Source organism: Gracilinanus agilis, chromosome 1 (genome assembly GCF_016433145.1).
Source record: "Gracilinanus agilis isolate LMUSP501 chromosome 1, AgileGrace, whole genome shotgun sequence".
Taxonomy (NCBI): Eukaryota; Metazoa; Chordata; class Mammalia; order Didelphimorphia; family Didelphidae; genus Gracilinanus; species Gracilinanus agilis.
The window spans coordinates 625092069-625164157 of record NC_058130.1 but is presented as its reverse complement, the minus strand read 5'-3'; positions in this window follow the sequence as shown (position 1 = coordinate 625164157).

Sequence of the window (72089 nt, the reverse complement as noted above, 5' to 3'; positions counted from 1 at the left end):
AATATCAGATAGTTAAATTCAAAGAGATGCGGTATATGAAAAATTATCTGGAATTGAATATCTAGATTTCCCATCAGGAGAGACAAAACTTAAAAATGAAAATTCCAAAATGATATCTCACCAGAAGTAGGTCTTTCATTCAGGTGATCACTTAAAAAAAAGGTACTGTTTGGAACCAAAGAACATACTAAAGAGAGAAGACAACTCCCCTCTCTCCCTCCATACAATTCAAAATATTCTCCAAAGGACAATATTTTACAAAGAAAGAAAATGAGTGAAATTTTTCTTCTCCTTTTTTTGACATACTCTTTCATTTGTTCTTTTTCTTATTCCTTTACAACCAGCAACATTAGGAAAATAAACACTTAAAGAATTTTAATCATTAAACCAGATTAACTGGAGCCCTGGAAACGAATCAATAGTAAAAGGCTTGCTAACAGTACTTATAGCTTTTTATAGGAACACTAAAAACCATTCCACTTTAGATCAAATGAACAAAAAAATAAGTCTTTAACACTCAGGTTTAGAGGGTGACAAAACATTTTAAGAGCTGAGGTCTCATTCAGATGCTTTTTTTTTCCAGTTTGAAACATATAACCCACCACTACTTTCCTTTCTCTGAAAGAAGTAGGAGTCAAGAAGAAGACAGAACTTCCCTGAAGTGAGCAAAGACTATTTCAAAAAAATTAAGAGGACCTTTGGGAATATTTGGAATAACCTGGATAAATTCAAGCCTACTTAATTCTCTCTATTTCCAGGAGCTTCATTAAAAGTTATAGATAATTTTTGCATGCTAAAGGAATTTTTAGCCTGGAGAGTTAAGAGATATTTAATTTGTTACACCAAGAATTATCATGTAATTACTTTCAACTATCTAAATTAGTTTATAATATTTTTGAGACCAATGGCCATATCTTGGACTATTTTTGTAACTCTTAGTAAAATTATAGACATAGAGTTCTAGCCATCAATCTTTGATCAATTTGCTTTATTCTCTTAGTTTGACATTTCATATGAGTTGAAGAAATTTTTAAATTAAACAGGATCTTGGCTCCAGTATCTTTTTTGGTTAAGATTGTGAAATGGAATTAAGAAGCAGTAGAATATAAACTAGTTGGAGAGGAAACTGTTTATCCTTTTGTCATTGTATTCATAGAACCTGACACATTACCTTCTACATAGTAGGTCACTAATAATATATTTTATACATATATATATATAAATACAGATATTGTATTGGAACAGAATGGAATTAAATATTCTAAGCAGGGGTGGTAATCATTTTTTACATTTAGATAAAATTTTCAGTCATTGTTTTCTGAAATTTTATGATTCATGTTCTCTCCCTACCTACCTCCCTTCCCCCTTCCCAATATGACAGATTGTACATGTGCAATCATACATATGCAAACATTTCCATGTTTATCATGTTGTGAAAGAAGACATATATTGCTTATACTAAAGATAAATTCATAGAGGAAATAAAGTGAAAATTAGTATACTTCAATTTGCATTAAGACTCTATCAGATCTTACTATGGCAGTGAATTGCTTTTTTTCATCATGAGTCCCTCAAGGTTGTTCTGGATCCTTGCATTGCTGATAATAGATAATTCATTCGCAATTGGTCATCATGCATTATTGCTGTTACTATGTACAATGTTCTGGTTTAGGAGTGACATTCTCAGCTAATTTATTTTCCCTTCCAGTCTCAAAACATGCACCAGACTAAAGAGATTCATCTCAATTTGGCAGGCTTAATTCTTCAATTTAAAAAGTAATATATCTTCTCAAGCTCTATGGATAATGCTAGTAGTGGTAAGGAAAAAGTGCAAGGTAGGAAGGGAGGTAGAGATATTCTTGCCACTTTTATTAAGTTGATTTTCTCATTGAGGCATAGAATGACTTTTGATTTTTCAAATGCTATAGTAGCAAAGTGCAATTCCTATGTAGTTGGAGGGGTGAGAATAACCCTCCCTTTTTCTATGCTGTTAGCAAATGAACCAGTTACAGAATGTACATAGGTTTCACAGTCAGTCTCTCTAAGGCAATTCCAAAGCATCCTAACTCTCCCACAACCGGGGAGAAAGTTATTTCTGGTCTTATTATGGGAAGACTCCATTAGAGGTACTCTGCAGGGATACCAGACTCCTATCTTATATGAATAAACTATCTCTTATTAATTGCACATTTAATTTAATATTTATTCTATGTATTTATATGTGCTCTTTAATATTTTATATGCATGTAAGCTCTTTGGAAGAAATTATAAGTATATTTTCTACTGTGATAATGAGATTAAATCTACCTTGCCCATTCTCAAATCTAATCACCAAAAGTGTAAACAACTCCTCTTAAATCACAAGTTGGGAGGTCTATGACCCAACTAGAGTGTGCTAGAGTGAGTGACAAATGAGAATTTACTGACTGCCTCCTGGGCAGTCCTAAGAAAACATCTGTTGTGATTGGACATGTAAACTAAGAGGAAGGCACAGGAAGTGACATAAAAGAGGCCCCTTTAAAAGAAAGTTCAGCAAGCTCAGCATGGATTTTGGGTTCGTGTCTTGGATCTGAAGGGGTTTTTCTGGTTTATGACTGGGACTTGGAGGAGCTCTGGAGCTGGGACCCTGAGACCTCGGTGAGGCTGTTCTTAAATCTTTCCTTTGGAATTCCAAGTGGTGAGTGTAAAAACTGAATCTTCCTGACCTTCTCTTAAGGAACTTCCCTTTCAATAGAGACTCTGTGACTGAAGCTTTTGCTTCATTTGCCTCTGGGGCCTCCCTTGGCTGAAGGTTAATTAGATCTGCCTGGGTTAAACTAGGGGATTGGAGCAAATTACCTAGTGTTTTAGATTACTTATTTTATTCTCTCTCTTATTTCCTTATTTCCTCTTCCACTCCTCATTTGTAAATAAACTTCCATAAAAGTCCTTTTGACTTGAGGTTATTCTTTAATTGGGGATTGATAATTATTCAATTCCCTGGTATAATTTCCTGGCGACCAAACCTTTACTATTAACCCGGTCAAAACCCCTTTTTACCCCTTACACTATTTAAGACTTTCATAAGGAACAAGTAATATTGTAAAGGGCAGAAAAGTTTTTTCTTATTGTTTTATTTATATCTAAGTATGTGTAAAGGAAGGCATTTATGTTAAGTGTCTTCTAAGCCTCTTGTTATTTGTTTATTTTTATCCATTTTGGAGTTCTTCTAAGAGTTCATTTTGGGCCTGACACCCTTTCATATTTCATATTTTGTCTTCATACATTTTCATTTTTATACTGTTAATCTCTTCTGAACTTGCATTTTGTTCATCTCTGTTGCTCAAGTAGTTTTTCATTGTTAGAATTTTTCTCTGCCTTTTGCTCACTTTGGGGGTCTTTTTTCATGACTTTGCATGTATATGTTGAAGTATAGTTCTCTGTTCCTGGGGTGGATTACTGTCCTGAATTTGTCCTGTGGTCTTTTTTTCCCCTCCTAAACTGAGTGATTTACAAAGGGGGCATGGTTGGCCTGCTGTTCTGTCCCAGTCCAGATAGTGCTTTCACTGGTTCGAGTCAGATTCTGCCCTCTCCCTCCCATGGCTAAACCTCTTTGGACCATGTGCCTCCCACTGCTACCTATAACATGTCAAGTCCTTCCCCTAGTCACTGCTGGACTGAGTTCTCCCCTCTTAATCAGCAAAATGAATCATTCTTACTGTCCCTCCACATTGTTCTGGGTTATGCACCACTTCAATTTGTCATCTGTTGGTTCTGGTTCTCCAGGATTTGTTTTGAGGTGTTTTGAGGGTTTTGTGGTTGTAGGGAAGATGGCTGTTAAGCTCTGAGCATTCCTTTCTCTGCCATCTTATGTACCATAATTTATATTAATTGCCAAAGGGCATAAGATATTGCTGGTACTGTGGGCCAATACTTTGACATCTACTATGAGAAGAAAAAGAACTTTGTTTCAAAGAAAAACTACTATAATGCAGTCAATCATTAATATTCACTCATATAATTTTTACAACTTCAAGCATTCCCAGGATTTTATCAGTAAGCCCATTTTCACTTTTGTGTTGTCAACTATGAACATTTAATGTGCGTAATAGAGAAAAAAAATGAAAGGCCCAATGAAACTGATATTCTAATAGTAGGTACATCACTGGTCTTGCTCCCCTTATAGTAAGTAATAAAAAGCTCCCCATGCATTTGTGAAACTCAGGTTTTGTGTTTTAAATATGCCCCAAAGGTGTAGTACAAGTCCTTTAGGTTTTAAGGCTAAATGTGCAAAGTCAGTGATGCGACTTAGTGAGAAAATAAGGGTGTTAGATAAATGTTGTAGAAGAATGTCTGCAGCCAGTGTTGCTCATGTTTGATGTTAATATTGCATTCATAAAAAGAAAGAAAGTATTAGTAAGAAAAAAAATTTTAACATACTACCAGTTTTATTTTGTGTACCACATTTTATGGGCTATTTCAGTTTCTGTGTTAGGAAAAATGTATATCATCAGAATTAATGATTTATTATATAGACTTTTGTGTGGAAAAAAAAGGTTATTTTCCATAGTTTCTACAATTGTCAAGTTTCTGGTAGTCTTGGGAACCTAATTCTCTATTTACCATAGGTTCAATGTATCAACATTCATATTTTTGACTTTCACACTGTTTTCTAGGAATGTTACCCCCACAAAGTTGAACTAGGTATCAATAAATACAGTAGGTGAATTTAATATAAATTGTTCCCCTTTTTCCTCTTAAAAATGAAAGGTTTTTTGGTTGTTATTTTTTGTTTTTTTAAAAGGCTCTTGTCCCATGGGATGCCTAGCATCTGGAAGATTGGTCTCTGACCTGGACTGAGGTCAAGTTTGTCCAACCAGAGAGACTGAGAAGGCACTGGGATTATGTTAGGGATCCAGGAAGCAGCAACTCTCTCTCTTTGGACTTGCTGTGTGTGACATGGTCTCTTAGCTCAGAAGCAGCAAGACTGAATGGAGATGAGATGAACAGTGAACTTGGATTACCCAGGCAACCACCCATATGATTGCATGCTTTTTTCTTTCCAACCCACTTTGACTATATAATAATTATAAGTTAATTTATAGTCCAGAAAATTTTAATATTAACACAAGTTTTCAAATGAGATTTGGACTGGTTGGAGAAAAAATACTTGTAGTTTAGGTTTGAAATCTTTATTTGCCAACAAGGTTGAGTAATGCCTTATTTTTATGGAGATATTTTAATGTTAAAAGAAGTGGAGAAGGACCTTTTATTTGTTAAAAACTATAGAAATACGATTTTAAAGAATTATATTTTCAAGGAACCAAAGAGATGGAGGTCTGGCTTTTCTTTAATAGATTATAGAAGAACTAAGACATGATGGGAAGTTCTCCAATATTCATACATGTATATATCTAATAATTAACATTGGTAAAACTATGAAAATGAGAAACCACAAACATTTAAAGACAAATATGTAATTTTCAAAGGTCTGTAAATTTGATATGAAATTTGGGACACTGTGATGTTTTATGTAAAAGATGAGTCACAAGATGGCTTTTAATTAAGCCACTGAAGAGGACAAGAAAGACATCTTTCAAGACAGCAACAAGAAAGGAAGAGGAACAGGAAGGAAAAGGTTGAAAGAATGCCCAGTGAAGCTGAAAAGCTTCTCTTTTGGACTTGTGGCAGTTAGAAGTTGTCAACAGAGAGACTTCAAATGAATAATTCCTAATTGGTTGGAGGGAATCATCATGACTAGTCAAGAGCTCCTAGAACAGCTAGTGTTCTTTAGTACCACCTAAGATTAGAAAACAGGAGCTTTTCACAAGCATTTATTGCTCTTCCCTGCTGGAGAATGGAATAAAGAGTCAACATTGCTAAAGTTTTGGTATCTTTGCCCTTTGCCATGCTTCATTGTTCTCCAAGCTGCCCTCTTTACTTCATTTACTCTGCACCACCTGGTCTCTATCCTATTGAGTTGCTCTAGACCTGAAATCCACACATTAAGAGTACTCTGCATCTCTGCAGCTTTTCCCTGTGATTGGATAAATTCTCTCAGAATTTCAATGTAAGAAGAGTCCCTAGATTAGCCATGCTTTTATTCCTCTTGAGGATACACATAGGACCTACTATTTATACCATGCCACAGGGTACTGAGGTGCCTTTGTGACCACTCCCCACTTTTACGTTTATTTTTCTCCCCATTATTATCTTCTCCCCATTAAAAATTAAGCTCCTTGAGGGCAAGGGCTATCTACTTGCATTTGTATTATCAGGACTGGGCACTTAGCAAGTGCTTAATAAATAAATTCTAGTCAATTAATTGACTAAAGACAAGTGGTATTCTTATTGTAAGCTAAACCTTTTTAAAGCTGATTATTAATTGGAATAATTTATAGATATTGTCCCAATAGAGAAGAAAAGATATACTCTGCTGAAGAGCTGGAAGAATCAGCAGTTAATCAATGAGCAGAGAAGTAGTTTAACTTTTTGCAAATAATCCTCAATGAATCAATGACATTGAAATCTGTGTATGCATATTTTTGTCTCCCTCTGGTGTTTTCTGGAAGATTCCCATTAAATGTATGCCCATCTTTACCATAGCTATTGAGTACACTGATGGGAGAATATGATGTGTCTAGACATACATGTATATATACATATATGTATGTGTGTATGTATATCTATCTATCTATCTATATATATATGTATATATACATATATATATATCCAATAAAGTAGAAAGTATAGAGGCATTCCTTGAACACTTTTACTTCTTTCTCCAGAAGAAAGATTATTCTGTGCTTTATCCAAAACTGGTTGCTAAATGATCCCACATGACTAGAGCATTCTTTGTGATTTTGTGTTCTCAATACCTTATGAAACTACAATGTCCTAAAGCCATTTTCAGTCAGCAACTTTCCATTTCTTGCTATGAACTAGCATTTTTTTAATATATTTACATATCACTTCCTTTTTGATGTCTGCATTTATACCTGAATTTCCTAAAATCTTCTTGATCTCTGCTTCCCAGTGATCAAACTGTCTGCTCTGTCTAATACATTAACTTTTCTCTTTCATTCTGTGTGACACTGGATGTGCTCTGGATGTTTTGACCAATAACTCCATCTGGGTAAATCTTCAGCTTCTTCCTTTTAGTGCTGTCAGAATCTCATATGCTTACTAGATGAGACTAAAGCTAATTCCATAAAATTACTATCAATCTATTATTTGCTATGTGATAGCTTTCTGTTTTATAAGTGACATGGGCATTGTACGGAGATAGCACTGAAGCTGTACCCCTTATCTCAGGCAAATATAAACAGGGAAATTCCCTTGCTCCTTTCTGTCCTTGTGACTTTAACCCAAGAACATCTGATAGCATCTATAAGACCCTGAGATCTCTATCATCCTTGCATAGTCCTTTAGATTGAGATGGACAAAGAGATGCACCTCCAGGCTACACCTTGATGCCATTGGACTGTATCTCAGGCATCCATCTGTTCCCTAAACCATGAGGGTCTCCAAGCAGACCCCACACCCCACCTAATACCTAAGTGCTTACCACTCTAGAGTCATGTCCACACCATGACACAGTATCACATACACACTGTTGTAAAGGGTATAAAAAGGCCTGAACTGAAGCATTCCCCTAAGGTTGTTTCACTCACACGGTAACTGGGGGAGACAGCTTTTCCATCTATGTTGTCCCCCACAAGGAACAGCTCCCCATCTATGCTATTCCACCTTGTTATACCACCTTGCTATTCTCCTGGCCATTCTCAACATTACTTTCCAAATTATTAAATTTCTCTTTTTACTTTTAAGCTAAATTTGGAGTTTTACATTCTTGCAAAAGGTATCCTTCCCAAACCCAGGGGTTCACCATTGTAACCCACTACGTGAGGGGGTTCTGAACCCCATAACAATAAATATTATAATTTAAAAATATTTCTCATAATTTTACATGTCAGTTTTCTCCTTGTCAAGTCTTAGAATCAAGTTATCACAATAATGCCTATGTAGAAACTTGTATATAATGAGTTTCTTATTTTTTTCTTCTTCAAATGTTTTATCTTCAAGTCTATCATGGTACATACTGCTACTAATGTTCATGATTCTATCTCATGGGGAAGCAAGAAACAAAAACAAATGTCTCCTCCTAGTAGACAAATAATCATGTCAACTTTTATTTACTTTTGTGGACTGAACTCAGCTGTAAAGCGCCTGTGTCTTTCGAGAATTCATAAATGCTTTGGTACATGGAAACTGTAAGCTAGAATAAAAACTGTAGTGAGGTCAGAATTTGTTTAGTGAAGTTGGCAGACATCTCAATGGAGAAAAAAATCAAAGCACAAATATAAATCCTCATCTGTCAAGAACATGTTTCCTTTGGGTTCTGAAAGTGAGGATTCTTTCTGAAGAAATAATTGTTTAAGGCTTACAGCGTGCATATCTAGAGAACATAGAGAAGGTAAAGGGGTAACAACTTTGTTTTTGGAGGAAAACATTTACATAATTATAGTTAATGTTTAACAGATGCATTAAATACTTCTATCTCTTTAACATGGTATTTGGCATCATAAAAATATAAGTAAACTAGAAATAGCCCCTTCCACTAAGATGTTTTCAATATGAAAGGAAGATGTTCTCTGTGTATCTAGAAAAGAAAGCATCCACTTTCACATGTAAAGCATGAAACAGGTTGCCGCTTTTTCAGTGGTGGCAGTTCATTCTTCTAAGCAGTTTAAAAATAGTAATGACAGACCATCAAGAAACAATATCAGATCCTGACTGACATACATATCTCTTCTGTCAGGAGTTCATCTTAACATCATCTTAGCCTCATTTATTAGTTTATGACTTATATTAATAGCAATTCTGAGTAAAAGACATTTCTTTGGGTACCTTCAGAAACTTAGAAATTTCTGTCTTTGGAAAAAGAACTATGACTATGTTAGAAACGACTTCACTGTCCCACATGGGGAAAGCTAACTAATCAATAGGATCAAATATGCAAAGACAAAGAAGACAATTAGCCTGATGAACTGGTCTAGCTACCCTTTATACTTTCTTAGGAGAAAGACATTTGTCCCATCAAAAGAATCTAATTCGATGACATACAATTGGCACTGAACTAGATAATTTCTTTTTGGAAATCCAATTTAATCCAGCAGTAATTGAACTTGCCTCAAGAGAGCCTTCCCAGAAAATGTCCTAACAGAAAGTTAGATACTTTCAAGATGTTAACATCAAGAGTTGATGGCAACAATTCACTTGAGCAAGGGCTGCCCTTTTCACATTTGAGAAAACCAAGGTTCACATATCATGTAAAGGAACCTTAATTGGCTCCAGTATTAGAAGATCCAATAATAAGCCACAGAGCTAAGGTAGACAAGAAAGATAAGATAAGCCAAGCAAATATCCCCACAAGGTGAGAAATAGAGTCAATCTCTTCGCAACTGTTTCTGTTCATTTTAAATGTACAATGTCTCTAAATTAAACACATCTATTTTTAGTGGAACAGAACATCTGCATCTACTTATTTCAGGAGATGAAATGATCATGAACATTTAAGTTGAAGTGTTTCATAAAGATTCACTTCAACTTTTACTTTTTGGGGGGCTGTGTTGGCACAAACTATTTCATTTTAAGAATCCCCAGGATGTTTCCTCTGCTTCTTTTTTTGGGGGGGAATAGACTAATTTATAAAGTGGGTTCAGCGAATCATAGGTAATATAATTAGAACTGGTTTTGATATTAAAGGTCAACTCTTTAATTTTACAGAGGAAGAAACAGTACAAAATAAACTATATAATTCATTCAAGGTGACATGGTTAGTAAATGTCAGAACTAGTGAAGGACCCAGAGAATTATCCCCATAAATGAGTCTGAACCAACAATGCAAAATGCAAAGGGACTTTATTGTCTTAGTTTAAACTAAGGGACTCACATCAAAAGGCTGATGTGTGACCACGAGTTGTGCTGAGCTGGCTTTTTATAGAGTGGTAAGCAGCAGGGGGCAGGATAGAGGGATGTCTTCAAGGAAGGTGTTCCTTCAGGGGAGAGGTCTGGAAGGAAGGTGATCCTTCAGATAAGGGGGGAAGGTCTGGAAGGTAGGTGGTCCAGCAGGGGAGAGGTCTGGAAGGAAGGAATCCCTTCAGATAAAGGGGGAAGGGGAAGGAAGGAATTCCTACAGACAAGCCTGTTTCATTATAATGTTATACAGGGGTCTGGATTTTTAGTTCTGACTCTTTCTAGGTTCCACACTAGAATTTGAACTAACATTATCTGACCCTAGGGGAGTTGATAATCAGAATGATAATTTCCATAGTCAATTTGATAACATTTCAGAGACGGAGCCTTTGAAAGCCTGAGAAATACTTCCCTTGGTTGGTACCAGAAGGAACATTGGTATCTTGTTGAAAGAATCCCAGCTTGGTTCCTAGAGATTGGGGTTTGCTTTGGGTTGATAGCCTGATGGACCTTGAGTCAAAAAGACCTCAGTTTAAATTCCACCTCAGATGCTTACTAGCTGTATGATCCAGAGCAAGTCATTTATCTTCTGTTTGCCTCAAACCACTGGAAAAAGAAGTGGCAAACCACTTCAGTATATTTGCCAATAAAGCCACATGGGCACTATAATCCATGGGGTCATGAAGTGTTGGACATCAGTAAACAATAACACCCACCAAAATGAATGATTGGCTGATATTAAGAAAGGGGAGCTGTGGATCTTTATGGTCTATAAAAGTAATCAGAATGACCAGAAGTAGCTCTCTTTTAGACATTTTTCCCTGATGAGAGATGATTGTTAAATGTCCTCTGAACATTTATACCTCAAAAACTGGGAAATGTTTCAAATCAGAACTTGATTTATTGTTTTGTTGGTTGTCTAGACTGAAGAAAGTGATGGAAAAATGCAAAGAAAGAAGATTAAATCTAAAAAATGTATTGTTGGAGCATATTCTTAGTAGGAGAGACCTTATTGTTAAATGTTTATGAGAATACTGATATAATATCCTAAAGAATGTTATGTGTTACCTTGCTGATAATATCAAGCCTGAAAGTTCCCATATTTGAGGCTTTAGGAATCAGAACTTCTATAGAGAGAAAGATATTTCCTTATACTGTGTCTTCCTCAAAGAAAGATCTCCCACAATTTCTAAGCAACATCTCACCTGGGGAGTAAAACTAGAGAGATTCAATGAGTATTGGTCAGATATGAAGGGTAGCCCCAAAGAATGCTCATCTTCTGGGGTTATTCAAAACCTCAGAACGACATTATAACTAAGAAGTACCTTGCAAGATGTCATTTTGTAAGGGTTGGAAGCTATCAGCTTGGCAAATGATTCTTCTAATGACAATCTGCTATGCAGATCCTTTCCTACGAAATAAATGATCTCTTTCAGTGCTTCGTGTATTTCTGTTTTGTTTTTTTAATAGACTCCTGTGAGTCCTTTTCTCCTATATTTTTCAGTAGGATAAAATGAAAGTCTTGCCTTCCCCATAGACATCACTACTTTGACTATCTGTAGACCATGTTAACTTCATTTGAGAAAATCTAGAAATAGGGAAAATATAAGATATATTTAGAAGATTTTTTCTTTTTTTAATTGAATTTTCTTTTTTCAATTTAACGTAGAAACAACTTTTGACAGTTATTTTCTGACATTTTGCAATTCAGATTTTACACACATCCTACCTCTGCACCTCCCTGAGGCAGTAGATAGTCTGATATAGGTTTTATCATTGTTTTCATGCAACACGTATTTCCATAGTACCCATGTCATGACTGAAGGTACATATCACATATACAATACAGAATTAATGAAGAAAATAAAATGAAGGATTAAAAAAGTATTGCTATTATTATTATTATTATTATTATTATTATTTGATGTCAGGGTTGAGTTATCTAGATTTATATGTATGTATCTTGTTATTGTTGAATTATCAGACCAACTCTTTGTGACCCCATATGGGGTTTTCTTGGCAAAGACATTAGAGTGGTCTGTCATTTTCTTCTCCAGCTCCTTTTATAAATGAAGAAACTGAGGCCAACAGGCTTAAGTTACTTGCTCAGGCTCATACAGCTAGTACATCTGGGGACAGTTTTGAACTTGGGAAAATGAATCTTCCTGGCTACAGGTCTGTTGCTCTATCCACTATGCAACCTTGCTGCCCAAAAAGATTTTTTAGAATAACTCCAGATGAGATCAATGAGCCAGTGAGACATCATTATACTTAGGAGTCAAACTCTAAGATTAGACCTAGTTCGTGTGAGCCAACAGTCTTTGAGGGACACTAAATCAAATTTTATAAAATAAAGAAATAAAAAATCTTGTCTATATTAATGGAAAATTAGAGTAACTTCTTAACATGATGCTAAAATATTAAAATTGTGTCTTAGATTTATAAACTCAAAGAATCTGCACATCTATAACTGTCCTTCTGACTAGTTCAAATGCTTGCCTTTACCTTTATCCCACAGTGAAATATATAGACCATCTGAAATCCATCAGTTGGCATTTATCAAGTACTCACTCTGTGCCTAGCACTGCATCTTTGGGCCACTGCTAAAGTTTTAATCATTGATATAAATCATTGCATACTCTTTGTTGTTGTGGAAGTCCTTTCAAATCACCAAGTCTTATTGGGGCTACACAGAACATTATTTTCAGTTGTCCTAAAGCTCATTTTGTTAGTCAGAAGTAACCTGGTTTCAGCCTACATTATTCACCTAAATAAAACATAAAGCCTTATAAGGAATTACTCAAGCTGTCTACATACAATGCTCAAATAATCATATTAGTTGGTCCTGTGTTACCTTAGCCCAGAATGAGTTACTAAGAATCAGGATTTTCCTAAGCATTTCCACATTAGCCTACAGCATTTGAAGTGCCTTAAAAAAGTCCTAAAGACTGCTCAGTGTTTCACAGACCCATACATTGTAATGCACGTGTGGAACAAATTCCTAAACATCATTAAAAAATATGTATTCATGAAATAAAGTGTGACTAGTTTGGTGAGGGCATTTTGACAAAAAAAAAAGGTAAAAACTAGTGCTCCAATTTAATACTTGATTAACAGCACCACCAAGAGCACTGACAACTGGCTTACCAAAGAGGCTTGCATAATGCTCAGTTTCCCCCATCCACAGCTTGACCTCAACCCAAACTCCTTTAGTTCCAGTAGGTGGAACAGACAAGAGATAATGAGAGACCAGAGAGTTCAGAGAAGGCACTGCTGTTTGAACAGCCTAAAAAGCTAGTGTTCACATAACCCTCTCTAGGCAGCTTTCAAAGGAGATCACACTTCATACTTTTGATCATTTCTTTCTTTTCACAGAGTAAGCAAGCCAGAGCAAAAATCTTTTCAAAAGTGTAACCCTGACTGTTCTTTCAAACTGCTCATCCTTTTCCTACCTCTGTTGTTCTTTGAGATAAACTAGAGATGTGAAAAGTTGATGGATTAGGCATAAATCTTCCTCTTCAAAGAAAGATTATAGAGTAAGATTGCCTCTTGACACAAAATTGATAGAAAACATAACAACAATCCTTCCTGAATACAAAATGCAATTGTAATATAAGTGTGTGAATAAACAATTTAAAGAGGGAAATTGTAAGGTTGTAATGGTTGCAAGGTTGTTATGCTTGCAAGGTTATTATTTGAAGTTCTTGTTTTTATAATATGTATTTCTCATGACATTTTCTGTGTTTCCAGTAATCTAATAAATAACCTATTTGGAAAATTTCAGAAAGCATTTGAGTTAGCCATTGATACCAAGAGGCTCTATTCTTACAATAAATGTTTTTCAGTGACTTCCTAAATTGTCCATATATTTCCACCTCAAATATTTCAAATATTCCCAGTAGGTTATGAGTTTGAAGATGACAAGAATAAAGAAAAAATAAAACCTAAGTTTATATGGAATTTTAAAGTGTGTGAAGTGTAATACAGAGTGTCCCAAAGTTTTATGCTATACCAGTTTATATTCATCTTGTATTATCTCTGGCTTTTGGGATAGTTTATCATCCTCTTATCCTTGAAGGTCTCTTATCTCAGTGTTTCTAGGACACTACTTACTTCCTACCATTCTAATTCACTCTTCTATTCTGGATCTTCAACCAATTAATTTCTGCTAACTATGAGCATGGGATTGGTCCTGCGTCCTTTTCTATTCTTTCTCGTGATGATCTCATTAATTCACTCCCCCACTCCAATCCATCCTCAGTCACCTGTGAGGTGATTTTCCTAAAGTATAAGTCTGACCATGTCCCTCCCCACTCTTCATTCCCAATAAAATCCATTGACACCCAACCACCATCCATACCAAAAGATCAAATATGAAATCCTTTATTATTCAAAACCTTTCATAACTTGTCCCTATGCTTCTTAGCTTTCCAGTTTTCTTATACCTACTATCACCACATGTACTCTGGAATCCAGTGACTGATTTCTTAGCTCTTTCTTGAACAAAGATCCAGGCATACTCATTGTCTTTCCCCAAGCCTGGAATGCTTTCTTTTCTGCTTCCTGTCTTTCTGACTGCCTTCATGTTCCAGTTAAAGCTTTTTCTACAGAAAAAGTTTCCTCATCTCTAATGCCTTCCCTCTTTTTATTACTTCCATTTTAACCTCTGTATAGATTTGTTTTCCTGCAGAGTTGTTTCCTTATTGTCTCTTTTATTAGGTTGAGCTTCTTGAGAGTAAAGACTCTCACCTTTCTTTGTATCCACAGCAGTTAACAAAGTGCTTGGTCCATAGTAGGCACTTAAGAACCTTTTATTATTTATTCATTTAATGCCATTAAGTTTTAATAATTTAAAACTTCACTAAGAGTTAGGGATACTCATATTCATTATCTTTTATTTTCACAAAAACTCCATGAGATAAGTACTGTATTTATTACCTCATTTTTTTAGATGTGGAAATAGATTTACATGATTATGTCAATTAACCAGCATTACATACTTAGTAACTGTTACAGGAGGATTCCACCCCAAAACTCTTCAGCACCCTACCCTTATACCACATTAGTCCTTGTACTTCAATTGCCTGGCTTTCTGACAATACTATCTTCCCCCAAATTTAGTGCATCAGAAATAAAAAGTTAAATTTTAGTAGTTTGTTTCTGGTTCACAAATACCTTGATTTAAGCAAAATTTCATATAAAAAGATATTTACTTTAAGGTAAATGAAGCAAATGTTTAAAAGACAGATGATAAGGATAGATAGATAGATAGATAGATAGATAGATAGATAGATAGATAGATAGATAGATAGATAGATAGATAGATAGATAATGGATGGATGATGGATGGATGGATAGATAGATAGATAAACAGATTATAATGGGGCTTGCATTATACATGCTCAGATCTCCAAATTGTGGGGGCCTTGAGATAAAGCCCCTGGGTTTGGGAAGGGTACCCTTTGCAAGAATGCAAGACTCCAAAACTTAGCTTAAAAATAAAAAAGAGAAATTTATTAATTTAGAAGGTAATGTTGAATCTGGCCAGGAGAACAGAATAGATGGAAAGCTGCCTTCCAGAGGACACCACTTCTGGGGTCTTTATATTCTTTACAACAGGCAATTCATGACTTGAGGAGGGTATGCACTCAGGCACAAGGCGGGGTTTGGTCATCTGACTGGGGTCAGCCTGAAGACATAGGGGGTGACCCTCATAGTTTGGGGGACAGATAGATATCTTAGATACCACCCAATGATATCAAAGCATAGACTGGAGGTGTATCTCTGTGTCCTTCTCAAAAACCAAAGGAAATCCAAAGAGGACAATCCTCTCAGGGGACTTTCCCTTTGATGTAGCAGGATCTTATCTAGAGTTATCATATGTTTTAGAATTAGTAGTCACAAGGACAAAAAGAAGCAAAGGAATTTTCCTGCTTATAGTTTGGTCTGAAACACTTCTATAATTTGAGGGTACACTGTCCTATGCCACTAACATGGAAGTTCCTTGCTTCTCTGTTTCCCTACCATGTTGCTAGAAGCAGTCACCTTTACTTGGCTCCACTGCCAAAGCAGGTTATAACTTCAATTTGGATAGATTAGGGGACTGGGACAGTTTTTTTTTTAATTTTATTCCTGTATACTCTTTCATGCAAGGTCCAGATAGTGAAGATCACATATGATGTACCCACAGTATAGATGCTATAACTCAGTGATTCCCAAAGTGGGTGCCACCACCCCCTGGTGGGTGCTGCATTGATCTGGGGGGGAGCGGTGATGGCCACAGGTGCGCTTGGGGGTAGTAAATAACTGTAAGGGGATGGTAATAGGATGTGATAGGGGGCGCTAAGCAATATTATTTCTGGAAAGGGGGAAGTAGGCCAAAAAAGTTTGGGAACCACTGCTAACTGAATAAGATTGAGGAATACCACTGCTACCTCCCTTCTTACTCTGACTTCAAGAAATGGGTCTGGGATGATTCTGATTCTGTTCTGTCTTGTTTCCCTGCTTGTTTCAAGTGCCAGAATATCCCTCTTAGGATCTGGGAGTTTGAGACATGGTGACCTTGGAACCATGATTCATTATAGGATGCTAAACTCAGCCAGCCTGGCAGGGAAGTCGTAAAAAGGAGGGAAGTCTTAAAAAAGTCTAAATCCTATGAAGAGTGAATCAAACTCTCTTTGTCTATCAATCAGCAACTTCTAGGTTAATCAGTCAAAATCTTAAGTATCCCTACTTAGTACCCTGCCAGTCACTAAGTATGAGAGTTCACAAGTCACTTGCTAGAGTGGGTGACAAGTCCAGAGGCTACTTAATGCCCTGCCCCTGGGCAGTGCTAGGCAAATTGAAAGACTGTGATTGGTTACCTTAAAGTGGGGAAGGGACAGAAAGTGACATGGAAAAAGAACTATAAAAAGTCCTGAACTTCCTGTCCAAGGGACTTTGCCTTTGAACTTCTTCTCCTTTGGAATTCATCTTTGGGCTCTCTGAATCAGTGAGCTGGACTGAAGGAAGAGACTCTTTCCCTGAATCCTGCATCAGCTTACTGAGTGAGTACCTGGTCTTCCTTTCCTGGCTTCTGGAGAGTTTGTTTCTAGAAATTTCTGCCTAGGCTTTGGAGAAAGCTGCATTGGTGGAACCCTGGTTGAAGACACCTCTGGGACTTTTGGCTGAGGATTAGTGGGAAAATCCACATGGAGACAAAGTCTTGGGGAAGCTCTGCTGGGGCTGAGCCTGGCTTCTCAGGAGAAAGGAAGGCTAGTAGGCTTGTTAGAATCTGTCTCTTTATCTAAATTTTTCTACTTTCACTTTTTCAACCTCTTTGTAAATAAAGCAGCTAAAAGTCTTTTTGACTTAAGCTATAATATTTTTAAATCATCAACAAAAATGTTACTTTAGAAATCTCTTATTTTGGATTTGGAACTTGGGATTGTGCTCTGTAGGAACTAAGCACAACTATAAACCTCATCACCTTGCTCTATCCAGAGATAGAGTTGATATAAGATGGTGAGAGGATTCACCTCATATGTTGGGAAGGGGAATAAACTGTAAACTTTTTAATATATCTTTTAAGTAAATACTTTGTATAAGAACTAATCAAACTATTAATGGTTAAATGTAACTTAAGTCCATGGGATCCAGTCCTACACATGACGAAATAAAATTGATGGAGCCTGTAATCATTGCGAGAAAGCCTAAACACAAGAAACCACATTAGGAGTGCTGAAAAACCCAAGGGAGAGGAAAAATATACATGCCTAGCCCTCAGGAAAGGTGACCAGAGTATTCAGTATAGATAGACCAGGATACTCATACAATTTGAGAATTTAGGAAATGTTCAATATATCCTAAGCACTAGGGTCACAAGTAGAAGTAAAATATGGTCCCTAAACTCAAGGCTACATAGTAGTTGAGTAAGACAACAGATAAAATGAATCTAAAATTGTGGTGTGAATACAGGGAACATATTTTAGGGGACCAAAGAAATAAGTGGTCTGAGGTATCATGCTGTAAAGATAGCACAATGAAGGAGTAGTTAGGAGTCTTGGTGGATAGAGAGCCAGGTCTAGAGATGGGAGGTCCTGGGTTCAAATCTGGCCTTAGGCACATTTTAGCTGTATGATCCTGGGAAAATCACTTTAATAATAATAAAAATGATAATAATAATAATAATAATGCCCCATTGCCTAGCCCTTGCTACTCTTCTATCTCAGAGCCAACACACAGATACTCAGGTAGAAGGTAAAGGTTTAACAAAAAAAGATACCATGATGACCAGTATAGTTTTTTTTCCACAAATGGACATTGGGAGTAGGGAGACTGACATAATCAGTGGAAAAAGCCATAGCATTGAAGGTGTAGACAATGTAAGAAAAAGACTGCGAGAGCATAAGTGGAGGGACAGTTTGTGACATGGTATGATTTGCCTTTGAAGAGTACATGATGTTGTGAGGAAGATTAGTTAGTAATTAATTAAGGAGGAAGATTAGTTAGTAATTAATTAAGTATTAAGGTTGACCTAGCAGGAAGGGCTAGAGCATTCCAAGATGGAATGAAGGAGCAGGAAGTAGTGATTGTGCCCTGAGAGAGACTCCATTAGTGGTTGGCACAAACTGCTATTAGCCCTGGGAGATCTCAGAGTTAAGGGCACCCTGCATCCTGATTTCCCTGGGAGGTGGTGGTTTCTATCAAGTAGATAAGACCTACAGAACAGCACCAAGTGGAGGAGAAGTTTGGGATCTGGTGGACAGCATCTCAAGCACACTCTTTCTACTTGGATACCTTGGACCACCTTGGCTTTTGGCATCCTGAGATCTTCTGTGGATTACCGTGAGAAACCCTCAAAGCCACCTACAGACCCTTTAGCTGTGCTGGTCAAACCTGGCTAGACCAAGGTTTGAAGCAGCCACCCAGAGACTCCATTACTGCTCCTTTGGGCTCTGCCTGATTAGATCACTAAGATTAGAGTAGAGAAGTCCTCCCCTTGCCCTGTGGTATTGCCCATTAGGTTTTAGTGTAGAATTCCCTATCCCACCTTTATTTAGTTGAACATAATTAAAACTGTTAAAACCTTTTACCTTGCCTGCTGGTTTCAAAGTCTCTGGCCTAGTGGTGAGCTGGCTGACAGTTGGTCAACAGCCATTCTTGTCAGTTAGGAGCAGCTTAGCTGTGTACTCTGGTCTCCCTATACTGGTCCTGTCTCTCCTACAATCCAGTGTGTGTACCCACAACCATTTAGATTATATTTTAACATCCCTGGCTGCCTCCATCTTTTTGACAATGATAAAGGACATCTAGGTGGCACAGTGGATAGAGTACAAGACCTACAGTTGGGTTCAAATTTGGCCTCCAACACATCATTACACATTATCCTGAATTTGATATGACTCCAAACATAGATGCCAAGTATTTTGAAGGGTAACTCAGAAAAAGGAAGCACCCATTTTATTTTCTCCTCTTAAATTCCAGCTTTCTCTTAATTTGTGAATAATGAAGGCACTTTATATTCAAAGTTTTTTCAAGGCCCTGAAAACAAGTTAAAGGAATTTTAATGACAATACTTTTATTAAATATGTATTACTTTTATAGATACTTGTGAGAAACTACCTTCCAATATTTAATCATGTTTCCTTTCTCTTCTATTTCCTCATCTCCTGAAGTAGAAACATCATTCGAGCCATCGCCATCACCCTCTTCTTTCCACAAAACACCATCTTCACTACCATCCATATTGTTTGATATAAAACATTTATTAAATTTAAGCACAATAGATTTAGTGGAGATTTTGTCCCAAGTGGTTTTGATTCAGTTCCCTAATACAGTGACCAAGTTTCTTTAGTTTTCCCAATGGAGTAAATTCATAGTTTCCAGTCAAAATCCACTCATTACATTCTTTCCTTAAATGATCTTTGAATGGCTTATTAATGACTACATCTAACACTTGTAATTGCGACATCATTCCTCTCAGAATAACAACTAGATCTGTGCACATTTCAGCAATTCTCTTCTCCACATTTTCAGTCAGATGACCCTGGAACCCATGGAGTCAGAGCATTCCTCTCTGAGGCAGTAACATACCCAGACCAGACGTCTGCCCCAGACCACATTCAACCAATCCAACACAAGTTCTTCAGTTCTTCATTCATCCATCCCTTTTCTTGTACAGGAAAGATCATTCCTGATGGTAAAGTTTCCTTAGGTAATGTTTTACACCTTAAAAATTGTGTAAGGAGTTAGTTTTTACCCATCAGCTGTGACTGTAAGCATCATGGTCATTTTAGTTTTCTCATTTCCAATAGTTTTAATCAACACTGATTTGGTGCCTTTTGTATTAATGGTGACATTTGATGGAATATCAAAACAAACAGGCATTGGTCAGCATTTTCCATCTGCCCTGGTAGATAGCCATGCTTTTCATGTATACGGAGGTGCACAATACACAACTTATGGTTTCAAAGCTGGAAATGCTCGAATATAGTACAAATTCGACTTTCAAAGGCACATATTAGGGGAAAATGTTGCTATATATTTTGGTTAATATGATAGCTGTGTGACCCTGGGCAAGTCACTTACTTCCGTTTGCCTAACCTTTGTCTTTCTGTCTTAGGGGTTACTGAGAGAGAAAGGAAGGATTTTTTTGTTTGTTTGTTTTTTGTTTTTTAAAGGAATGAATGATAGCTATGTGGTATGGATTTTTTATTGTATTATTTTTCCAAATATCATTAAAAGGTCACTATTATAGAGTGGAAATAGTATTTATCTTAGAATTAAGATGACAGAGTTTGAAATGACTCAAACATATAAAAGTTTCGTGACCATAGGGAAGTCATTTAATATCTCTAAGCCTCAGTTTCTTCATGGTTATTTATGAGGACAAAGTACTAAAAGCACTCTGATCTTATGTCATTATTACCAAATATATTTTTAGCACCCAGTTTAACCTCAAGTATCCATCTTCATGAGGAAGAACCAAAATCTAAACTTAACAAGATTTTGAAAATGGTAAAACATTAAGCAGTAAGTCATTACTCTAATCTTCTGATATTAGTGTGAATCCATTTGCCTAGTTATATTTATCTCTGATTAGCAATGGAACAACTTACAATGAATAATACAAGCTAAACTATAGTTGGGACTTCATGGGTTTGGACATTGGCCCTCCTCAAATCCATCATGATCAACCAAAACAGAGGTGAGAGTACTCAGTGACATTGCTTCATATTCTGGTATTACAAGAAGTCAAGATAACCAGATGGAGACATCAATAATCAACTTATTTGAAATGTGTCACTGCAAATAGCTCTGCAGTAAATCACAAACAGCCATGAAGCATACTCATACAATTCATAATCAATTAATTAAATCATAGCTCATGTATTAGCTGATGGGATCCCCAAATCATTCAGATTTATAATTTTCTAAAAATTAAGTTAAAAATGTTTTGTACTGTGTATTAATGTTCCATTCATTTCCTCTCCTAAATCCTATAATTCCAAATAACTGCCTGACCTACTTAATGAATCAAAGCATTTTTAAGTATGGATTCATGCCAGGAACCATGCTAATTACTCTGCATATAGGTAAAGAAAAAACCATCTCTGCATTTAAGGAACTTATATTCTAATAAGAAAGATGATGTGTAAATTATAGAGTTCTAAACACATGTATCAATCAAAATATGGGTAAGTTGATACAAAATCTTCGTTAGAGAATTTGTATCTCAAAGTATGATGACATGTAAGGGAAGTTCTTTGGAGAGACTATGGAGCAAGCATAGACATTCCATCACTGGTCCTGACAGGCTAATCCTGTGGTGAAGGGGAGGCTCTTTGACTGGCTTCAGAGGCATTCACCCATAGTGGTCAGCAGCAGCCACCTCTTTTTTTCCCTTTACCTCTCATTGTCTCATTTAGTGACTTCTTAGCTCAAATAGTGAGAAACCATATTGTAAAGGGGAAGACCTTAGGACCTTTGCTCCTCTGAAAACATGGCATCTAAGAAATTGGCCTTCCTTAATCATTTTTTTTGTTTTGTTTTGTTTTTGTTTTTGGTGATCTTTTTTTATTCTAGATGAAGGGGAGTGAGGACTCCAACTTGGGGAATTTCAAAAGATTTGGAGAGTTACAGGTATCCCTGGGTCAGGACTGATTATACAGCCACGCCAATAATGATACCTTATGATCAAAAAACAAAATTTAAAAACCCATTATACAAAAATATTTAGGTGAGATTCTATAAACTAGACTGTAACTTTCTCATTGTCAGAGAGGCAAACTTTGTATTGGAAGTTGGTAAGACCTACTATGTTGGAACTGAACTATTTTGAACCTTCTCCCCCAGAGTTTGAGGTGGTTTATGAGAGAGAATTCTATATGTATATTTGTTATCTCTTTATCCTTAAAGAAAATATCCCTTTTTGAAGCTGTCTGATGTTAAGGGCTTATAGAGTGCTACTCACTGGCCCCCAGCAATGGTGGAAAGAGGTGTTGGAGGATTGAGCTAATGAAAGCAATAAAGAAACATTAAATGAAGTAGCTTGGCTCTGGGAGAGTGGTGTAGAAGGTACACACAACTAAACAAAATATATACAAAATAGGGTCAGGGTAATTTCCCGTCACCTACAGTGTCTGAAAGGGCACAGCAAGGTGAATCCTTGCTCAGAGTTTTTATTCAACAATTTATGATGTCTCTGTGAGATGATCTATAAAGACAAGAAGTTTTATTAAGATAAAGATTTACAAAAGCCTTCTTATCCCCAAATTCAACCCTAAAGACTGCAGTGGAGGGGCCCCTTCACCATAGTCATTTCAGATAACTGCTCTCAACTATTAGTGAATCAAGAAGCGAAATGCTGATTGCAGATAAAATGTCTCCATGGCTACCTTCAAAGGGAATTAAATAGCTGGGCTGTGAACAAGGAAAATCTGTTAAATGATCAAGATTTTCAAGAAATGAAGTAAAACTTTGCGTCTGGTTTGTGGACAGCCCTCCTTAACACACCCTTTTCAGAAAGGGAAGCAATTTTGCCACCACTCATTCTTATATCCCTCACCTTGAATTTGTAGAATAGTAATGTTTAAAGTCTAGAATGGTTTTACTTCTGGTAATGACTACAAAGATACAAGCCTGACTTCCCTTGGTGTAATTTGTTATATATAAGAGAAAAAGTGACAATTTATAGAATTTCCCTTAAATATATTTTTATATTGTAGCTTCTTTAGCCTGCAGGGTGATACAAAGAGATATCCATAGTAAAACATTGCTAATGAAATATAGAAAACCCTTTGTGGTGATTTCACATGGCAGGATGAGAAGAGAATCCTTGAAATGATCATTTTTATTGCTAACTTGTTTGGAAATAGATGGCAGTTTATCACATGTAAATGTCCCATGAAGGTATAGTGGATAACTAACATGTTGGACAACCGTATCAGTATAATTTTACATATATATGCATAAATGCATGTACACGTATACATATATGAATGTGTGCGTTTATTATTGTGTATATAAAAGGAAACAGTCTGTTGCCTAAAGGAACTTGCATTGTGATATGTAAACAAGCAAATATAATGTATGTGTATATATTTGTAGTAAAATAGATCTATAGATTATGTGTGTGTATGAGTACAAATTAGAATGTTGGACTTAAGCAAGATGAAATTTAATAAATATATTATCATACTTAGGTTCAAACAAATGAATTACAAAAGATGAAAATAGTCATTAATAGACAAAAGATTGTATGAAAAAGCCTGGTCATTTTAGTATTCTGAAAGCTCAATGTGATTAAGTCATGATATAATGTTTGAAAAAGTCTACCTAATATTAGTCTTCATTAAGGAAAGTAATGGCTCCATAATGGAGAGGGCCAAATTCTTGCTGTTTTGCTCTTTCATATTGAGCTTTGGTCTACATTTCACATTTTGGGAAGGACATTGACAAATGGGAATATATTGTCCCAACAATAAGGACTAAGAAGATAGTGAGGGGACTGAAAATTGTGTTACACACAGGCTGGCTAAAAAATTTAGGAGAAGAAGAAAAGACTCATGACAACTGTGTTCATGTATTTTAAGGGGTGTTGTATGGAAGAATAAATTCTTCTGGTAGACTCAGGGAGCTAAGAGCTATGCATAGAAGGTACAGATAAACACTTTTCTGATTGATATAAAGAACAACTTCCCAATAATTATAATTCAGCAAAAGTGGAATGAAGTATATCAAGAAAAGGAAAGTTTCACTTCACTGGAGAACCTCAGTTGAGTGACTACTTAATGAAATTTTAGAGAAGACATTTATTCTTATGTTAGTATACCACAGTTATTTCCCAAATCTTAAACTCTGAAGAGTGTATTTCTCATGGTCTTAGTAGCTTTAATTAAATTCAAAAGAAGCATTTTTCAAGTGTCCATAGGAAGACGACATACAAAAGGGAGCTAAAAAGTGTGGGAGAACTTTTTTGGAGGGAATGTCTATTCTAGGATACATTGAGGAGACAAGGCAAAAATGATGATACAAAGAAAAAATAATAATGGAAATAGTCCCAGTCTTCAAGAGACTTATATTCTACTGGCAGGAATACTATGCACACAGATAAGAAAATCCAAAATATACATATTTAAAATAAAACAAGTTAACAAGGTGGGAGAGCATGAAGGCAAATGTTAATGACTGGGATCAGAAAAGATGATACTTGAACAGAGCCTTAAATGGAATTTGGGATTCCAAGAGAGAGGAAGATTATTCTGGGCAATACAGATGGTTTTTGCAAGAGCAAAAGTGAGAAATGTGGGCCATTATATGGACTTTTGGGTTATAGAACAATAAAAAAATCATGCCACAGGTATAAGAAAAAAATGTATTTTATAATCTGACTCATAATGAATCTTTTATATCCAATGCACTAGGAAAATAGATGCACAGAAACACAGAAAACAATATATACATAAAAAACTAATTCAGGGGCCAATATATTCCCCCAAATCACTTAACATTTTGCATTTTATGGCTTAAAAGAGTGAGTCCAATTAATATTTATTGAACTCCTACTGGTTAGATGCCTTTCTATTTGGCACTTAATATTGTATCTAAAGAAAGTGCCTTTCTGTAATGTGAATTCCAGACATTACAAATGTTTGTTCATTTCCAAAGAAGTTATCACAGCAGATACTTATATGCTAAGACAGAAAATGAGCAGAACATGACATAAAATATCTTTGTAAATATCAGAGGTGGCAGTATGATTTCTTGTAGTCATGTAAAGTAATATTGGAATTTAGGTAACCAATTATCTCACTTCCAAAGTGCTATACCTTCAGGATACTATCTGCCTTGATTTCGAGTTGTGTTTCTCACCTTGATTTAAATTAGATGAACATTTTATACATTCGTATCTTTTCTCCCTGAAAATAGAAATGATATGGTATTAGGCTTTATTCATTTACACATATCAGTAGTTTTCTATAATTAAGTTTGAACTTCTGGTCATCTTGTTTTTGTTTTGAGGGGGGACAGAGGAGTAGAAAGGGTGGAATAAGAGCAAATGTCTTTAGTACTCCAGATAACTAAGCATAACACAGAGTGTAAACCATGAATAATAAATATTCATTTAATGGAACATCACTGAATGGAAGCTGCTGTCTGTAATTTATCATATTTTATTGTTTGGCAACATAAGTACCTACCTTATTATTAAAAACATGAAGACACTAAAATGAGTACTTATTCATAGAGTTTTACCAATGTGGTAGAATACTGATGCTTCTTACATTTGAGTTTCTCTTCTGACAGTCATAACAAATAGCAAACAAAGGGACATATTTTCATACACATATATCAAATATACTCAGGAAGATATTAAAGTGTATTGTATAACGCACAGAAATCTTTACTAGTACGCTTATGGTAATAGAGACTCATTGGATCATAGCAACAAAAGCTTTAGAGTAATTATAATTCATTGATATACTTCTATTAACCAAGGTAAGCTGTATATAGTCAAAAAGGGAATGGAAACATTAAAAATCAACATCTTGAGTGTCAGTGAACTCAAATGGATGGGAATGGGTAAGTTTAATTTTGTCATTACCTATACCATTGTTGGTAAGAATCCCTTATCAGAAATGAAGTAAACCTTGTAACCAATAAGAGGATAAGAAGAGCAGTACTAGAGTATATTCTCAAAAATCACAGAAGGATATCAAGTGAAATCTAAGGAAAATCATTCAACATCACTGTAATGCAAGTATATGTTTAAATCACTAATTCTGAAAAGACCAAAAGTTGAGCATTTCTATGAAGACTTACAACCAAGATGTCATATTCATCATAGAGGATTGTAATTCTAAAGTAGGAAATCAAATGATAATTGGAATCATAGACAGGTTTGCCTTGAAGTATAAAACCAAGCATGGTAGAGACTAATAGAATTTTGTCATAATTCATTCATCAGAGCAGACACTCATTTTCAACAACCCAAAATATGACTCTGTATATGATTGTCATCAGATGGTCAATATTGAAATCAGGTTGATCATATATGCATCTAAAGGTGGAGAAGTTCTATACAGTTAGTTAAAATGAACCCTGGAGCTGACTGTGACTCAGATCATGAGTTTCTTATTACAAATTCAGATATAAATTAAAGAAAGTAGGGAAAACAATTAGATTCTATAAATATGGCCTAGATAACATACATTATGAATATGAAATGGAAGTAACAAATAGACGTAAGGGATTATATCTGGTAGGTCAATTGTCTGAAGAATTATGGATAGAAGTTCACAATTTTGAACAGTAGATAGTAGCAAAAAAACAACAAAAAAGAGCAAGAAATCAAAATATTTTTCTGATGAGGCTTTACAAATATTTGAGGAAAGAAGGAAAGTGAAAAGTAAAGGACAGAGGGAAATATATACCCAACTGAATATAGAATTCTAGAGAATAGCAAGGACAAATAAGATTTTCTTAAATGAACAACGCAAAGAAATAGAAGACTAGAAGATGACAAAATGAGAAAGACAAAAGATCTTTTCAAGGAAATTTGAGATATCAAGAAGACATTTGATGTAAATATGCATATGTTGAAAGACAAAAATGGTAGGAATTTAACAGAAGTGCAAGTAACTAAGTAGAGGTAGCAAGAATATACCAAAGAAGCATCCTAGAAAAGTCTTAACATCACTGATAACTACTGTGTTGTGGTTATTGATCTAGAGTCAGACATCTTGGAGAACGAAGTCAAATTAGACTTGAGGAAGCATTATTAATGATAAAGGTAGAGGAAGTGATGGGATTATAGGTGAGTTATTTAAAATCCAAAAAGATGATGCTGCTAAAGTGCTGCACTTAATATGATAGCAAATTCATAAAATCCAACATTGGCCACTAGACTGAAACAGATCAATTATATGCCAATCCTTAAAAGGGGCAATGTTAAAGAATATTGAAATTACTGAAAATTATATTCATTTTTCATGCCAGCAAGGTTATGCTTAAGAATCTGAAAATGAGGCTTCAGCAATATGTGAACCAAAAATTATGAGACAAGTGGGATGATTTTTAAACAGGCAGAAGAAATAGAAACCAAATTGCCAACATTTGCTGGATTATGGAAATCATACCACATCATCAGAATTGTTTCCTGAGTAACCTGTTGCATAGGCCAAAAAGAAACGGTTAGAAACAAACATTGACAAAATTGATCTGTTGAAGATTAGAAAAGGAACATGAAAAAGATTATTTATTTAATTTATATGCAGAGACCCTCATCTAAAATGCGAGACTGAACAAATCAAAAGCAGGAAATAAGGTCTCCTGGAGAAACACCAATAATTTCATCTATACAGATGCTACCACTTTGACGGCAAAAAGTCAAGAAAAATTAAGAAGTCTGTTGATGAAGGTGAAAGAGCAATGTGTAAAAGCTGGCTTAAAGCTTAACATAACAAAAAAAAAAACAAAAAAACTAAGAGATTTGCAGCTTGTCCTTCCTGGCAAATAGATGGAGAAGAAATGGAAATAATGTCAGACTTTATATTAGTTTCAAACATCACAACATATTATGCCTGAAGCAAAGAAATTAAAAGATGCTTGCTCTATGTGAGGAAAGTGAAGGTAAATCTGGAGATCATACTAAATAGCAGAGACATCACCTTGCCAATAAAGTTCTTCATAGGCAAAGCTATATTTTGTTTTATTTTTACAGTAGCAAAGTACAACTTTGACAGTTGGGCTATAAAGAAAACTGAACACAGAAGATTTGACAAATTCAAATTGTGGTGCATGAGAAGACTTTTGATCTTGGAGAGCAGAGTCTAAATCAGTCAGTACTTAAATTAACTCATATAGTTCATTGGAAGGTCAAATACTAAAACTGCAGCTTAATTGCTTTGGCCTTATAATGAGAAATTAGGTCTCATTAGCAAAGCCCCTGATGTTGGGAAAGAGTGAGAGCAAAAGAGAATGGGACAGCAGAGTATGAGTTGGATAAATGTTTCATGGAAGCAATGAATAGGAGCCTCAAAAGAATTTGGGAGATAATGGAAGATAGAAGAAGCTGGTATGATCTGATCTGTGGGGTCACAAAGAGTCAGGTATAACTGAATGACTGAACAACAACCTATTTCTCAACTGAAGTGGACTGAAATGATTCTGAGAAATTCTGATCTGTTATCTCATTTATGAAACATTCAGCTAGATCCTCTGGTGATTCAGTTCAATGTTCATAAAATCAAAGAGTCTTGTTATTTCTTTATAAAATTGTGAGCTCCATAAAGTTTTGTTCAACCTCACAGAATCAGGGAATTTGAGAATTATATAGGAGCTCAGTAGTCATGTATATTCACACCTAAAAGGAATCCCTACCATAGTTTACATGACATGTGTTGGTATATGCCCTGCTTGAAGACTTCCAATTAGGGGAAGGGAGGATGGGAAGAAGGAAGGAAAGAAGAAAGGAATCTTGAGATATCTTTATCACTTCCAGATAATTTGATAATGACAGTTTAGTTGATAAGAAATAAGAGGACCAGGGCATGTCTTTCTGTCAGCTCATGATGCTGCTGCTGCTGCCGTTGCTATGTCTCTTGCAGCATTGAGTTTATTTTATATATATATTTCAAGACTCACTTCACCCAAAAGAACCCCCCAAAAAACTTTGCATTTGTGCAGAAACACAAATTATGTCATATCAAAACACAAAGATTCTCATTAGCTTCCAAATAGAACAAGGCTAAGATCGAACATTGGCTGGGTCCTTATCAGAAGGATATTTTCTCAGGGGCGAAATGCCTCTCCTGGAGGAATTTATGACTTTGAGTGTTTGAACTACTTTCGAAACAAAAACAGTTGTATTTCTGACCAAAAGAGAGAATGTTAACCTCTTAACAGCTGGGTTGTTAGGATCTTAAAGCTTTTCATTAAGGAAAAGTGTGGATCAGAATAGGAGTCAAAAGAGGAGTCTCAGATTTTTATCTGTTTGAGACTCTGTTTCTCTTATTGGCCTCCCACAAAGGAAGGAAGGAAGCAAGGAAGGAAAGAAGCATATATATGTGTATATACATATACATATAAAGTGAGATTTGGCATCATATGGAATCTTCTTATGAACATTACTTCAACATTAATATTTAGAAAATTTATGCTCATTTATGTCACTATTCTCTCCAGTCATATAGATTACAATCCCTCCACACTTCATCCTATGTGATTAGTCTATATACTCAGAAAAATATTGCATGGAAGACCATTAAATATACTATAGCCTTCCCAACTATCTCAACATTGTGTAGGACCAACATATTACATAATTTTTATCTATCAGTTCCCGGTCTTACTAAGTCACTTATTTATCTTTCTTTTCCTAATATTTATCTTCAGTGACATATTTTATGATGTATCCAAACATACATTTGTGTTGTTAGTTACTAATTTTAAAACTATGATCACATCCACTTAATCAACTTTTTTCCATAGTAAAAATGTCCATGATTTTTTTTAGTCATTCAATATCATCTTACAGATATGTTGAAAATTGATCAAAAATTAGAATATTTGATCTTGTCTTTATTTCCATTGGTACCATTTCTATGTCCTCATTTAGCCCTTGAGGGGTCAAAAAATTAAATTCAAATGTTGTAACTCCACTGTCACTGATGGAGAACAAAAGAGATTTTTAAAAAGTCATTAATTGTCCACCTTCTAATTTAATCCTTAAATGTTCTAGGGAAAACTTGGATTGATTGTATCTCATAAGCTTTCCCAAACCTTGCTTTTATCTTCACCAAAGACTTATTCATAATAATATCATTTTATAGAAATATAAACCTGACTGCAACTAGAAACATAGAATTATTGACCAATAATAAAACAAGATTATTTCACTCTTATAATCATCTGTTTGCAGGGAAGAATTGCATAGTAAATAGAGAACTGACCTAGAAATCAAGAGGATTTGGTATCAAGTCTTACCTTTGAAAAAGACTAGTCGTGTCATCCTGGGCAAAGCACTTAAATTTTTAGCGTTCCAGACAACTCTCAAATATTAGGACTTGCAGAAGAAATGGCAATCTGCATTAGTTGATGTAGCTTCCTTGTCTGGTGGTTCTATCTGCCAATGAAATCTCAGCTCCAGTCTATCTCTTAGCCTTTGTTTATTACAGATTGTTGTTTGGAGAAAATACTCTTTGATAAAGCAACTTTATAAACTAGTACTCCCTTGAATTTATACAGACCATTCTAAAACCAGTACAGACCAGCATCAGTTCAAGGTTTTAATAAAATCAACTCTTTTTAATTTATTCTCAATAGATGAATTTATCTCTCCTACTCACATTCCTTTTATCAAAGGTCTGCCTTGCTCTTTGAATTAACACTAGGAAGATGAAGGACACCATTAGAAAAATAGCTCTCTATCCCCAGCTAGAATTCTTTTTGGTTCGAAACAATTTATATTAGGAAAATAGGCTACCCATTCATTTCCCAATGTGGCCCAAGTTTCAGCTGTTAAGATGCTGAGGACCTGACTTTGCCACATCTATATGAATTCTAAGTAATCCTGGTACTTCAGTGGAAGACACTTCAGGGATTACAACACTCTGTCATTGTCAATTGTGAAATGCCTCTCTGAGTGTCCTGCTGTGGCACAGAAGTGTAACCACACATTCATTGCCTTCAGGGGACTTCTCTGTTCGAGATTCCCCAAGTGCTCAGATTTTTTTTTCATCCCTACACAGTCTCATTGCCCTTTAGACATCTGGAAACTGCAGAGCAGCAATGAAGCAGTTTCACACATTGCAAAGAAAAGGTATCTTGACATGTCTATTTTCCTTCTGCATGGACAAACTTGCAGAGATTCAGAAGAGTAACTCAGGGTAAAATGCTTCTATCCTAACAGAAACATCTCATTTTAACTCACTGGAACTAGGATTTGATTGAAAAATACCCATTCAATTTATTTTATAATAATTTGAGCTTTGAAATATTTTTGTTTTCACATGGCTTATTTTTCAGATAATGAAAACAAAGATTTTCATTAACGACTCATCATTAATTCTTCATTTTGCTCATACTGAACAAATTATAAATGGAACAAGTTTGAAAAAAGTGACATCATGGTGTCCTTGCTTTGAATCTGAGGGCCTTAATTTGAATTCTGGCTCTCCTGTCTTGCAACCTTTGTAACTATAAACTTCCTTGAACTCCTTTTCCTCCTCATTAAAATTAGATAGATGGTCTAGGGGGGTATCTAATGTCTCTGTTATATCTAAGTCCTCTGAATATAGGAAGATAAATTATTAATCGTGAAAGGGTCATAGATTTAATTCAGCTTAACCCCTTTATTTAACTATTATTATCATCATCACCTTCACTACTATCATCTGACCTTTAAAGAGTACTTTATGGTTTGCAAAATACTCTCCTTATTATCTGATTTGATCCCATAAGACAAATGCTATTAATATTCCTATTTTATACATGCGAATTGATGACCAGATAGATGTAGGGATTTGTTCAAGATTAATCCACAAGTTAATGATAGAGGTGTTACTTAGGTAAATTTACTCTCAATTGCCTACTTTGTGCCAGGAATTGTACCAAATGCTAAGATAAGAAATCTGGATTTAGGGCTGATTGGGAGATTGACAAACCACTATTATATTTTCCAGAGCTTCTAACCCACCTGTTCTCCCTCAGGCAGGCACCCCTTTGAATGCAAATTGAACAGGCTAGTAAGAGGTACAGGGACTAAGAATGCAAATTTAAGCAGCCCATTTGATTTTTAAAGAAACTGGGGAAGGGGGTTATAGATCAGGGAAGAGGCTATTAGTGGGTTTATAGAACCTATTCCTAAATCACTAGACTACAGTTCTGAACATTTTTAAAGTACAATCTCAAAAGACATATCCCCAAATTCCAAAAATATTTCGTATAACAAAGACACTGGTTGCTTTTGATAATAAAGACATCAGTTTTTTCTGTCTCATTCAGGGGAAAGGTAATTAATGGGCCATTATATTCTGAATGGGGTGGGACAATCCTGTCCTGCAAGAGATGCTGGTCCATAGAAAGGTCTATGCATGCCATCTCTGGCACACATGCCATCTCTGGCACTCATGCCATAGGTTCGCCATCACAGGTATATGTCATATATATCATATGACTTGACTCTCATTTACTCACTTATTATCAAAGCATAAATCTGGGGCCAGAATGCCAAAGCTAAATGGCTTTGTTCATCCCAGGAATGGCTTTTGAATATCTCCCAGAATAATGTCATAGTAAGAACAACAAATGCACAATATAATGATCTGGGTGAAGATCATTTACTATTCCTACTGTTTAAATGTTCACTTCTTTTCTCATACCCAATGACATTTTTTCTTTTGATGTTAAAATTCATACCTTTATTTCTTTAAGCTAAGTTTTTGATCTGTCACTCATTTATCTATGCATTTGTTCTCTTATTTTCCTAAAGCAGAAATCATATAACTCAACTGCTGTTGAAATTTCATGTTAGTTTCATCCAAGAGTTTTCTGGAGCTAACTTGCAAGAGCCGTGGGATATGATTATTAAATTTTCAGTGTGAATAAAAAATTTTTGACACTGCATAGTGAAATGAGAATAATAGCACCTACTTCATAGTGCTATGGGGATCAAAAGTGATAATTATTGTAAAGCAATAAACATAGTACCAAGCACATAGTAGGCATTTAATTAATTCTTATTCTTTCCTCCTTTCCTTCAGCTTTTTCCTTCCCACACTCATCATTCTCTTTGGAATTATTATTGACAAACTTAAATTAAAGGCACATTAGTTGTGTAAGAGAATGTGTTGTGCACACACGTGCACATAGCCACATAAAAATGCCAAAATACTATCCTTGCCTTCTGAGTACTTTAATTCTAGAAAGAAAGAACATAGCTTTATGAAAAATTACAATATGAGGTAGAAAATCCTAAATGCCAAATAAATACTTAAAGAATATAAGTACTTTCTCAAATACACTTAATTCATTCTTTCCCATGCAAATGCTACCAGTCATTCAAAACCCAACTCAGTAGTTTTCTAAAGAATATCTTTCTTCTCTCTCTTTTTCATGACTACATTTCCTTAATTCCTCTGACACTATCTCTTTTTTTGGTCCAAATACTTCCCTTAAGAATAGATCTGACAGGGAATACTTTCTATGTTCCCTTAATTATCCTATGATATTACACTTTATGTCTAAATGTAATTATGTTGATGTTATATTGGTATACAGTGTGAGATGTTAGTCTATACCTAGTTTCTGCTAAACTATTTTCCAGTTTTCCCAAACACTTTTCTCAATAATGAGTTCTTACCCACAAAACTTGGATCTTTAACCTTATCAAACAGTAGATCATGGTTATTTGCTCTTGGATATTATATACCTAATCTATACCATCAATCCACCACTCTTTCTTCACCAGAGCTAGACATGTTTCATGATTATCACTTTGTAAAATAGTTTAAAATTTGGTACTGCTAGGTCACCTTCATTCACATTTTTTTTAAAATTGATCCTCTTGATATTCTTGACTTTTTAATTATAGATGAATTTGTTATTATTTTTCTAGTTTTATAAAATGTTTTTGATCAGTTTATGGTTATGAAACTGAATAAGTAAATTACTTTAGGTAAAATTGTCATTTCATAATTTTCACTCAGACTACTCATGAGAAATTAATATTTCTCCAGGTGTTTAGCCAGGTCTTTATTTGCATGAAAACTATTTTGTAATATTGTTCCTTGGACAGGTAAACTCCCAAGTGTTTTATATTGTCTCATTATTTTAAGTGGAATTTCTATTTCTATCTCTCTCTGCTGGACTTTTTTGGTGGCATATTGACATGCTAATGTTAAAAAAAAAACATCATGACAAACATGAGGAGGTTTATTTTATATTCTATAACTTTGCTGAAGTTGTTAATTATTTCAACTTCTTAGTGTATTCCCTAATTATACTACCATATAATCTGTGAAAAATGATAGTTTTATTTCTTTATTGTGTATTCAAATTACTTCAGTTTCCTTTTCTTATCTTTTGCAATAGCTAGCTTTAATTGTAAAATATTGAATAGAAGTGGTGATAATGAACTTCCTTGCTTTACATCTGATCTTACAGGAAAGCTTCTAGCTCATCCTCTTTATATAATGCTTGTGATTAATTTTAGATAAATACAACTCATCATTTTAAAGGAAATTCTATCTATTTTTGTGCTTTCTCATCCTGAATGAAGGAATAAGTGCTATATTTTGTCAAGAGCTTTTTCTGTATCTATTAAATGTTTATATGAGTTTTCTCAGTTTTGTTATTGATAAAATCAATTATGCTAATAGTTTTCTTCATATTGAACCAGCCCTGCATTCCTGATATAGAACCACATGATCATAAGTTTATGATCTTTATGGTTTATGACTATAATCTCATTGATAGTATTTTATTTAAAATTTACATCAATATTCAATAGGGAAATGGGTCTATAGTTTTTTTTCTCTGTTTTGGCTCTTCCTAATATGGATTTCAGCCATATATTTGTGTAATTCAAAGACTTTCATAGGACTCCTGCTTTGCCTATTTTCCCAAATAGTTTATATGGTATTAAAATTAATTTTTCTTTAAATGTTTTCTAAAATTAACTTATGAATCCTTCTTGTCCTAGGGATATTTTCTTGGGAAGTCCATTTATGGTTTATTCAAATAATGTTTTTAAAGTAAGTTTAAGTATTCTATATCCTCTTATGTTAGTCTGAGCAATGTATCTTCTTATAAACATTCATCCATTTTATGTAGTTCATCAGATTTATTGGAATATAATTTTGAGAAATAATTCCTAATAATTAATTTGATTTCACCTTCATTGGTGGTTCATACACTTTTCATTTTTGGTACTAGTAATTTGGTTTTCTCCTTTTTTTAAACAAGTCAAATTAAAATATATTTTATTTTGTTTTTTTTTCATAAAAACATTTCCTATTTTTAATCATCACTTCAATTATTTTATATTTTAGTTTGATCTTTCCTTTGCTTTTGGGGATTTCCATTTTGATGTTTAATTAGGAATTTTAAACTTTTTTTCCCTAATTTTAAAATTCATTTATCTGCTTTCTCTATTTTATCATTTTAAGCATTTAGACTAGAAGTATAAATTATTCTCTAAGTACTTCATTAGTTGTACCTTCCAATTTTTGGTATGTAGTGTCATTGTTGATATTCTCTTTACTGAGGTTACTGATTATTTTTTATTTATTCTTTAAGTCACTCATTTTTAAAGATTAGTTTATTTGGTATCTAATTAACTTTTATTCTTTACTTCCATTTTTTTACTAAATGTAATTTTTGTAACATTATCATTTGAAAAAAGATATATTTAATGTTTCTGCTTTTCTGCATTTGTTTGTGAGGTTTTAATGCCCTAAGAGATGGTCAATTTTGGGGAAACTGCACTGTACAACTGAGAAAAAGGGATAATCCTTTCTGTTACCATTCAGTTTTTGCCAGAAGTCTATCATATCTAACTTTTCTAAGATTCTATTCATCTCCTTAACTATTTTACTATTTATTTTATGATTATATTTATCTAGTTCTCATAGGGAAAGATCAAGGTTCCCCAATTGTCCAATTGTGGAGTTTTACTATCTTTTTTCTCCTACATTAACTTTTATCATTTCCTCTTCTATTAACACTTAACTTTCCCTTTAGAAATTTGGATACTATACCATTTGGCTCATATGGTTAGTATTGATATTACTTCATTTTCCTTGGTTTCTTTTAGGAAGATAATAATTTTCCTGCTTATCCTTTCTTAATTATGACTATTTTTGCTCTTGCTTTTTCTAAGATCATGATTTCTATCCTTGCCTTTTTTTACTTCAGCTGATACACTCAGCTTTAGTCTCTCATTTTTTATACTCTGTGTGTCTGTTTCTACTGTGTTTCTTGTAACCAATATATTGTTGGATTCTGGTTTTAATCCATTCTGCTATTCACTTCCATTTTATGGGTGAACTAATTCCATTTATATTCACAGCTATCATTGCTGTGTATTTCCTTATTTTTCCGTCTTATCCTTTTTTCCACTCTCCTTTTACCCTCTCTCCACAAAAAAAAATCTATTTTACTTTTGACCATTGTCTCATTTTATCTGTTTTCCTTTCTATCATATTTCTTTTCTCTTCTCCAGTTTCCCTTTTACTTCCTTATTAGGTAAGATTAGATTTATGTTACTAATTGAATGTGTGTGAACCAATTTAAATGTGAATAATATTCAAGTATTGCTTACTATCAACCCTTTACTATTTCCTCCTCTACAATAAATTCACTTTTTTGTAAACCTCTTAAATGTGATTTAATTCCCCCCATTCTTTCTTCCTCCACTTTTTTTCCCAGGGCACCCCTCATTCTCACTTAAATATTTAAAAAAATATCATGTCGACAAAATTGAATCATTCCCATTGCCTTTTTCCCTGTAGAATTCAAGTTCTTAGATAATATTTTACATGGTAAAGTTCTTAGAAGATTTAGAAGTTTGTGGTACTTCTATGGTTTTGTGCCTTGAGGTCACTCCTTTTCTGGCCCAGAGTCCAGGGTGCTTACCCAGGACAATCCCCTGATCTTTGGAATTGCAACCTATACTACTCATCAGGGCCCCTCTTTCCTTGGGAGCAGAAACAACACTGATTTCCTGAGTCTTTTATCCCTTGTGGCCAGAAATGATATTGTTTCTCAGTTTCCATACCTCTTGACTGAAAAATCTCCTCTCCTTTTTTCAACTATAATATAGAAAGAGGTGTAGTTAATTGAATCACCAAATGGCCTTGGCTCTATGTCTGATGCTTACACAGTGCCCTCTGTAACATCTATCTAATCATTTTCCAGGTCCCTTTACTGTCTGGGTTGAGAATTTTTGAAATGTTTGCTGCTTCTGTTGCCACCACTTAGTCCCACCACTGAGATTTCATGTACATGGGCTCCAGGCCAGCCTCAGACCTCTCTTCCCTCACTTCCCATGTTACAGATCTCTCTTTCTGACTTTCCATGTTATCCTGGGCAGTAAAAATATCTCAGTCTGGCCTTTTGTTAGTTCTGTCTCTCCAGAATGTTGAAGTGTCATTTTAAAGGATTTTGGAGAAAAATGAAATAATTCTTTTTTTCATATTTTTTCAATTACATGTAGAAACAATTTTCATAACTATTTTCAGACATTTTGCGTTTTAGACTTTTTCCCCTCTTTCTTCTCTCCCACTCCCTTAGATGATAAATAATCTGATATCACTGAAACCTGTGCTTTTATGCAGTACATATTTACATATTTCTCATGCCATGAAAAAAGACAAAACATACATAGGAGAAAAAACTCATTAAAGGAATTAAAGTGGAAAAATGTTATGCTTCAATTTGTAATCAATTCTTTTTATGTAATTAATTCAATATGTAATCAATTACGGCTAATGGAAACAATTTTTGGTCATAAGTCTCTTCAGATTTCCTTGGATCCTTACATTGCTGATTAAAGTTTAGTTCTCCACAGTTGATCATCAAACAATGTTTTTGTTACTGTATAAAATATTCTCTTGGTTCTGCTCGCTTCATTTTGGAGCAGTTAATGTAAGTCTTTTAATGTTTTACATAAATCATCCTTCTCATTTTTTATAGCACAGTAGTATTCCATTACAATCACATAGCACAACTTTTTCACCATTCCCCAATTGATGGACATTCGTTCATTTTATAAATTCTTTCCTACCACAAAAAGAGCTGCTATAAATATTTTTGTACATATAAGACCCTTCCCCCTTTTAAAAATGTCTTTGAGATACAAACCTAGTAGTGGTACTGCTGGATCAAAGTGCATCTAATTGTAAAGCACTTTGAGCATAATATTCCAAATTGCTCCCCAGAATGATTGGATCAGTTCACAATTCCACCAGCAGTGCATTAGTGTCCCAGTTTTTCAACACCTCCTCTAGCATTTATTATTTTCCTTTTCTGTCATTTTAGCTAATCAGTTAGGGATGAGGTGGTACATCAGGGTTGTTTTAATTTGCATTATTCTAAACAAGAGTGATTTAGAACAATTTTTATGTGATTATATACAGCTTTGATTTCTTCATCTGGAAAACTGCCCATTAATATCCTTTGACCATTTATCAATTAAGGAATTTTTTGTATTCTTATAAATTTGACTCTGTTCTTTATATTTGAGAAATGACACCTTTAGGAGGAATATTTGCAGGAAAAATTTTTCCTGACTTCCTCTTTTTCTTCTAATATTGGATACTTTGGTTTTCTTTGTGCAAAACCTTTTTTGTAATATAATCAGTTATCCATTTTAAATCTCATAATGCTTTCTGAATCTTGTTTGGCCATAAATTCATCCCTTATCCATAGATTTGACAGGTTAAACTCTTCTATTTTCCTTGAATTTGCTAAAGATTATGTCTAAATCATATATCTATTTTGACCTGTGTTAGTACAGAGTGTGAGATGTCTCCCCCTTTTTTCCAGTTTTCCCAGCAGTTTTTGTCAAATAGTGATCTTTTGTCCCAAAAGTTTGGATTTCGGGGTTTATCAAACACTAAATAATTATGATTTTTTGGTTATTGAGTATTAGATAGCTAATCTACACCATTGATTTTCTGCTCCATTTTTTAGCCAATTCCAGCTTTTTGTTTTGTTTTGATAATTATAGCTTTGTAATACAGTTTGAGATCTGGTATCCCTAGGCCATTTACTTTCATAATTTTTTTATTGATTAATCAGTTTTTTTATATAAGGTATATTTAACATTTTCTTTTATTTTTCATTATTTTGGCTCTATTGTTTCTTAGTGTCTCATGGAGTCATTAAGTTCTACTTCATGAATTTTAATTTTTAAGAAATTATTTTCTTCAGTAAGCTTTTGTTCATCTTATTCCATTTGATCAATTCTTATTTTTAAGGATTTTTTTAAATTTTTTTAAAAATCATATCTTCCGTCTTAGAATCTACACTAAGTATCAGTTCCAAGGCAAAAAAATGATAAGGGACAGGCAAATGGAGTTATATGACTTTCCCAAATTCACACAGCTAGGAAGTGTCTGAGCCCAGATTTCTAAACCTGGCTCTCTATCTACTAAATCATCTAGCTTCCTCTCTCAACTTTTTTTGTTTCTCTTTTACCAAACTGTTGACTGCCTTTTCAAAATTTTTGTATCATTGTAATTTCTTTTCCCATTTTTTCCTCTAACAATTCTGATTTTTAAAATCTTTTTTAAGGTCCACCAAGAATACTTATTAGGTTTTGTCCAATTTACTATTTTTGACATTGGTATCTTTTTTCTGAGTTTGTTTTCATCTTCTCTATCATCATAGTATTTTCATTGTCAGATTCTTCTTGTTGCTTGTTCATTTTTCCAGTCTGGGTTCTGCTTCAAGGATGGAAAAGGTACTACCTTAAACTTCATATTTTTCATGCTGCTGTTTTAAGAATTGGTTGTAGAGGTCTATATGTTTTTGGTGTTTCCAAGCCAAGAAAAGGTGTGATCATTGATCTCCTGGTCTGAGTTATGGTATTTCCCAGGCAAGGGACTTTGCTTGATTGGAGCCATAAGTTCTAGAGATTTTCTTGCTCTGAGACCAGTTCTCCTGCTCTCCTATAGCCATGGCTTTATTTTAAAGTTGTCTGGAGGGGAATATTTGGAGTGTTCAGTAGAGTTACTGTCTGTACTCCACCAGGAGTATCTCCTATAACTCCATTTTGCCTTGAACTGAAAGTAGGACCCCTACTCCCTTATGAATGACCACAAGCACTCTTCTCAACCCTAGAACTGCATTCAGGGCCCCTTCTCCCCTGAAACTAAAAGTACTGCAACTCCTCATGGCCCTGGAACTTGGACCAAGTCCTTTCTTGTTCTGAAGATGCAAGGACTACTGCTCCTTTTTATTTTGGAAATGAGATCAGAGTCCCTACTCCCTTGGGGGACCTTACACATTCTTCTCTACCCTAGAACCATATGGCCATAAACACTCTTTGTCCTGGAACTTGGACTCAAATTGTGTATAGGTAATGCAACAAGGGTCTACACTCAGTGCTAGCAAGGGTCCCCTGTATTCTCTTTCTACCTATTCAATCCAGTTGTCATTGTCTTTACCTGAGAGCTTTGGAAGTTGTTGCTGTCTATCACAAAGGCCTTGGGGCCAATTGCTGGCATTGCTGCATCCCATCACTCAGATGTCCCAGACCTCTCCTGAAGACTTCCTAAGTAGCCTTAGACTTGTAAAGTGTCTCATCTCCACCTTTTGTTGACTATATTCCTCCAGAATTTGATTTGAGACCTTATTTTAAAGTTGTTTGGAAAGGAATGATGGAAGAGTTCAGTTGAATTGATGTCAATATTCCACCATCCCCTTAAGACACACCTCAAGTAGCATCTTCTCCGTGAAGACTGTCTTCCCTCTATTTTATTGTCTTAAAAATACATTATGTAAATATATTTGTATTTATTCACTTTACATTTATTCTATATACATTTATATTTGTACTGGTATTTCCCAATAGTGTAAGGACCATAGGAATTGATAGCATTTTTATTCATACTTGGATCCCAAGTGCCTAGAATAGTGCCTGACAATAGAGTAGGTGCTTAATACTCCATAAATGCTTGATTACTTGCTTCCCTGAGTGTTTATATATTTTCTAAGTATAATGTAAATTCCCTGAGGGCAGAGAGTTTGATATTTTTCTTCATATCTCCAGCAGCTAAAATAGTTGCTGATGTGCTAGTAAATAAAAGCTTATTAATTGGCTGGCTGACTGGTTGATTCAGTACACTATTGTAATATTTTTTTCAAGTCTGAATTGGACTAGATGCCACTGAAAGCTCTTCCATCTCTGATTTTCTTCAGTTGATTTTAAAAGGCATATTGAAACCATCATAGGAATGTGGACGACCAAGACATTTAATCTGTTCCATGTAGATAAACAGAAGTCATAAAATGTTCTGGTAAAACTTTCATAAAAGATATTGATGGGGCTTTTGTGAAGACCTTGTTTTCCATCTCTTGAATGTGAACAGCACTCACCTGTATTTAAAAAGTTGTGACTCATACTTTGCATGGTTATATTATATGAGTTGGTAATTACACAGCAAATTTTATCCAAAGTTAAAGGAATATTAAAGTAAATTAAGCCTGGAGCAGGGATATAGTGTAAGAAAAGAATTCTGCACAATATTCTGTAATTTTCAGAACAAAACATTACAGAATATGCCCTACAATAAGTGCTAGTGGGTGACCCTCTCCCCTCATTCGAATTATCTTTGAAGAAAATATGAAAAAATTCCCTAAGGATCTTTGGTATTATCTTACACATCTAAAGAAAAAAAAAGTTTACAAAGTCAGGTTGACTGAAATAGGAAGATTACACTAGAACAAAAAATGGTTCTACATGTCTACCCACCAAGGGGTGAGTGTTGATGAAAACTACATATTCTCCCATATAACAAATACATATATGCTTGAAAAGTAAAACACTCTTTTGGTCTTTCATTTCTTTTTTCTTTGATATCTTTGCTTTTGCTTCCTTTTGGCAGAATGATAATTTTTTTTGTTTGTTTGCACCACTTGTTTCTTCTACTTTGTGTTCTGGAAAGGGTAATTTTGTGTGTGTGTGTGTGTGTGTTTTTTTCCTGTCTCTGACTTTGATACTCAAAAGACTTTAGAATGTGGATATATGTACAAACACACACACACACACACACACACACACACACACACACACACACACACACACACACAGACATTTTATTTTCTCCCTAAGCTATCTCCTTTTTCTGCAATGAGAGGCTCAGAAGAAACCCTTGCTTTTTCAACCTTTTATTCCATATGTATTCACCTTTTGGCAAGAGAAGCCCATTAGGAGGACACCAGAAAAATTTTTGTTGCTATATCCTATGTTTCCAGAGTTATCTTTTATGCAAGGTGTAGCTCTCTTTCTCTCCTGTTTGTCAGACTGTTTCAAATTCTCTGTTTCTGTTTCTCAGTCTTTGCCTGCTCACTCTGTCTCTCTCTTTTACTCTTTTTATGTTGTCAGATGCTGTCTCTTTCTCTCTCTCTGTCTTGGGTCTATGTCTGCCTTTCTGTCTTTCTTCCTTTCAAACTCTTATGAATTATGAATTTTCAGCCCTGTTTATATCCCATTTTTTCCTTCATGTCTTTTCTTCCTAAATCAGGATTTGTATGGGATTTACTATTAGAAATTAATATAAAAATTAGTCCTAAAGTAAAGTATTTTACTAAATTAATGAATAATAAAATGATAATTTGATTAGTAATAATAAACTATGCTTTTCCAGTGTCCTTAAAGTTTATTACTGTGAACTAAATTTACGCACTTGTTTTGAAAACTTATTTTTGAAAGTGAAACTTGAAAAAATAGTGTTAAATGCAATCTATTTGCTTAGTCTAAAGCCATAAGTTCCTATGTTTATGATATTTAGTAAAAAATGCACATATCTGAGGGAGAAAAGTGACTATCAGGACTATATATTATATGCAAATTCATGTTGAATGCACACATTTAGTTTTTTGCTCACTGAGAACATTATGGGTACATGACATGAGCCCACTTAACTATCTTTTGTTATAGGAGAAAGCTTAAGGATCTTTAGTATATATATATATAATATTCTTGCCTAGTTGTAATCCTGATGGAGGCTTAGTCAACCAGCTTTTGAGAGGGTAAAATGCCTTAAGAGGTGCCTCTCTTCCCACTTAAAGAGTATTTAGAGATATCCTGTTTTCTGTTTGCTTATTTCATGGTGATTAAAACATTCTCTTAATTGGCTACTAAACCATTAGAATTGAGTGCACAAACAAAAGATTTGCGGATAGTGATGTGGAAGGGCAATAGTCTGGTTAAGCAAGGGTATGCCCTTCAATTGGGGAATGGCTAAACAAATTGTGGTATATGTTGGTGATGGAATACTATTGTGCTCAAAGGAATAATAAACTGGAGGAATTCCATGTGGACTGGAAAGACCTCCAGGAATTGATGCAGAGCGAAAGGAGCAGAGCCAGAAGAACATTGTATGTAGAGACTGATATATTATGGTAAAATCGAATGTAATGGACATCTGTACTAGCAGCAATGCAATGACCCAAGACAATTAGGAGGGATTTATGGATAGGAACACTGTCCACATTCAGAGGAAGAACTGCAGGAGTAGAAACACAGAAGAAAAACAACTGCATGGACACTTGGGATGATGAGAACATGATTGGGGATGTAGACCTGAAAAGACCACACCCATGTAACTGTCAATAATGTGTAAATAAGTCTTGACTGACCACACCAGTGGAAATGCGAATTAGCTGGGGGGGGTGGGGGTGAAGTGGCGGAGGGGGTGAGGCCGGGATGGGGGGTGAAGGAGGTGAAGGGTAAAAGTAAAAACATGACTTATGTAACCAGGGAAATTTTTTCTAAAAATAAAAAAATTATTAAAAAAAAAAAAAAAAACTAAGACTACAATAGCTGCACTGGCTTTCAAAGGGAAAACACCACTTTGCCCAAGCCTAAGAAAGGAAAGGAACCGCCCCCAAGCAACTTTTATCTCATCAGGAAATCCTCTGCCTTAAGGTTTAACTACCTTGAGGGGGAATGAGGATTATTATGGGGTAATGCATGCACTGCACCCTACCACCTGACTTTGACATGTGACCTAAGGGGGACCGCCCAACGGGGATCCTGACCAATCACAACTGCCCAGCTTGTTTGTCCCAGCCCACATGACTAAACCCTGATAGCCAGACCCCAGCTTCCATATAGAGTATGTACTCCCTTAAGGAGAGCAGTTCTCTGGTCTCTTACAATAAAGTTAAACTTGACTGTATTCACCATGGCTAAAGGCTGAGACCTAATTGTTTTGAGATGACACTCACTGGTATTTCACCTGTTTCATTTTGGTGGCCCGTATGGGGAAATGTCTTTGGCTCCAACTGTCTCCATCTCAAAGTAAGCCTTTTTTTCCCCTTTCCCCTCCTGTGCCTGGCACTTCCCAATACCTAGGACATTTGGGAGGGAAGAATTAGCCTCTATGGCCAGCCAGCAAGTTTCTAGAACTAGGGGGCACTCTGAGAGGACCCTTCTGTGTTCTGCCAGGTTCGTGCTAGAACTTACTTGTCTGGAGGATGAATTCAGGGATATAGGCGTCATTCGTTTTACTAAGGGGCAATGCCCCTCAATTCTCCCCAGACTCCCCTTTGGGCTGTCCTTTAAGAAACTGGGACAAATTTAGCTGCAAAACCTAGAGAATAAATATCTTATCTTTTATTGTAATGAAAGACACAATTTAAATTGGACTATCAAGAACAATGGCCCCTTCAGGAATCTCTAAGCTATAATACCATTCAGCAACTAGATCTTTTCTATAGAAGAGAAGGCAAGTGGATTGAGGTCCTTTTATGTTCTAGCCTTCATGGTTTTGTCTCAAAATCCTATTCTTAGACATCAGTGCCATGTGTGCTTGGCTAAATTCCAACCTGAGTAGTCACCTGACTTGCTTGATGATCCACTCTTTTCCACCCAGTCTAGTGCTCATTTTGCACCCACACTATCATTGGCATATAGGTTTGAGATCCACAACATTTTAGTGGACCTACCACCATCCTACCAAACTCCCTTCCTCAAGGACTGATTCTGAGCCCCTTGAATACCAGAAGTGAGACCCTTTTCCTGACATTCTCTGAACTATTTCCATTGCCTAAACTTTGCCCCATGAGGGAGGTGGCAAATGGATACCAACTCCACCTCCAGGTGGGGGTCCTAGCTATTGTCCCTTCTGGCCCCTATAGCCTCTATACTGACCCTACTATTCTCCTTTTAATGTTTGGACACTATCTTTCCAGGCTCTGCATGTATTGGACACAGCTTATGCTTCTTGCTATTTATCTACTCCTTGGAGACTTGGCCCTATAATGATTAAAAATGATAAAGGCTGATATTATATGAATATAAATTAATGTTTTATTTGGGCCCATGTTGATAGCAATAAATAGGACCACTCCTATTTTTTAAAATGCTGCCACTCAGTCTCTTCCCCCCATCTTTCCCTAGTCTCTCACTCCAGAGAGTGTCTCAAGCCCGCCCTCTGAATTTAAGTCAAGCTCAATGTTGGTTCCTGTTCTCTGATGTAATCACATCAGAAACCCATTGGATCACAGGAAATGTAGTCTCAAAGTTCCCCATATGTCCACAGGACATTTGTAAGATACTTTTAAATGGCACCTCCCTGAATTCCAAACACACAGCCCTCCTCAGGCAGGGGACAGCTCTACACCCCTTATAAACCAGAAGCCATTACAGAAGACCTGATCTTTGTCCTTCATCTCCCAAAAAGGGATTTGGGTCCCAATTTTCTGAAACGGGGAGTTGAAGAAGAGTGGATCCCATTCCGACCACCAATGCCTGAAGGTCCTAGGGTCCCAGTGACCTCAATAGCTGTAGGGGTTTTCCAGGGGAAACCCTACTCTGCACATACTCAAGAGAGCAAACTAATTGCCCCCTTGTAACCTTTAGGTCATCACAATATCATTGCACTGTGATCTAACCGGTCTTTGACGGAGGACAAGGAGGATTGTACGGTAATGAATGTACAGCATCTGAGCCACCAGACTTTGAAAGGAGCCCCAAGAGCAAATGCCCATTGTGGAACTTGACCAGTCTCAATTATCTCATTTGACCTATCCCTCATGGCTAAACCCATACTGGTCCCAGCTTCCATATAGCAGCTTAGTTCATTAAGGAGAAGAGCCAATAGGATGCATTACCCTCTGACCCTGCTTGAATAATAAATTCGATGTATTCACCATGGAGAAAGTCTAAGGCTGAATTCTTTCAAGATAAGCATTTCATCTGCTTTAGAAACTATCTGTTTTTCCTTCAAGTAACAGAGAAAAACTACCATGAACCTTTGTGTGGGTGAATAAAGAGTACCCTGGTCCCTATTTTCTACCCAGCACCTATGGAGAATGCAGTGCATTTTGGTTTCTTTTTCAGTATATTTATTCTTTCTTGATCTTAGGTGGCTTTCTTTATGAAAACAGAAGAGACCAAGATTCCACAGTGTAAACTTGGAAAAGTCAGAAGAACCACCAGATGTCCCACAATTAAGAATATGGATTAGGGTCTACCAGTAGCTTTAGCAATTGAGACTTTCAAGGAACTAGATCTAAGGACTGATTTGCTTTAGCTAGTCTAGAATGAGCTGAGCAAGAGGATTCATACACTGACTTTAACACCTTCTCTCTTCCTCCTCTCTCTTGTCCCCCTCCTCCTCTTTCTCTTACTTTTTCCCCCCTTGGAACTCAACTTGCTAATGCTAGTGGAGATTGGGAAGAGTCCAACTGGGTTCCTACACATCCATTCCTCTAAATTTTTCAGTGTCATCGCCAAATTGGTTTCTATGTGTGCTCGCAAAAGAAGGCTCTATCCTTTCTCCCACTAAAGTCAATCTTTGAACTAGATTTTTTTTTCTTTCCTAATTCCTTCAGGTTGTTTTTGTTTTGTCTTGTCTTGTCTTGTTTTGAAGGTTTAACATGCCCCCCTCTTGCCATGTATTTTCAATCACTCCTTTTTCATTGATTGTTACTTGCAAACAAGTCTCCAAAACCCTTTCAGGGAAACTTTTATTTTTTTTAAGTTTGTGAGAAATAATTTGACCCCTACTTTGCTCATCTTGAATCAATAATATTTTCCTCATGGTTAGTTCTAATCAATATTATTTAGATTAATGTGATTCCATAGAAATAATGATCAGTTACTTCTTAATAAACAGTAATTAGAAGAAGCTAGTCAGAATTCTAGTTATGATTTGTGGTTTGATAATTATTAGAAACAAGAGTTTTTGCTTTTGTTTTCCCTGGGAGTTCTATATTCAACTTTAATTTAACATGACTTGAAGGGAATTGACATGACTAGAAACTAGGGGATCTCCACACAGATATCACAAGCCTCAGGAGAAAGTCACATAATATATTAAATGTAGAAAAAAGCCCTTCCACCCAGTATTTTTGCTTCCCTTGTGACCCTTGTTAAGCAAGCTGGGCTATGTAAACAAGAAACTAACATGGGTTAACACTGCTACCTGGACTGACCAAACATTAGGGCTGGGCACTGATGGGAATAATTGGAAAAGGTAGGGGTCTCAGACCATGAGGTAGATCTGGAATCCTATTTGTTGGAGAGGGCTTGGATCCCTCTAATAAATGGCCATTGTCTTAGAGCTGTGCCTACGTTGTTTAATTGTGAATTGGGCAAATTTCTAGTGTTACAAGTTGTTTTTAAACATATTTTTAAAAGACTTTTACCTATCCATTTTTTCTAAGGAAAAAATATGGATTCATTATCTCACAATTCTCTCCCCTTGAGTAATAAACTTCTTGAAAAAATAGTATATATTTAAATTAGGGTCACAAGTTACTTAAATGACATTAAACTTCAAATATACAAAGAAAAGACAACCTTTCATAAGGCCAAAATTACTTTTGAAATTTTTTATCCTTTATCCTCAATCTGTTCAATCATTAAGTCTATAAATATTTATTTATCTCTAAGGTCATACATGCCATTTGAATGCTTTGACATGTTTTAAAAATGGCACTGAGTCCTCAAAGATTAGACCAAAGAACACTCTATTTGGTGTATGCTAATGATTTGCAAAGATAATGAGTTCAAGTGTGTTGATGGACTCCACCTGCATGTGTCTTTATCTATTTTTCTTAGTGCCAAGGCACATTCAGAAAGACAGCAAGGACTCATGCAATTAAGAATTAATGATTGAACAGACTAAGGATAAATAATTTTGAAAGTAGATTTGGCCTGTATAAACTTTTTTAGTAGGTTTGAAGTTAATGTCATGTAAGTAACTCGTCACCTTATATTAAATAGTACATAGTCAATAAAGAGCATCCTCCTGTCTGTGACCCTCTATTTTGAGTTTGTATTCAAGAGTCATTTTGGACTTTTGGTGCCAAGTTGTCCAAGATGGGTGACGGGGGGAACTTGCATGATCTATCTCAAATTCCCTGCCAAACCACTTTAAAACAAAGCCTCTTCTTGAATTTTGTAGCAGTGAAGCAGCTTTTGCCACCCAGAAAAATTCAGGGAATCCGGAGGATGTGGGGGATAGGGGAGAAGTATACCCTGGAGCAAGCAGCCTGAGGTGGGGCAGACCCCAGTATGGGCCTCCCCCTACACAGAGAGGCCTCAACCCAAATCGAATTAGAAGCAAACCTGGCCCCAGGAAGGAAAAGCAGGGAGGCATCAACTGCCTTCAGTGGGGCCCCATCCCAAAAGCAGAAGGACTTCAGCACTGTACAAGCTACCAGTGAGGCCCCCTCTCCAAGAAAGCCTAGCTGCAAGGACCCCACATTGTGCAAGTCAGTGGCTGAGCCTTTCACCTGCCCAGCAGCAGAGCCTTAGCACTGTACAGGCTACCAGCGAGGCACCATCCTCAAGGGAAACCATCAGTGAGGCTTCATCCCAGTGGCAGCAAAGGCTTAGCACTGCGAAAGCTATCATTGAGGCCCCATCCCTTTAGCAGCAGGGCTTCAATTTTGCACAATTTACCAGTGAGGCCTTATCTCCAAGGAAAGCTAGCAGCAAGGCCCCATACTGTGCAAGCAAGCAATGAGGTCTCCCACTGTGCAAACCATTAACTGAGGACTTCCACCATATAAGTTAGCAGGAAGGACCCTCAACTGATACAAGCTAGCAATGAGGCACCCAACTCTTCAAGCAAAAATTGAAGCTCCTCCACCACGTGTATAAGACAGAAGATAGACCCTGAAGTTTGTGCAAGCTAGAAGCAAAGCCCTGAGCCCCACAAATTCTCCAACACAGGAACAAAGCCTAACTTTAATATACAGTGAAAAGTTACATAATAAACTTGAAAAATAAAGAAAAAAAATCCAAAAAGGGCCAAAAAAAAAAAAGGAGGTTGAAAAACTAGAATTAAAAAGAAAAATTTGGAAAAGAAGTGTGAATAATGCTACAAAATCATAAGATTTAACTTGTTAGTAAAAGAAGCACAAAAATGAGAAAACATATACAAAAATTCTCTGAAGAAACTAACTCCTTAAAAATTAGAACTGGTCAAATTGAAAAAAGAGGTACAGAAGCTTATTGAAAAATGACAATTAGAAATTAAAATTAATAATTAGAATTGGACAAATGGAAGCTCATGATTCCATGATCCATTAAGAAATAAAATCAAAATTAAGAGATGAGAAAGGAATGCACTGGGAGAATAAGGAAAAGAGAAATATGTAGGGTGAATTATCTGAAATAAAAGAGGTGTGAAAGGTATTACAGAGGAGAAGATGGGGGTGGGAGTTGGAGGGCAACACAAACTTTATTTTCATCACATTTGGCTCAAAGAAAGAATAACATACTCAATTGTTCTTTTGAAATCTACCTTACCCTAAAGGGAAATAAAAAGGGATTGGATTTTAAGAGAAGGAGGAGATAGAAAATGATAGAAAAGAAGACAGTTTGGGGGAGATGTTGCTTAAAAGTAAACCACTTATGAGGGGCAGAATGGAAGTAGAGAGAAAAAAGAATAAACAGTATAAAAGATAAAGTAACCATAAAGTTAATTGCCATAACTATTAATGTGAATAAGAAGAATTTGCCCATAAAATGGAAGAGAATTTCAGAATGTATCAAAAACCTGAATCCTATGACATGCTAACTACAAGAAACACATTTGAAGTAGGGAAAGTAGAATCTATTATGCTTTAGCTGAAATAAAAGAAAAGCAGGACTATCTAAAGCAAAAATAGATCTAATTAAAACAGATTAGGAAAGAAATAAGATCTTGCTAAAAGGTACTATAGACAAGTAGCAATCAAATTTTTAAACAAGTTAAATAGACTTAGAGGAAGAAATAATAAAGTTATACCAGTAGTGGACCTTAACTTTTTGGTCTCGGATATAGATAAATGTAACCAAAAAATAAGAAAGAAGTTAAAGAGGTGAATAGAATTTTTAAAAACTTAGATATGATAGACACCTGGAGAAAATTAAATGGAAACAGAAAAGAATATCTCTTTTTCTCAGCTGGGTATGGCACCAACATACAAATTAGCCATGTAGTAGAGAATAAAAACCTCTAAAACAAATGCAGAAAACAGAAATGTTATGAGCATCTTTTTCATATCACACTGCAACAAAATCATGTTCCATAAAGGACCAGAGAAAAATAGATAAAAATTCATTGGAAACTCAGTAATATAATTCTAAAGAATAATAAGTGGGTCAAAGAACAAATCATAGAAACAATCAGTAATTCACTGAAGAAAATGACAACAATTAAACAATAGAAAAATTAATGGGATACAGCCAAAATAGTACTTGATAGAAAATTTGTATCTTTAAATGTTTTCATCAATAAATTAGAGAACAGATCAATGAACTGGGCATACACTTAAAGAAATTAGGAAAATAACAAATTAAAAATCCCTGATTAAACACTAAATTGGAAATCTTGAAAGTTAAAAGTGAGATTAATAAAATTGAAAGCAAGAAAACCATTTGAGCTAGTAAATGAAGCTAAAAGCTGGTTTTATTTAAAAACTATATATAAAAAAATAGATAAACCATTGGTTAATTTGATTAAAAAAAGAAAATCAAGTTACCAGTATCAAAAATGAAAAGGGTGAATTCACTCCAAATAAAGACAAAATTAAAATAATTATTAGGAGTTAATTTATTCAACTAAATGTCGATATATTTGATAATCTAAATGAAATGGATGAATATTTACAAAAACATAAATGCCCAAATTAACAGCAGAGGATATAGAATAATTAAACAATCCCATGTAGAAAAAGAAATTGAAGAAACAATCAATGAACTCCCCAAGAAAAAGTCCTCACATGCATTAAAAAGTGAATTCTATTCAACATTTAAAGAACAATTGATCCTAATACTTTGTAAATAATTTGGAGAAAAATCTGAAGAAGGAATTCTACCAAATCCTTTTTTTGACAAATATGATGCTGATACCTAAACCATGAAGAGCAAAAACAGAGGAAGGAAACTATAGATCAATCTCCCTAATAAATATTAATGCAAAAAAATTTAAATAAAATGCTACCAAAAAAACTTGAAATCAAGGATTTGTCCAATAATTAGGGAGTGGATGAAGAAGTTGTAGTATATGATTGTGATGGAATATGATTATGTATTAAGAAATGACAGCAGGATGATTTCAGAAAAATCTGGAAAGATTTACCTGAATTGATGCAAAGTGAAGTGAGCAGAACCAGAAGAAAAAAAATGTAAACATTGACATTTTTTAATAAACCATGGAGTGATCCAAGATAATCCCTGATATTCATGATAAAAAATGCCATCTGCCTTCAGAGAAAGAACTGATGGAATCTGAATACAGACCCAAACATATAATATTCATTTTCTTTATTCTTTTTACCCTTTCTCTTCCTCAAAATGGCTAATATAGAAAATGTTTTATGTGATTGCATATGTAAAAATTATTTGTATTCTCTAGGCTTGGGAAGGGGTAGGAAAGAGGAAGAAAATTTGAAACTCAAAATTTTCCAAAAAGAAGGTTACAATTTTTAAAAAAAAAACTAGTAAAAAATTGAAAGTTACATCAGAATAACTTGCAGTCATTTCTTTTTCAAAGTCAGACAATGGGTTTATCCTGCTGACTTTTAAATCTGTGAGTAAGGAGAAAAGAGGAATACTTTCTTTAGTGATTTTTTTTTCTTAGTGAAGGATATTTCTACTTTATACTTATAAGGTTCTACTTCACTTTTTTTACTGGATGATTTTAATCTCTCAGATTACAGAAGTAAGACATTTTTGCACTATTCTGAGAACACTAGACTGAATTTAAAAATGCTTACTTGTAGCAATGTTGTGTAAAGCTCAACCATACTAAGCTAAAGATTTTGCTCTTCTGATTTTAAAATTTGACTGCTTAATGAATTTATTTTCTAGTAAATACAAAAGTGTCTTATTCAATGCAAGGAGAAAAAAATGACTAGTAATAAAACAAGAACGACCTCTTTTCTGCCTTGCATACATATCCCACCACTCCATATGTTTATTCTTGGCACCAAAAGTATGAAATCTTTGAAGATCATTTTAAAGGGGTAAGACCTATGTTTAATTAAATACTCTTTGTTCAAAGTAAATAGATGAGTCAATCTTTTCTAAGTACTGTGCCCTTGCTCAAGCCCCTTTTAATAAAGTAATAGACCTAAAGAGGGGATCATTGTTGCTAGTGGCAGGGGTAGATGTAAACTGAGAGGTGGCATGTGATGGGCTTCACCTTCTGACAGACTTCAATGATGCTGAGAAATGTCTGAATTCGTTTCTATTGCAGAACATCTGTGAAGACAAGGGAGAAATTATAAAAGGAGTCATTTTTTTTTGGTTTGTCATTAACACTTGTTCATTCAGAATGGGCATGATCCTATTTTCAGTGATGTAATAGGAAGGGTTTACAATGAATAAGTGCTTGTCTTATAGGATTTTTTCAGTATAAGTTTCCTGCATATGAAGCTAATTAGAAGGACCATATACATTGTTCCCTTTCCTATTTTGACCTTCCCATTCCATAGGAAGTGTATATAAATGTGTGTACATATATGAATATATATATATATATACACACATTCATACATGTATGCATGTATATATGTGTACAAGCATATGTGTGGATATGGTGTGCAGGAATTTCTGCCTTTGGGATATCAAAATAATAACTGAGTTTTGACAAACTCAAAGCTAGTGCTATATAGAGATTCATACACTATTTACTTCCTTGACCTTGGTCCTTCCACTTGGGGAATGGAAAGGCCAGGATTGGTGAGGGCACAATAGGTATTGGCTTCTAATTTGCTCAATATGTACATGATCATTATTATGGAATACTATTGTGCCATTAGAAATGACAAGCAATATTATCACAAAAAAAAATCTGGAAAGGGGGCAGCTGGGTAGCTCAGTGGATTGAAAGCCAGATCTAGAGACAGGAGGTCCTAGGTTCAAACCTGGCCTCAGACACTTCCCAGCTGTGTGACCCTGGGCAAGTCACTTGACCCCCATTGCCTACCCTTACCACTCTTCTGCCTTGGAGCCAATACACAGTATTGACTCCAAGACGGAAGGTAAGGGTCTAAAAAAAAAACCTGGAAAGACTCATATGACGTGATATAAAATGAAATTAATAGATCCAGGCAAGCATTGTAATAATGTAACAGCAATAATGTATAGTGATCAGTTGTCAATGACTTGATTCTTATCAACAAGGCAAGTATCCAAGACAACTGCAAGGGATTCATGATGAAAAAGTCTATCCACAGCCATAAAAGGAACTGAGAGATTCTGAATGCAGGTTGGAGCATATAATTCTTCTCTTTATTTCCCCCAGGAAATTATCTCTAGTGTAAGTAGTGTCTTCTTGTGTCACAACTTGATGTACATAGGAATATATATTTTATGATACCATATGTACCACCTATATCTTATTAACTGCCTTAGGGAGGTGAGAGGCATAGGAAGGAAAGAAGGAGAGAGAAAGGAGGTGAAGTATGAAGGGAGGGAGGGAGAAAGGGAGAGAGACAAAGAAAGGCAGAGAGAGATTCAGACAGAGAGACAGAGGGAGGGAGGAGAGTCATAGACAGTGACACAGAGAAGGAGGAGAGAAAAAGAGAGAGAGACAGAGAGAGAGAGAGACAGAGAGAGAGAGCGTGGATTGCAAAATGTCAGAAAAACAAATATTCACAAATCTGTCATGTAATAATTTTTTAATTATATTGATCTGTAATCTGGAATTTTTTAAAGAAAAGGAATGAAATAATGTATTTGCAAACCTAGAATCAGATTATAAGTGATATAACAATAATAAAAGCAGTTTTTAGATAGTATTTTAAAGTTGGCAATGTGCTTTGCACACTATCCCTTTGCTGCTCACAACAGTCTATAAAAGTAGGTGACATCATTATCTCCATTTTATAGATAAAGAATCTTAGACTCAGATGAGTATAGTGAATTAACAAGATTCAGAGTGTTTAAGTGGCAGAGGAAAATTCCTTTAGATCCTCTTTACTAGATCCTCCTTACTCTAAGACCAGCAGCACTTTCATCTTTGATTATTTCATTATTGTCTGCTTTAAACTTAATACAGGAAAAAATTTATCCTGTTTCCTTATTATCATCATCAGTTATTTATTCCGCTATCAAGCACACCTTGCACTATACTAGACTTCAAGGAAACATAACATCCCAACAAGTCAAGGCTCATTGGATAAGATTACATTTACACATTCCACAGAGAAATGAACTACAAACTGTACTCATTTCCAGAAATCCTCAGTAATCCAGAAATCCATCAATTTGTCAGTGGAGGGGGGAAGGAAGGGATGATGGAAATCAGAAAGGAGGCCTGTGACAGTGTAGGGAGGAGCTGGCACAGGGTTCAAGGACAACTGGGGCCCTTGGACAGAGAAGAAAGAACTGGAGGAGGAAAAACAGGGAACAGGACCAACCAGAACAGATATGTAGAAGGTTGTGAAGGATATGTTTGGGCCAGATCCAGATAGATGGACAGGAGAGTGGCAGTAATAGATGGACAGGAGAGTGGCAGTAATAGACAAGCTGGTATTTGGTACCTAAGCCCAAATTGATCAAAGACAGATATTGGAGCTGGACATGCAGGCTGGTGGGCTGATTGGAGGAAAGGTCTCCTGTCTCCTGTACCAGAAGTCTCAAGCCAAACCCTTGATCCACTGGAAGTGACTGTATCTCCCCAAGTCCATCATTATGCTTTTGCATGAAAGATTTTTTCTTAAGAGTTTGGGTTTTTACTAAACAGTAAATTATTTTCCCCAAAACTTGAATCTTTACTTTTGTCGAACACAAAATTGTTGTCTTTTACAACTGTTTTTGTATGTCTATTCTGTTTTATTGATCTACTTTTCTATTTTTCAGTCAGTACCAGATAGTTTTGATAATTACTGTTTTATAATGCAGTTTAAAATCTGTTAGTTAGACTTCCCTCATTTACATTTTCATTAATTCCTTTGATATTAATGACCTTTATCCCAAATGAATTTTATTATTACTTTTTCTAGTTCAATAAACATTTTTGATAATTTAATTGGATAGTATTGAATAAAGAGATTAGTTTAGTTAGGATTATAATTTTAATTATATTGGCCCTGTCCTCCCATGAACAATTAATCTTTCTCCAATTATCTAAATCTAGCATTATTTGTATATTTATAAAATAATTATGCTCACATATTTTCTGAGTTAGGCCCAGACAAAGAAGTCCTTTGTTTTCTGATGGGTTTTATGAGTCTAAATTAGCTGATTCTCTTTACACATCTGGAAACATAGTGTAGACAATGATTGGGGTATTATTATATTGATGATAATATTGATGTTTACATTTATATACAAATTACAACATAATCAAACATTTCAAAGTACACTGAGTATATTATTTTATATTCACAACTCTATGATACTAGTAGATAAGATACTACCCTAATTTTACTGGAAGGAGACTGATATGAAAAGAGATTTAATGATTAGCCCAAGATTACATAGCTACTATATATGCAATAGGACTGGGATTAAAACCCAGGTCTTTTGTTCTCTACCCAATGTCATTGCCACTGGGTCAGCAAACCAAAACTTATGGACTATTTGGAAACTAAGAATAGTTTTAACATTTAAAAAAATTTATTTGTTAATTATCATGTAAAACATACTTCCATGGTGGTCATTATTGTAAAAGCACACTCATACGAAACCAAAACCCCCAAATAAAACCATAAATACATTGATGTGAAATATATTACACTTTGATCCGTATCCGACTGATTGCAACAGTTCATCCTCTAGAGATGGAGAGCATTCCCTATCATAAATCTTTCAGAATTATCCCTGATCATGGTATTGCTGAGAGTTTTCACAGTTCATCATTGTACAATATTGCTGTTATTATTTACAATATTCTTCCAGTTCTGCTTATTTTGCTCTGCATCAGTTCATGTAGATCTTTCTAGCTTTTTCAGAAGTCATCTTACTTATCATTTCTTGTAGCACAATTGTATTCCATAACCAATATGTACACAATTTGAACTATTCTCCAATTGATGGACATTCCCTCAGTTTCCAGTTCTTTGCCACCACAAAAAGAGCAGCTATAAATATTTTTGTATAAGTAGGTCCTTCCCTTCCCTTCAAAAAAAATCTCTTTGGGATACAGCCCCATTAGTGTTGTTACAGGATCAAAGGACATACACAGTTTGATAGGCCTTTGGCAATAGTGCCAAATTGTACTCCAGAATGGTTGGATCTGTTCACAACTCGACCAATATTGCATTACTATCCCAATTTTGTTACATCCCATCCAACATTTATCACTTTCCTTTACTGTTACATTGGCCAATCTGGTAGATGTGAGCATTTCTCTAATCAATAGTGATTTAAACCATTTATTCATATGATTACTGATAGCTATGATTTCTTTATCTGAAAATTACTTTTTCATATCCTCTGACCCTTGTCAATTGAGGAATGTCTTATATTCTTATCAATTTGACTTAATACCCTATATATTTGAGAAATTAAACCTTTGTCAGAGAAATTCATTACACATTTTTTCTAGTTTGTTGTTCCCCTTCTAATCTTACTTACATTTTCTTTGTACAAGACCTTTTTTAAATTAATATAATCAAAATTATTGATTTAACATCTTATAATGCTCTCTATTTTTTTTAGTTATAAATTCTTCCTTTCTCCAAAAATGTGCCAGGTAAATGTCTTTGTTCCATTTACTATTAGTATCAGCCTTTATAGCTAAATCATAAACCCATTTTGAAATTATCTTGGTATAGTGTGGTTATAAAATTTTAAAATAAATAAAATTTAATGTCTTTAAGGATATTTTTTACATTTTAAAATTAAATTTTATAGTATTTTAAATGTACAAACCATTCTTAGTCCCCTGGCAGTACAAAAACAGGTAGAGGTCCCTGATTTGTCTGTCATGTACTAGCTTATAGCAAGTTACGATATTTATTCCAAATAAGATAAAATATATAAAGTCCTTTAAGTCCTTTGCAAGCCATTAATCCCTATGTATTGTTGTTGCTGCTATTGCCATTACTATTATTACCACCACCACCACTTTTATTATTACCATACCACCACCATAACTACTACTATCACTACCACTATTATTGCTACTACTACCATCACCACCACTATTACCACTGCTGTCCATTTTTCCTGATGTCACCACCACTACCACTGTTACTATTATATCTACTACTACAACTACTACTACTACTGCTACTAAGACCAGGACCACCATTAGTACTCTTCCACTACCACCAACAATACTATTACTACAATGACAACAACAACTACTACTACTGCCACCACTATTACTACCATCACTACTACCACTCATTATTATTACCACCATCCTCACCATCACCATCACCATCACCATTACTTGTGCTATTCCCACTACTTCCACCATCATTACTATTACTAGCACTACCACTACTCTCACCACCACCACTACTACTTCATAACCCTGCCTTACTCCCACTATTACAATTACTATCATCATCACCACCATTACTACTATATCTATAAGCACTGCCACTACTACTAATTCCTTCTCCTTTTCCTCCTTTTCCTTCTAGAAAATGTGGGTTTTAAAAGATTGTGTATGCCAGGGAACTACCTCTCCCAGCATGCCCCAGGGATCCCTCCCCTTTACTTCCTGGTTTGGGATTGGTCTTGAGTGGCCCAATCCCATGCTAGGGGGAGACTCTGCCCCCTATTTCCTGGCATGGGATTGGTCCTGAATTGGGAAGAGACCACACCCCCTACTTCCATTCATGGGATTGGTCTATATAAGGACCAATTGAGCGCCTGGGAGGGGCCTTTGAATCTGAGAAGATTCAGAGGAGGGGTGGGGAGGGGATAGTTAATTTCAGCTAGGGAACTTGGGTGGTTTCCTTTTCTTTTAATAAAAGTTTTATAAAGAGATCAGAGAGGCAGATAGTTTTTGTTTTCAGTCCTCACAAAATGAAATAATAGGTTTGTGAAAGCATTAATTAAAAGATTAGCAGTTAGCCTAAATATTGAGAATATTTAGAGATTAATATTGAGAATATTGAGAATAAATATTGAGAAAGATGGTTTCTCTTCCCATCTCTGTTTTCTATTTTTAGGATCAAAGTTAGAGTACCTTGTCCACATTGTAGCTTCTCCACAAAGCAAGGATAACTGTTTGCCATCTTCTAACAGATATTTATTGGATGCCTTAGTGTGCCATTAGAGTTATAAAACTTCTCCTCCTTGCTCTTGTCAACTCTCTGGGCACATGGTTGGTCCAATCTCTCCCTATGACATATATGCTTGTTTTTATTCTGACTAAAATTCTATCACGAGGCACCAGGGAAGAGGCTCTTCTGAATTACAGAAGGTAATTGATGGTGTACCATTTAAAGAAACAGAAAATAGGAAATGACCTTCATACTTAATTTAGATGTTTCCTATAATGCAGCTACTTGTAGTAGCTGCAAATTATTAGATAAGAGAATCAGAGTCCATCATACCACAGAAAAGGGGAAGGAATTAAAGTTACTATAGCAGAATATTCCATGGCCAGAGAGATGTAAACCACTGCCCTAACTCTCTGGCAGACACTCTGAAATCAATAGACCGACTTTCAAGGGCTCAGTCAGCATGAAGGGAAACATATCACACTGGCATTGGCATACTCTTCCATTTTATGATCTCAGTCACACTACACTAACCTCATTTGTCCGGCTTTAATTTTTCATTCTCTTTTTCATGCTTCCCATTCTAAAGAGCTAGTGTCTCATAGAGAGAAGAGAATCCTGTAGTGATTTTCTGCAAATGTGGCTAAAGATGAGTATTTATGGGAGGGGAGAGGTTCTGTTATTTTGTTCCTTTCTCTTTTCTTGAATATTAACTGATTTTCACTCTGGTGGTGCACCCACACACACAATAAAAAAAAGGGGTTCCTGATTTGTTTGGCCAATCTTTCTCACTCCAATGTTGTCTCTATCAATGCTTGGTTGTTTAACAGTAAAAGTATTTTTGTGGCAATAGTATACCCAATTTAAAGATGAAAAACAATCAATCACTAAGTGCTAAATGGTGCTTACTATGTTCAAGGTGCTGTACTAAGTACTGGGGAAACCAAATTAAATTAAAAACTGTTTCTGTCCTCAGGTGACTTTCAATCAAATGGAGGAGAAAACGCAACTAGAATATCATGATATGCACCATTAAAAATGATTGGCAAGTTAATTTTGAAAAATTGATAAAAATCTTAGAAAGACCTTCATGAAATGATAGAGAGGAGCAAGTAGAACCAAAAGAACATTATATATATATATATATATATATATATATATATATATATATATACATATATATATATATATATCTACAGAATTACTATTTGAAGAATTACTCCACCTCCAGACAAATAACAGGTAAATAGACATATGAAAGATATAATTTATACATACACATAAACATACTAATGACATATCGATGCCTCCTCTAGTGGTGAGAGGCAGGCCAGGCTGGGGGAAAGATGCCTAGGAATTAGTTTTTATAGTATGAAGACATTTTAAAAAATAATGATAAAAATAATAGATCTATTCTTAGCAATACAATGATCTAAGACAATCTGATAGACTTATGATGAAAAATGCTATCCCTCTCCAGAGGAAGAACTGAGAGTCTAAATTCAAATTAAAGCACAGTTTTTGTTCTTTATTCATTTTTATTTTCTTTTTTTTATGAGTTTTCCTTTGAAACATGGCTAATATGGAAGCATATTTTGCCTGACTTCTATGTACATAATCTATATCAAATTGCTTGTTTGTCTTCTCAAGGAGTGGAGAGGGAAGGAAGGTAGATAATTTGGAACAAAAATTGTTTTTTCGTATAATTGGAAAAAAAAGATAGATTTTTAAAACATTTTTGAAGAGTATTTGGAAGAAAAATTAATAATTACATGTACTACAGTATTTTAGAGAATAGCAATAGAACCTAAATGATGAGGGGGAGATCAGGAAAGGCTTTCAGTAGGAAATGACCTTAAATTTAGTTTCACAAGAAACAAGGATTTGTAAGAAAAAAGGAGAAGAGCATTACAGGAATTAGGGATAATCAGTACAAAGACGGAGTGGGATTGTGTGTGAGAAAAAAAATTGGCTAGTGTATACATAGTTGAGTGAGTAGAAGGGAATAATAATAAGACCAGAAAAGAAGAAAGGGGTTAGGTTATGAAAGACTTGAAATGTCAACCAGAAGAATTTATATTTGACTCTATGAGACAATAGGAATCCCTAGAATTTATACAAAGTTTATATGGGACTGACATAAGAGATTTAGGAAACTCAATTTGGCAGCTATATGAATGATGGATTGTCATAAAAAGAGATTTGAGACAGGGAGGAGTTATTGAAATAATCACAGCAAAAAGCGATGAAGGCCTGGTCTAGAGTGGAATTGATGGGAGTGAAGAGAAGGGAAGAGACAAATTGGAGAAAAATTATGGTGACTGAACGATAATTGGCAACTTATTGTTTGTGAGTTGAGCGAGCAAGAGGAGTAGAGAATGAGAGCAAAGTTGCAAACATGGATGACAAAGATTGTGATCTCAATAGTAACAGAATTTTGGGAGAAGAGAGAGGCTTTAGGGAGAATGATAATAAGTTGTGTTTTGAGAACAGAAAGTTTGAGATGCTATAAAATATGTAGTATGAAATTCACAATAGGCAATTGATGCTTTAGGACTGGAACTCAAGAGAAAGACTAGGGATGAATAATAAACTAGGAATCATCTGGAAAGAATTTCTGATCTCACAATTAGACTGAGAAGGAGCAGTTTAGAAAACCAAGAGAAAGCAGTCATGAAAATACAAAGAGAAGAAAATACCCTCAGGGAGAAGGCTGTTAATATATGCTCAGCATAAGTGCTAAGGAACATTTCCTGAGCAAGATCAACTTCACCTACATTTTGGACCTCTTTTCATAAAATACCTTCCTGACACCATCTGAAAGGATTATTAAGTAAGCTGACAATAATAACTATATCTTTTAGATACTTATTTAGGCTAGCAAATATTCTATTTTCAAAATAACACTTTTGGGACAAGTATGAGGAATTCATATAATAGGATCCTCACCCCCGTTATTTAGCTGAAATAGCTACAACAAGGGGATGGGAACTTCAATTTGGGGAATACATAGAGAGAGCTTTATGAGGTAGGAAAGACTTACCCCATATAGTTGTACTGTAGCATGACTAGGAACTGTGGGAAAGGGACTCTAAGGGTTAGAAGAGAAATATGGAAACAAAGTTAAGGAGGATACTCAAAGTGAACTTCATCCTTTTCAAAATGCTCCCCCACACAGGAAAATTGGGAAGAAATGCTTTTCTTCATCTTCCTCTTGTTCCTCCTCCAATTTCTCTTCACCAACTTCCTCATCTTCTTTCTCCTCTTCCTCTTTTTCATCTTCCTCATCCTCATCCTTCTCTTGCAGATCTTCTTCTTTCTCTTGTTCCTCCTCTTTGTCCACTTTCACCTCCTCTTCTTCTCCATCTTCTTTTTCATCTTCTTCCTTTTCTTTATCTATTTCTTCATCTTCTTTTTCTTCCACCTCCTCCTCCTCTTCTTCTTTTTCTTCTTCTTCTTCTTCTTGTTCTTGTTCTTGTTCTTCTTGTTCTTGTTCTTGTTCTTCTTCTTCGTCTTCTTCTTCTTCTTCTTTAGCTTCTTTCCCTTTCTCCTCTACCTTTTCTTTATCCTTTTCTAACTTTTCCTTCTCTAACTTGTCTTTCTCTTCCTCCTTTACTTGCTTCTTTTCCTCTTCCTCCTTTTCTTCTTTCTTTTTAGTTGATTTGATGTCCTCATTACTTTGATGTCTATACCACAGTAATCCCTGCCCTAAGGGCAAAGAACTTATTCCAATATAGTTTAGGTCCATTATGGCTTCAATGGATTTTTGTACACTGATTTGAGAACATGAGGACAATTCTTAGTTCTGTTTCTAGGGAGAAAAGTGTTCTGAATTCCAAACCACCCAAAGATCACAAAGTATTAGAAACTGAAAACATCAAGATGATAATATCTAGTTATTTCCTTCCAAAAAGATAATCTGACAGAGGGTAGAAATCAATGTAAATGCAATCTATTTAGGCCTCTTCAGACTTATCTAGTTTGCTTTTCACTTTTAGTGACAGAACTCAGGGAATAATCAATTATGGTAAATGTTAAATAACTATAGTAATTTTGTTTCTATTTATTTGCCTCTCCTCTTCTAAATTTTCTATGACCTAGATCCTGAACTTATTACTTAACTTAAAAACTCTCTCCAGAGTTATTGGTGATCTCTTAATTGGGTACTCTTTTCTTATCTTAATTTAGGTGTTCTTTTATCTCTTAATTGGGTACTATACTTTTCTAGGTCCTCTTATTGACCTCTCTTCAGTCAGTTAATAAACATTAAGTACCACTATGCTAAGAGGTAGGGATAAAACAAAGACAAAAGTTCCTACTTTCAATATAGTCCAATGGGAGACAATATGCAAAAAAACCAAACACACACAAACATACTAGCAAAAAACAAACCAAATATATATTTGCATAGATATGTTTGTATAGATATACATATATTTCTATATATGTATGTACACACACATATATATTTACACACATGATAAATAAGAAATAAGCAGAATTAATAAATGACTAAGTTAAACTAAAATTTATTAAATTTAAAAATTAGTAAATAATCAGCACTAGAATGAACAAGGATATAGAGAGACTTCCTGTGTCATTCATTCTCTCCACTTGGTTACTTTCATATTCTCTTCTGCATTTTCCTGACACTGCTTTCTCTTTGTTCTCCTGAGGTACAATCAGAGTAGTCTAGTTTAATGAGTAAGTGCAGTGTATCAACAGTGAGAAAAATCTGAGTTACATTATACCTCAGATACCTGCTGTGTCCCTGGATACAGTTTCAGTTTCTCATCTGAAAACAGAGATAATAATAATTCATATGATTTTGAGGATGAAATGTGATAATCTATACAATGAATTTTGAAAACCTCAAAGCTCATTATAAATGGTAATTGTTATTATTAACCAGGTCATACCCATTAAGTCTACTCCAAGGTGGTTCCTTGGGCTCTCTTCTCTTTTTTTTGTTCATTTTTTCATTTAGTGACCTTATAATTCCAAAATTTTCAATTGTCATCTTTATAAAGATGCCACTAACATCTGTTTATCTTTTTTCTAATATTCTTCTGGGCAATTAGATAACATAGTAGACTGAGTACTGGGCTTGGAGTTAGGAAGACTTATCTCATGAGTTCAAATCTGGCCTCTGACACTTGCTAGATTTGTTACCCTATGCAAGTTACTTGCCTCTGTTTGTCTCAGTTTCCATATCTATAAAATAAGCTAGAGAGGGACAATGACAAACCACTCTAGTATCTTTAGCTAGAAAACCTCAAATGGGATCACGAAAAGTGAGACATGACAGAAAGAAATGAACAATAAAATCTCTCTTGAGCTTCAGTCCCATGTCAGCAACAACATCTTGAGAGTTTCAAACTGGCCAGCCCACTGGTATCTCAAACTCAGCATTGATGAAAATGAAACTCATTGTCTTTTCCCCAATACCCACCTTTCTTCCAGTCTTCCTTATGACTAATGATGGCACCATCATACTCTTTCAGATTTGTAACTCCAGTGTCATCGTCATTTCATCATAATCATTCACTTTACTTCCAGTCAATTACCCTATCTTTTAATTTCTACCCTAACAATATGTCTCCTTTATGTCCACTGACACAGCAACTGTTCTTGAGAACTGCAAAAGCTAACTAATTAGCCTCCCTGACCTTTCTTACTTCTCTACACTCTATTCTCCATACATAATTAAAAGTGCTTTTCTAAAAACTGATCTAGCCATGTTACCCCACCCATATTCAATAAAGTCAGTAGCTGCCCATTAAATGTAAAATCAAATAATAATTCTTGTCTCTGACAATTAAAACCCTTCACAAGCTAACTTCTTCCTGTCTTTTTAGTCTTCTGATATATTTCTTCCTTTTAGACACTCTAAGGTTCAGCTTTGCTGATCTATCTGTTATTATTTTCAATGACATTGAATATTCCATCTCTATGTCCCATGCCTGGAATGCTCTCCCTACTCACCTTCTTCTTTTGTAATCCTTAGTTTCTTTCAGGCTTTAGCACCTGTGCCTCCTTCTACAGGAGGTGTCCCCAACTACTACATCCTTCCACTATACAGTTATCTTGTATAAAGTCTAGATGTATCTTGCAAACAACAAGAGATGTACATTCAATCTCTTCCTTTAGATGGGAAGTCCCCTGATAGTAGGGCTGTGCCACTTTTTCTTTTGTCCTTTTCTCAATGCTTAGCACATTGCCTGTGTAAGGATGGAGGGCAAAGGGAAGAATCCCCTTCAGTATTATTAGTGGCTCCATAAGAGTGAGAAGAGGGAGTTATCATACTGACCCATCTCTTTTCCTCACCTGTTCTCCTTCCATCTGGGCCACTAGTACACCTGAAACATACAACTTAATTGTTGAGTGGTTGATTGATATTTTATTGCTTTGTGTCTACTATTTTAGGATAGACCCAGTGTATCTGAATAAGATTCTCTTAGTTACATACAAATGGAACTAAGGATATTATTTATCTATATAAGAGATACAATATACCTGCCCCTAGGAAAGTGTACTTGGTTTGGGAAAAAAGATCCCCCATGAAATAGGACCTTCTCTAGTGTTAACTGTAATGGAATTTTCAATTTCATTCCAGGAAATTAAAATTGGATTTTCACTATTGAGAACAGCATAGCTTTAAAACACTCCAAAACCTTGGCCTATTCCTGCCTTTTCAGTCATCTTACACTACTCCCCCACACACACACACACACACATACATGCTTTATGATCCAGCAACATTGACTTTTTGGCTGTTCCTTTCATAACAATACTCCATCCTCAGATGTTTTGCCTTTTCACTCTATCTCTATGTGGAATGCTCTCCGAAGACCTTTCTTAGTTCTCCATCTACTAAAGTCTCATTCAGATGACTTCTATCTTCTCTGCCTTTATTTTATATATGTATATTTGCATATTTTTTCTCCATGAAAGCATGAGCTATTTGAGGACAGGGACCATGTTTTTTGCCTATTCTCAGAATTTCATTGCATGACATACCGTGTTTATTAAATGATTGTTACCTGAATGATTTTAATCAGTCTCTGTTTCAGTGGGACCAGAAGTGTTTCATAACTTGAGAGTCTAGAAATTTGTAATACCCCTATTTTATATGAACCAACCTTATCAGGGAAAAGATTTTAATTTATTTTTAATTTATCATTATTTAATAATTTATTATTAATATTATTAGTAGTAATAATTAATTATTAAAATAATTTATTATTAAATACAAAAGTATTTTATTTAAAATTGAAACTTATGTGGGAAATAACCATCTCTAAGCCCTAGTAAGTCTTTCACCATCTTCTATCCTCTTTTGAATATGGATTGTGAATTGATCAGCATCAGTCCTCCATGGAGAAAAATCATGGATCCTTGGTTTCTTGACTTAATCTGTTGGCAGCATCTAATATGATTTGGAAAAGAAGAAATCAGAAGCTTTAAGAACATTTAGGAGTCCAGTGCAGCAAATGACTTTCAAACTTTGTAGTTTACCTTAAGACATACATTCTAAAAAAAATGTTAACAGTTCAAATATATTTCAACATTAACTAAAAGATTTCATGTGATTTACTAACCACCATGAATACATTTGTAGATGAATATTCTAAGGAGATATCTTTGGTACCTGAAGAATAGTTGGAAATAAAGCAACTAGTCAAAGCGTAATTGATTACAAATATTTCATAAGTGTGCCTGAGGAAAACATGAGTTTTCTCCATAGAAAAGATGAAGATTCTAAGTTCACCAGCAATTCTGTGATAATGGCAAAATCTAACAAGCTGTACAAAGAAAGGAAAACAGAATCAGCTGCCCAATATGTGCGTGCGTGTGTGTGTGTGTGTGTGTGTGTGTGTGTGTGTGTGTGTGCCCGCGCGCGTGCACGTGCACTCTAGCATGCAGCTCTTTCTGTATCAGGTAATTTCTTATTTATGGCATAACATGTTGCTTCAGGCAGTTACTTAAAATCTCATTATCCTGAATCCTTGCAAGTTTTAGAAACAAAATAAAAAGGGTTGTAACAATAAATATTGATTGCTCCCATAAATGAGTGTTCATGAGTTTCTTCACAGGTTGAAAAAACAGATCCAATAGTCCCAGGTTTGCTGGAAATTAAATTGGCTTTAACATTGATCATTTGGTGATTGGCTGAGCCAGCATTGCCTTTCTAGCAGATCATTTCTCTGGTGCTTCAAACCTAAATTTTAATATACATCGAAATGTCCTGCAGTCATTTCTCATGCTTTGTTAGAAATTGTATTTGCTAATATTTCCATTTCCCATGATTTAGGCTATGCTTGCTGAAAGAATTGTTCAATGTTCAGAATCATTAACTCTGCAATCACATCAGAATCATGGACATGATAGAAATAGAAGATATAATAATTATTGTCAAGTTTTGCCCTTGAAAGGATACTGTACTTTCAAAATTCTGCGATGTAGTTTATTTTTTCCCTGATACATTGCCTTATTAAAACTTAACCAACCATGAAGAGAAAGCATTTTAAGGAGCTATAAGATTATTATATAACATATGAACTCTCATCTGAGGCTTCAGTCACTTATATCATATAGATGTCTTAAATATAAGTGTATTTTTTGAAAAAGCATTATGTGTTTCATTTTATTATTAGCTCAATGTAGCTCTTTTCAGGTGAATCAGTATACAAATTAAATATGTATGTGCATGATACATACATATATGTGCATATGTTTACATAGATGTTCAAATATATTTACTTGACTACATATATTTGAAGTAGAAAGTCCTACATTTAAGTCTTTTCTATGACACACATTAGACTTAACTTCTTTGTTTCTCCAGGTAAATTTAAGAGACTGTAAACTTGCAGATAGTTCATGAGTTTTTTTGGTAGAGTATAGAGATCAATACTCTATAACCAGAGACTAATCTGAGTGGCCTGGGTGGTCCTCGGACACAAAGAATGAAACAGATTGGAAGCAGGGCTTGTTAGCTCATTGTACTTCAAGAAATACTGAAGTAGCCACTTTATTATAAAGGAAATTAAAGATCCCCTTCCCCCAAAAGCCAAGAAAGTTTCCCACAGTTGCTGAGAGCAAGATTTTTACTATAGTCAAAACAAAAGCCTTAGAAGCCTCCAAGGCATAGACAAAAACCTATGCTAAACTATCAACTACATGTGTTATCTTAAGTGGAGCCTGGGACATCTCCATTAGGTCGGAAAGCCCCGTCAGTTTCTCAGCCTTGATGGTATTAAACAATTTATTGAGCCTCATTATTTTACTTTAATTCTGGGCAAAATGCCTTGCCAAGGGTTCTTGGGCAAAGGGGAACAGAGTTAGCCCCCCTCCTGCTGGAGTGCTGAGAGCCCAAAGCTTTTTCAATAAGACTATAATGTATTTTGAAGGAAGGTGAGAATTATGAAAGAAATCAAAAGAGGAATCTCAGATTTTTATCTTAGATATCCCACACCTGTCTTGTCCCGTATTAGACAGGGTGGAAAGATAAATATTTTGCTCTGCCCGTCTGTATTGATCTTTTGAGGGGGTCCAGATAAAAATATCTACTTGAGATTCTAATTTCTCTTAATAGCTCCCGACAGTAGAGGACTTTACTATACTGGGAGTTCCCTCCAAATAAGTCACAGCTCTCAAACTCATCTCCCTTATCACTACTACTACTTCTCTATTATTATTTACTACTACTGCTACTACTACTATTACCACCACCACCACCATTACCACTTCTACCACTACCACTACCACTTCCACTAGCCCTCTTCATCCTCCTCCTATTACAATTACAATAATAATAATAACAATCCATAGGAATGTGTTACTAACTATGTATATATGAATAGAAGAAGATAGATTTCCTTCAAATAATAGTAGCAGTTGGAGAGAGGTATCAATATGGATTGGAAATGTGATTTCTTTAATTGATATAGGAATCAAAGAATATATCTAATGAGGAAACTCTTCCTAATGACACCCAGCACTTTTTATCTTAGACAGTTGCCTATATCCCTGAGAGGTTATGTGAGGTGCCCAGGGTAATACTGATAGGATGGATACTTGAACCTGATGTGGGCTAACAGTGGGCAGCAAGGGACAGTAATAGGAATGGGACCCTCATAATCTGAAATCTTTCAGTCCTCACTAGTTAGCACTGGTTAGATCTCAACTGCCAAACCTGTGGTTTCCGCATGTCTCACATGAATTGTAGATTGTTCAATTATCCACTTTGTGTACTAGATCCGTAATATACTTGCATCAGCTTTGTATGCTTATATTGTTCTTAGAAATAACTGATTACCTTTAGTGGTCCTCCAATGTACCAAACCCCCTTCCCATGTTCCTTCTCTGGAAAGGCAGCAAGACTTCTTCCCAACAAATGATGACAAAGTGGACAGTGGAGGAACATGGAATCTGAGCACTGGGGACTCTGACATTCCAGAAGAATTCCCCAGTATTGCCCATGCTCCTTATTCCCTATGGCAATACCTCCACCTGAGTTTGGAAAGGGCACTGTTAAGCTACCAGACCCCAATAAATATGCTAACTCTGATCCATAGGATGTGGTAGCTCCACTCCTCAGACCCTGAGACTTCTTGATTAGACCCTAGACCAGGGGTCAGCAACATATGGCTCTTGAGCCATATCTGGCTCTTTTTGAGGGCCAGATATGGCTCTTTCTGCAGGAGCCATAAAGTCAATTTTTTTTCAGGCGCTGTTACAGGAGCTCCCACTGTGAGCACCGTACGGCTCTCACGAAATTACATTTGAAAAAATGTGGCGTTTATGGCTCTCATGTCCAAAAAGGTTGCTGACTCCTGCCCTAGACTATTCTACCTACTATTAAACCATCACAAACCACTTCTTCTTCATATAAAATTCTTTTCTTCTGGATGGAATGACATTTGAATTACCCATTTTGGGGACAAGACCCCTCTACAAGCTTGGTGTGTTTCTCCAAAATCAAGCCTAGATTTTTCCCGATTCCAAGGTTGGCACTCATGACCCTATACAATTCTTCCTCTAATGTGATAATGCCATAGGGTAGACAAGAGGAGGGAAATAAACTCAGTAGGAAAATAATCAACGCAATTTATTTGCTCCTAATGTTTGTAAAATTTTGGTCAAATCAAATCATCTCTTCAAAGTAATCAAATCTGAAATAAATTGTGAGACTAAATAATACCCAGATTATGTAGGAATATATATATATATATATATATATATATATATATATATGATATATATGTTGAAATGGTCTTCTCTAATAGCATAGACCCAAAGGAAAAGACATTTATTTTACTGATGTTTTCAGATTACTTATAAATTGCTAAAACATTGCTCATTACAATCATTGTATGTAGTATTCTCACTGACAGACGTTCCTTCTCTATGTAAAATATACTATAATTGATATTTGGGTTATTTATTCTCTCCATTGAAGTAGAGGTGTGAAGGTTCTGAATAAAGTTTTACTCAAGTTTTTAAGTTTCAGTTTTGTTTCCTTTGCGATGTCAGAATAAAGTAAGAAGCATAATATTAATAAGAACAGGAAAGGATAAATTGTTTCACTGCTTATCTAAGCTGTCATGACAGCAGATGTCCTTTCTGTTAAGTATGGACAGAAGAAATGGCTATATTACACATTGGTTACCTAAGTTATTGAATTTATTACCCCACCAAAAATGATAAAGTTTGATGCATATGAAGCTATAGATAGAAAGGTAGGTATGTTTGTGTATATGTGTGTTCAAGTGAGGTTTAGGTAAATGAATGGGATAATCATTCATTACACATTTATAAAAAGTAAATATGTGCATAATATCATAAAGATTAATGGAAACTGGAGGTTGGTGATATTAATCTAATCTTCCAAAGTTGTTATCATTAAAAGAAAGTATTATTCTCCCAAAATACTTTATCTTGGTATTTCTGAGGCAGACCAATATATATTTGTCTGACTTTGTTAACATTTCTTACATTTATTTTATTTTTCCGACATTACAGAATTCAGCTAGGTTGTTCTGCTATTGGTGGAGAATACAGCCCTTCATTTTATGCACCATAATTTAATAGATTGTTCTAACAATATATGTAGATTTTATGTATATGTACAGAGGAAGTCATCACCAATGAGGTAATCAGCAGGCAATATCTCTTGAATTTATTTATATCTGTAGCTATACCTGTTTTCTATATCTAAATATGTATACATAGTTATGTATATATGTGTATATAATATGCACATACAATACACATGGATATAAATATAGATATTTGGCATTGCTATGAGTGAATATTGATCTAGATCTCACCTATTGTCTGTTCCTCTGGTGATAAATCTCTCTGAATTTAATCATCCTGGCCCTCAGATAATGAGTTTTCTGTTACTGGGTCACAAAGCTTTTCTTTTCTAGCTGAAGCTTTTGGAGTCTGAGCTCCATGCAATGACTTGACATTTTCTAGAACAAGGCTAATGGAATTTAAAAATACATGATACATTTGGAAAAAGAGAAAGTAATATTTGCCAACTATGTTTTCCCTTTGAAATGTACAATTGCTACAGAATACAAAACATAAGGCTTCCTCAAATTTATGCAGTTTCAAATGACTTTCTGTCATTTAGTTTATGTAGGTAAATGGACAATTCGTAAACTCACAGTGATATCTCAAACTAGAAGAGTTTTTCTTGAACTTTTTTCATTCTATAGTAGAGTGAGAAAACATTTTTTGGGAGCATATGTGGGTGTCTCCATGTTTTTGTGTCTCAATAGAGAAATAGTTAACCTGAAAGCCGGAAAGACCTGGGTTCAAATCTCAACTCTGATAAATAGTAGGTGTATAATCCTAAGAAGGCTCTTAATGTTTTAATATTATAAGCAACGTTCTCAACATTGGTAGAGGAATGTTTCTCCAATGAAATCACAAATCCAGTTTGATCCTATATAATTTTTATTTAGTATATTCTTCTCAAATGCTTTTATGTTAAGTTTGAATTTTAACTAGAAAGATTTGATGCCTTAAAAATAAGGACAACAATTTGTTTCTACAACTAGTAGTTAAAATATTTAATGAGGGGACTATTTAAGTATAGATGAAAGTCAACTACTAGATAAGGGAAAACTTAATATTAGTACATAAATGACAAAGAAGCATGCTTCTGATTGAGAAAAATGTGATGTTTTGATTTTAAGCTATGGACAAACAGATTTGTTACAAATATGAATTTGGCCTTTTCAAATACAAAAGAAGGAATTTCT